Genomic DNA, 53,076 nt, shown 5'->3' on the forward strand with positions numbered 1-53,076 from the left:
GTGAGGCATCCTGGTCATGATGACACTTCCCACGTTTAAGACTTTCAAACGTTTTCCATGGAAAAAGAGTCCTCCCCGCTCCAGAAAACTTGCATCAGCTTTCCCTTTTTGTGGCCTTTAAAAAAAAATTTTTCTCTAGAGCAAGAAATGTCAAGCTCTGTTAAGCACAGAAAAGTTTCAGCACAGCAGTTAATGGCTATCAATCTCCCTTTCCCCCTCCATATTTCTTCTAAAGTTGTGAACATTAGGAAGGTGATGAGAACAATTGCACTGACTAGAGAAAATGCCAATCAAAGTTTAAACGTGCTGCTTTTTTCTGATTCTCTGCGCTCCGTTGCGGAGCATCCTCCAAGGGCCTCAGGGCTGGTCTGCGGCAGCTGGGCCTTCTCACAGCTGAGGCCAGCGGTGAGTCACTGCACATACGCTGCAGGAAAGTGTCGTCGCAGCTTGTTCAGTGGGTATCACCAGTATGCACTGTGGCCGGTTGGTATCTCTATGTTCTTGAGAAGAAAATCTAAAATTACACAACTTAGAGGCTCCTGAGGCTTCTTGTGTCATCCTGCTTCGAGTCACAAGCACCTGCCTTTCCTGCAAACAGCAAAAGCCCTCCAGGTGAATACAAGAACATTGCAAAAAGAAGCTAGGTGATTGCACGAGTACAGAAAGCTCATTATTTTGCTCAAATAAGCTGAAAGACAGGTGTTTAATGTCATGCCCGCAGTACGTCATGACATTTCCTGCACTACCAGCCTGGCAGCATCGTCACAGCAGACTGCAGGCGCTGCCCGCCTCCCACTTTACGCGTGGACACAAGGTAAGCTAAAACATAAGTAAAATAAAATCCCGTAGACGTAGCCAAGATTTGACCCACAAGAGAGAGAAGGCCCACCAGACACCTAGAGAACACAAGTAGGAGAGAAACATCTCCAGGGTCAGTTTGGGTTTTTTTTTTTCCTCTGACCAAAACAAAACATCCCCAAACTTGCCCCAAAAAAGCAAAATGTCCCAACAGCCGCCTATCAAACAGCCAGACTCTTCTGTCAGCACCTGGGGACCTGTGTGTGCTGTGAATAAGCTCACGTTAACTTGATGTTTTTCAAACATCTGGTGGTCAGGAGCACCCCCTTCCTCAGCCCTGGTGCATCTCATGCCACACGCTGGATCTTCCAGCAGAGTGTCTGCGCGTGTCCCTGATGAAGGACACACACCCACAAAGATTCCTTTCCCCTCATACAGGCAGCAGCTGTAGTGCCCCTGTGCCTTACCCGCTCCTTTCTCTTCTCTGCTTATCCCACAATGCTTATTAAATTCAGTTCATCTGAAAAAAGTTTCCTAGCCAAAGGACACCAGGCAAACTGAAGAGATAAATTCTCTCCAGCTCTACAGGAGCTCAGGCGGCGCTTGGGTACCCTGACGAATATTTACCCTTACGCGGAGTCCCATACAGCACCACACGGACCACGGTCTTCCATTGTGACTCCTAGTAATGCTTAAGAAGTTCATAGCTGGGAGATACGTTTTGTTCTGAATTGTGAATTTGATCTTTTCTTCCAAAGAGCTGAGCACCGCACACAACAGGCACTGAAATGTTTAGAGTAAACACAGCCAATTCAGGAAGCTTCCTTTCTTTGGTTGGCTAAACAGCTTTTACACAGTTTTATCAGACTTGTACTTTATTTTTAACTTCCCTCTTTTCATAGCCATTCTACCCGTTACACAATAAACCATTTTCTTATTTGAAGAAAAACAAATCTGAAACTCCCTGTACAGCAAGGAAATGTCGATGTGCTGTCATTCAGCAGCAAAGGCGCTCCAGAGCCTGCCGCTCGCTGCGGAGCCAGCACAAGGTCTGCAGTCCCCGACGTGCGGCAGGGAAAACAGCTCCCCGCTTGGAAAGCACTGCAGCGAGTCACAGGCTGCACAGCAAAGGGCTAAACACAGCCCGGAAAGCAGGTGTGCAGAAAAATCAGATTCAGTGAAAAATCAGGTCCTTGGCATTTCCCCCTAACATTTTTAGCCAGGAGGTTTCAATGCAGACACCAAGTTTCCAAGGTCCAGTTCTGTGCTCCATTTTCTAGGCATGCTGACAAAAGTACGAGGAGGTCAAGGACTGAAGCGGCAGCTCAAACGCATTAGGAACCAGAATCCTCCTGTTCCCAGTGCTCCACCTCCAACTATTAGAGCCCCCTGTCTCCTCTCGATGGCTCAGCTTCCTTCGTTGAAGTATTTAAAAGACAAACTAAGAGGCTTGTTGGGACTCTGTCAAAAAGCTCTTTTACACAGCAGATATCCAAGAAAATGCCAGACCTCAGAGGAAGGTGGTCTGCACTGGGAAGGCTTTACAGTGACCACAGTGACATTGCAGCCACTGAGTTTGTGTATCAGTTTTAAACAGAGCCACGTCCAACCTGGCCTTGAATGTTTCCAGGGATGGGGCATCAACATGTATTTGCTCCTGCATGCTCTAGCCATGAATACCCAGGCACTCCTTTTCCTTAAACAGTATTTTCTGTACTTTAACCAAAACAAAATTAAAAGTACACCATTCTCATCTGCAGTACAGAAATCGCATGCTGCCAGCCTCAGCCAGGTTCCAGGTCTCAGTCCTTATCTCCCTGGAAAACAAAGGCCAGGCCGGGAACAGCCAGCTCTGCGGGAGCGAGAGGTCAACTTTCAGTCAACAGCTCAGCTCTCCTATGCAGAGTGGAACCGCTTTCTAGAAATCTATTTCATTTCTGGCACAGCCTGAGTTTTCCCAAGGACGAGTCCCAAACAGTCCAATCTCTCTTTCTACTCCAAGGGCAGCGTTTTCTTTCTCTCTCACAAAAAAAAAAACCACAGACGTAAACACGTCTTTGACAAAAAGCCAGATCAAGGCAAAACACAGAACTACACATAGTTTCTTTCTGGAAAAAAAGAGAAGATAAAACATGAGTCACACAAAGTAGATGCTTCTGATACCGGCAGGCACTTGGGTATCCAAGGTTTGAAGATGCTGAAAGCATTTCTGCAAGACAGGAGTACCCGTGCTGCTCGGGATCCGCGGCTGATCAGTCTGCATTAGCAGTGCACCCACAGCAGTACAGAAACACATCCTGCTGCTTTTCCAGCACTAACGCTTGTCTCAGCTGCGTTCTCGTGAGAATCTTGGCTGCAAATGCCTACAGGAAACAGGCATTTCCTAGCACTACTTCAGTGTGCTCCCTACCATCCATCCCACACCGGGTTAGGTATCTGTAGGTTTAAGAGGCTTAAGCAACGTTCAGTGCCAGGCTCTTTAAGAGGAGCGAAGGGAAGGTCAAAATCAAATTAATCAGACCTGGATCCTGTGTTGACCTTTCTTACTGTCTGTATTTTCTCCCTTACCTGACATTATGCCATTGGTAGGTTTCATCCTAGCCAGACTGCACGCAACCGAAGTAGAAGGAGTGCTTGAAACCAGTGCAAATAGCTTTGTAACCCAATATATAACGCATTGTTCAAGAAGTCTGTCCTGCTGAAGAAACAGAAGTGCACAGAAAGCATAGAAAAAAATCAAGTTGTGTGTACTGAGTCCCTTCTCTGCCCTCACATAGCATGTTCCTACAGTTTTTCTGTGGACAGCTTGGAGAGCTTAAACTGTCATCATCCACCTGTGCTCAGAAATTAGGTACAATTTTTTAACTGCTTGTTCTACTGCTAATGGCATGAAGCTTCAGGACGTGAATAAAACAGCAAATTGTTATTAGAAGGGGACAAAAAAAAAATCTTCCCTCTTAGATGAGGCATACAGTCTCTGCTGCCTGCTCAGAAGCTCTCACACTGCTGCCAAGGTCGGTGAGCCCAGGTCACCACTGCCCTTGATCTTGTCTGCTGAACTGTACTCCCCTTCTTCTTACTGTTTCCTTCCTTCCCTGTTAAAAGAAAAGTCTGTAACACAAGAAAACCTTTCTATTAATTTCTATACTTTTTTCTCAATAGCCTAGTGCTCACAAATAAATTTTGAAATAAAAATGAAGTTTTCCCCACTATAACAGAGTAGGGTCAGAAGGTTAAATGTGTGACCTAATCAGCACCTGCTGCCAAAAAAAAGAAATCAAATGTGTCATAAACACCAGCGATCTCTAAAGAATGTTGCCCATTCAGCAAAGTCTTTGAAAATTCTGCAATGTTACTTGATAACTGCAGTTGGTAAAAATTAAGCAGCTGAAATTTGTAGCTCCACACACAGGACAGGAAGCTCCGGGAAGCTAAAAGCATCAACATCTAATTACTGAAATATGCTGCGTGATCCAGAAAAAGCCTGAAAGCTGGAGCTGTTGCACCGTGTAGCTCACTCAGCAAAGGGCACAGCTGGTTTGTAAAATGAGGAATGCAGATGGCTCCTGGAATAGCTTAGAAAATCAGCTATAAATCAAACCAGATTATTTAATCAGGAAAAAGGAAAGAATTTAGAAGAATGAGGATAAATCAAAGGAACACTCGGAACAACCAACAAGTTCCAGTCTCATCCCCAAGAGACTACACAGAATCATAGAATCACAGCATGGTTTGGGTTGGAAGGGAGCTGTAAAACCCACCCTGTCCAACCCCCTGCCAGGAACAGGGACATCTCCAACCAGATCAGGTTGCTCAGAGCCCCGGCCAACCTGGCCTGGAACGTTTCCAGGGATGGGGCATCCACCGCCTCTCTGGGCAACCTGGGCCAGTGCTCCACCACCCTCAGTGTAAAAAAATTTTTCCTAGTATCTAATGTGAATCTGCCTCCCTCTGTTTTGAAACCATCACCCCTCATCCTGTCACAACAGGCCCTGCTGAAGAGTCTCTCCCCACCTTTCCTGCAGCCCCCTTTAAGCACTGGAAGGCCGCTCTAAGGTCTCCCCAGAGCCTCCTCTTCTCCAGGCTGAACAGCCCCAGCTCCCTCAGCCTAGCCTCACAGCAGAGCTGCTCCAGCCCTCTCATCATCTGTGTGGCCTCCTCTGGACTCACTCCAACACTCCACGTCCTTCTGATGTTGGGGGCTCCAGAACTGGATGCAGTGCTGCAGGTGGGGTCTCACCAGAGTGGAGCAGAGGGGCAGAATCCCCTCCCTCGATCTGCCAGAGACAGGGCTGCTCTCGATCCATTCCCCGCCCAGCCTGGATTTGTGCCTGGGATTGCCCTGACCCAGGTGCAGGACCTTGCACTTGGCCTGGTTGAACTTCATGAGGTTGGCACGGGCCCACCTCTCCAGCCTGTCCAGGTCCCTCTGGATGGATCCCTCCCCTCCAGCGTGTCAACAGCACCACACAGCTCTGTGTCATCGGCGAACTGCCATTTCCAGCTCTAAATGAACAAACTCAAGATCAGTTTTTTTGTGAAGACACTGGGGGAGGGAGGTCTAACAAGCAGGATCTCTCCCACTCGGAGTCTGCAGCAATGTGTCTCCCTCCTTCTGACTTCTCAATTCAAGTGAGAAAAGCAATCTTCTAGGTATTACACCTGCCACCTGCTTTACAAGTTACAAAGAAAGCAGCTATCCAAAAAGAAGAAAATGCATAAACTTCTTTACAGCATCAGCACTTCCCCCATAATTATTTTCTTGTTATATTTCAAACACACACCTCATCTGTGTGAAGTTCATTTCTCATACCAAGCTGTGTGCACACACAAAGTAGACCTGAAAGAGCTGACTGACTGTTTATTTTAAGTGAATTTTTATTTTTACAGTGTAGTGTAACTGGAGGTAGGTGCAACATTAAGCTATTTTTTCCCAGTGGTTTCAAATAATAGTCATCTATGAACATCAGGCCAGAGCACTGGAGATTGTTTAAAGGTAAGCCCACAAAAACATGCAAATGAAACAACAAAAAAATAAATCACAGCAGGTTATACAATGATTGTCAGTACAGTACAGTGCAGATCATCTTGGAGGAAAGGATTTTTCTCCGCTGTCAAAATAGTACAGCTAGTACTGCAAAAAAAAAAAAAAAAAAAAATTGTATGATGTATGCTACCTGAAAAGATATGCAAGATTCAGAGCATTACAACTGTGTCGTTCGTTATTATTTCTCATCTATCTCAAACCATCCAAATCAAGTTGAACAGAATTACGTGGCAAAAGTCCATAATCCACTCTGCACGAATAGACTTCTGATCCCGCAGGCAGGAGTTTCATTTCGTATAATCGTGTCAGAAGGGATACTGCCCTTGTCAGGACTTCAGCCTTAACCAAGTTTACCAGCCTCCCTTTCACAGCTGTTAAACTTCTCTTCAGCAGATGCCTCTGTGGGAGTGACGGAAGCTCCCAGCAACTTCAGTTTAAAGTGTTTTTTACAAATACATTACACTATTATTTGGTGAATTCAACAAAAAAGTGCTCACTGACCTGTAGCTGGGGACAAATACTAATGCTCAGATAGGACTCGCCTATGGCTTGTTAACAACATTATGTAGTAGGTGCCCTTTCCTTACAGTTCAGGATTTGCAAAGGAGCAAAAACGGTGTGCTGTAATATAAATGGCAAAAAATGTTTTAAGCAATAAAATGGAAAATGCTTTTAAAATAAAATCTGCAATGCTTTTTTTCCCCACAAATTCCCACAAAGTTTGTTGAACAGATGGATCACCCAAAATGCAGATGCTTCTGTGAACTGAAACACTAATGCAGTTCTGTATATATATGTTCATACACTGCAAAAGATCACAAACAGATTCTCCAGGACAGCTTAGAAAGAGAAGTCAGATTACATGCCTTATATTTCCTTGGTGCAATTTCTGGCCAGGAATAGAATTTTGGGATCAATTAATGAACACATTTAAGCATACACTTAATTCAAAGACCACACGTAATTTTACTGGACCAGTGGGACTCCTTAGAGCCTTTAAGATCAGCCGGTCCTGATGCCCTCAAATCGGCAGGTCTGTAACCCTCTGCCTCTGGCAGTACGGAATCCGCTTCAGGAAATGAACGATGCCAAGTGATACCTGACCTCATTCTCACCTTTCCCTCCTAAGAACAGAACGCTTCCCAAAAAGTTTTCAAGAAAACTGCAGGCAAGGCTCACTCCTCACGCAGATGTGACAGTCCTTTTAAAGTCAACAGGCGGGACTAACATTTGATCTCTAATATACAGAACGCATACAATAAAACTTGCACTGGTTTTAAAATGGGAAGGCACTTCTTGGCTCAGGAACTGTGAATCTGCAGCGTAATGCACAAAATGTATTGATTTGCATTTGTTGTCTTCTTAGTTAAAACCCACATACAGCATTCAGTATAAATTTACTTATGAAACTGATTTATATAATATTTGAAGATTTACAAAATAGTACTAAAGTAGTCAATAAAAAGATCAAGTTTAAAATATTTACATTGTATACACAATTTCCCCCTACTTACAATTATTAAATAATCTGTGGTTTCCTTACTTTCAGGGAAAAGCTTTTAATAGCTACAAACTAATTTTGGATTACTTTAAAATGGCTTTTTAATTAAACAGAATTTTAGCAAAATCACATTTCCAATGTGAAACATTACCCCTGTGTTTTCAGTAGCAGTTATATATAAATATCTCTCTCTCTCTCTCTCCACGGTTCATAGCTGTTTTATAATGCAATCTTGTTTTCTATAATAAACAGTGGAGATGTAAATGAAAAAATGGCACAGTATGGATGGAAACATTATATTCCCAACTCTTAAATCCCTTTATGTAATTTGGCTTCTAGAATATTCAGTTTCTTGATAATTTATTTTATTCTTCCAGTACTTTCAAGGAATCACATATTCAATACTTATTTAGATTTTTGTGTCATCATCTTTTGAAAAGTTATTTTCTGCAGGTACTTCACAGAGACTATCACCATCCGTGCTGGAATCATCATCGTCATCATCATCAGAATCAGCCAACACTTTATTTGGCGACTTCTTCAGTCTACTAAAACAAAAATACACGTCTTTGCTGTTAAAACTGCACATCTGCATGCAGAACTTTTATGCAAAGCTTAAAACACTGACAGGCAGAATTTACATATTTAAAGGATGTCAAAGAAACTTGTGCTCCAAGAGGGGTAGTTTATCACAGTCTACACCTTACGTGAAAGAAGCATGCAAGAGAATGAAGATGGATCAATCATATTTTCCAGCACATCTAACTGAAGTCACGGAGAGGGAAATTGTAAAATTTGCACATTGAGATGTTCAGAAATGGCTGAGAAAAACTAACATGGGATAGGCACACCTCTCAGTCATTAGCAAGAAATTTTTATTACTATAAATGGTAAGAGTGTTGAGTCCCACCACCTTTTCCCATTTTTTATTCCCTGCCTCAATGGCTTTACCCAGCAGGCAGATCTTGGAAAGAAGGTTTGGGCACCTAGAGCACCCTGGAAAGAGCTGAAGAACATTTATAGAGAAAGGTAATGCAGAAATGTTTCACAGGTCTGTCTCTTAAACTCTGTCTGCTTGTGACAAACTAAGTTTGTTAGAGGAAGCCCTCAGTTTATGGACTAAAGGAGCAACAGATCAATCTTGTGAGTGGTGGTTTGATACATAACTGTAAGGTCACCTTACCTTAATTCCTTCTTTGCAGTGTTCAGCTGTCCTTGCAATTGTTCATTCACGTCTAGCTGCTCTTCCAGTTCTCTCTGGAGTTTCTTTTTAGCACTTTCCAGTCTGTCTATTTCTTCTTCAGCTTCTTCAACTTGGCGTTTCATTGCTTTCAAACGCAAGCTCAACTGAAATATTTACATGTCAGCTGATTAGAGGACTAGTTTAATAAAGGAATTCTATTCTTCCAGCATCTATGAGAGGGAGAATAAAGATAGAACTTTGCCAGTGTAGTCAACTTTGTACAGTGCCACTGTAATCCTATGCTTCAGAAATATCCTAAAGTCAGCATTTGACTTTGAGAAAAGTGATGGGATAGAATTTTTTGAGAAGAAAAAACAGCAACAAGCAAATATAGCTGTGGTAGAGTAAGACAGTATTATGTGATAGCAAGAGCCAGTTATCAATAAGGGAAGACTCGAGCTATTAATGCGTCTATGTTAAGCAACTTTACCAGCGAGATACTATAAAATACATTTTTAAAACCCAGAGGATTTTAAAAGATTGTTCCCTCAACAGACGTCAGCAATTTGCAACACCCTGTTCATTCTCTAGGCAAGATATTAACTATTTGACTCATGTACTGAAACAAACCATGTTTTTAAGCAAGGTATCAACAAAGACCAGAGGAATGGTAGAGCACACTGCTATTAGAGTATCAACGTATGCTGAACACTTATAGCCTATATTTAACAATAAATAGTCCCTTTCTTTAAACAACATTTTAGGGTGGCAAAACAGAATAATTTTTGTTGTTTTATGTATTTATAAGATCACATGTCGGTGATATTTATAGGATCGTATACTGTCTGTTATTGGCTTTATTTCTTAAAATTATTATAGCATTGCTTCTCTAAGTGCTTCCTTTTCATAATTTTAGAAATTAATAATAATTTAGTAGTAGACGAAAGAACATGATGACAATGGCAACTGCGAATCTCGCTAAACGGGATTCATAAACAACAGACTAATCGGGATCTGCCTATATTCTTCTCATCTCTTTTATATACGGTGATTTACGCTCGTAGGATTAATATCAGATATTTGCATATTAGTCTTTCCCTCTACCTGGTCCTTTTGATCAGTCAATGAGAGGTGTTCATCATCTACTTGCAACATTAACTCCTTCACTTTTCTCTCAAGTCTGCGGTTACTTAATTGGAAATTAGCTCTATCCCTAGGAAAAAGCAAAACAAAAGACAGGCTTGTAAAAGAAGGAACTGAAATACTTCCAATCCTGCTGACATAATTCCTTAGCAATCTTTGAAGAATTAAATAAATACTAACAGCCCTTGCTTTGATTTACTGATTCCATGCAACATATTAAGAAATTTGTTCAACAGCATGAACCACTAAGGGGAATTTCTTCTGTCTCCAGGGCAACATTCAGAAAAACAAATACATTCTTCCAAGATTAAACACCGATGTGAACATGAAAATGGAAGTGTTAAACTGTAGTTAGTATTTCTAAGCCTGTTACTGATATTAGACATTGATAAAATAATGACGTGCGGAACCACGTTAGCACTGTGCTCAGTTTTAAATTTATAAAGCAACGTCTAGTGTGCTTTCAGTCAAAAAGAAAATCTGCAATACTTGTATGAAACAGTAACCATTTTACTTTGCTGCTTGTGAGAGGAAAAAAAAAATCAAGTTAATTGTATTAGAGACTCAGTATTAGCAAGAGGCTATATTAGCAAACATAAACATGCATGTTTTGATCTCAGTATAACTAGTTTCACCTCTCTTCATTTTCAAGTCGTTCTTCTAGCTCTGCGATCCTTGCTTCCATTTGAGCAACGAGTCCCTCTTTACTGGATCGGTACGAACCCTCCAGGTGAAGGATTCGACTCTTCAAGTCTTTGTTCTACAGTTGGAACATACTTCATTACTACATATCACTTCAGCACAAAAGAGATTTCTCCAGGCAAACATAAGGTGATCAGTATATTTTTAATTTAGTTAGTATGGAAAAGGAGAGCCAGTAAGATTTTACTGTTCAAATCTTCTATTGCTGTGCTTTATTTAGAAGAATTTAGTGTTAAGCTTGAGATAAAGTTTTAGGCTTAAATGGTCTCCTGAACTTCAGATGGTTGCAAGCCCCTTCAAACAGCATTTTTTAATATGACAAAATTTTTCAAGTAGCATTGGACCTATCTTGCTCTTCACAATTCTTTTGTCAAATTCTGTATTCTTGCCCTGTAACTCACTAGTGTGTGGCTAAAACAAGTAGACAAAGAAATTACTTGCATCCAGTATCACTTTATCAAAGCTGTTACTGTGGGGTTTTTTCCCCCCTTTCTTAACTAGCCAATGCTACTTCTACAACATAAATAGTTTGAAAAACTTTGCAAGCCGCATAATTTGTAAAAGGAGACTTTTTGCTCAGATTTACACTTTAATTTTTATGAGGTTTTCAATGGGGACCTAATGATAAAGTTGCCAGAAAAAAAAAATATGATTTACGTAAGGAACAGAAAATAAAGTTCTTTGTTATAGAACTTCAAACCATGCTCTCAGATCTCAAACACTAAAAAAGCTGTGACAGGAAAGTCAAAACTAAAGGAGAAGGACATACACGTGATATACCAGTAGGTGGCATTCTTTTTACTCAAACAGTTAAGATAGGATTAATTTCACAGAATTTAAGGCACCAAATTAGATGTCTGGTATAAACTTGTTTGCTCCTACAGAAGAAAACACTCAAGTAAAATCAGAATTGCTTGAAATTATGATCTATCTTCAACAGTGTTCCTGAAGTACTGTTAAGACTTTGAAGAACAGCCACTCCAAAGGTGGTCAAAGGACTGAGAGCTAAACTGGTAACAGTGTCTTTGACATTCTATAGTCTTTTCTGTATACGTGCTTTTTAAAAGTTTCTGTATTGGTACCTCAGCTTTATTGTAAAACAAGTGTACCATATCAACTGTCACATTTCTTATTTTTAATGTCTTTGATCCTCAAACGTATAGACAGAATTTATGTAGAAGAGAGATGCCTTCACTCACTACAACAGAAACACCTTATATTATATAAACATCTGATGACATAGTATGAGTGTTTAGTATACAAAATATATAAACTGTGAAGCTAAAACAGGGCGTACAGAAAGAAAAAATACTAAGAGAAGATGGAATTCAAGATTACAATACTTTGTTTTGAGTATCAGTATTAAGATTCTCATGGGTTTCAATCTATTCTTACTAACACATATTTCCAGCAGCACACTGGTGGGATAGTGCCAGCTACCAAACACGGTATTCCTTAAATGCTAATTTGAATTCCCTAATGAAGGCAGATACCCAGCCTGGTATTTCGCTAGTGTGATGATATGCCAGCCATAATTACCTGTCTTTCCAATGAAATTTTGTCACACTCCAAATCTTGCTTTATAGCTCTTTCCTGAAGTAGCTCTGTCCTCATGTGTTCAATCTATTACAGAAAGAAAAGACAGAAATTTTAATAAAATATTTTATTTACATCTATCTGATACCGTGTGTATGTATATATACACACACATATACAGAAAGTACATATACCTGCATAATGAGAACACAAGACATATGCCTGGTTTCAGACAAAGCTTACAATTACAATCTTGAACAAAAATCTCTGCTTCAGGAAGCCCATGTTACTCACAGTGCTTATTCTAGGCATTTCCCAGCCACACTGGGTATGGCTGATGTTCAGTATATAAATTCTGTAGCAAGCAACTAAGCTCTAAAACGTTGCATGAGAGACACATCATGTGGCAGGGAACTGAGCTCTGGAACAACACATCTGTCTTCAAACCCCGTTTGCAGTTTTTTTCTTTACATTTAAGTCTGAGGCTCCGAAATGGCACCTTACCTTTACGCTGCTGACAAGCCTCCTTTTAAGTTTCACTTTATTAAACACAACTAGAACTCAGTGAGACGCTGCACAGACACTTACAGTTTTCTGTGTCTGTGAGAGTAGCAAAAGCTCTTTTTCCTCAGACTCTGACACATACTGCATGTGAACATCGCTGCCCTACTCCAGCCAATTTTGTGTCTGTCGTACCAGGAGAGCACTGACTTCTGGATTTGGGGAGGGGGTGGGTTTTGTTTGTTTTGTTAACACACAGCTTTGGCTGCAGTTTCAGTAAATACTTCAGTTGCATATTCAATAACCAAAAGGAAAGTGTATTCTCCATATGTAAGATGTTAAAAACTACCCGATCAATACAGAATCAAGGTAAGAATCCAGAATTTGTTTTATCTTACTATTGGACCTGACTGAAAAAAAAAATATTCTAAGGATCAAAGAGAAATTCTAAACTGCCTAACAGCTGCTACTGAAAATTCAAGGCTAAAGGAACAAGTTTGCAGTGCCCAAATACTTTTCTTGCCCCTCATTCCTGCTGAGGCTGCCCTCAAGTCTTTACAAATGCCTCTGCAGGCACAGCTGACGTTACCGCAGCATTTGTGCTATTCCCTGCACAAAGTTCATTGGGAGGAGTATCACCTGGGGAGCACAGGGAACATCTCTGCCAATTACTGTACCCACAGAAAGACTGACAAAGGTTTCTGCGGCCACAGCGTTCTTCCCTGCTTTACAACGGTTACGTATGAACGTGCATCAACACACCATCGCTGTTCAGCAGCGATGCTGAGGTACAGATTTATCTCAGTACAGGTCTTTCAAAAGCCATTGGGAATTCTTGCATAAAAAAATCCAAAAGCAATGCTAAGAACGTGAAGGTTAAACAAGTGCAGCACATGAAAACTTTATGTTAGGCCATTTTTTTTTACCACATTGTGATATTAAAATACATATTTTTAGTTAATCACATGTTTAAGAAGTAATTTACACTGCTTCCGTAGCTTTGAAACGAATATATGAATACAAACAATGCTGGCAACGCATGCAGTTGCATATGTTATGTCACAGCGTGATTTCAGAATGGTAGAAGGCATTCCTGAAAACTAAGGTCATAACAGATACTGCACTGCAAATGTTAGCACGTGGCTGTGTTCTCAACAGCTGGGTGATTTCCTAAAAGCTCTCACTGTTGCACAGAAGCCTAATAATAATAATGTTTTCTACATTATATAGTAAAATATAATTTTACATATTAAAATATTTTATATAGATATATCTATATATAAGATAGAATCACTCGTGTATATGATAGCTGCATTTATCCATGAAATATTAATCATAATCATAGAATCACAGAATGGTTAGGGTTGGAAGGGACCTTCAAAGCCCATCCAGTCCAACCCCCTGCCAGGAGCAGGGACATCTCCAACCAGATCAGGTTGCTCAGAGCCCCGGCCAACCTGGCCTGGAATGTTTCCAGGGATGGGGCATCCACCGCCTCTCTGGGCAACCTGGGCCAGTGCTCCAGCACCCTCGGTGTAAAAAATTTCTTCCTTATATCCAGTCTGAATCCACCTCCCTCTATTTTAAAACCATCACCCCTCATCCTGTCACACCAGGCCCTACTGAATAGCCTCTCCCCATGTTTCCTGTAGCCCCCTTTAGGCACTGGGAGGCCGCTCTAAGGTCTCCCCGGAGCCTCCTCTTCTCCAGACTGAACAGTGATTACATAGAATTTATTCTGCTGTAATTGCTTTAGCCATGAAGACAGACATAGAAAAAATAAAGGAAAATCTGTAGTAAAATGAATGACTAATTAAAAATGCAACTGTTAACTCAACAAAGGGGTTTTGTTTTACGTAGGAACATGCTTAATGGACCACTCTGAAGTTCTACTGTGCTCTTACTGTGCTCAAAGGCTGTGACAAATTTGTGCAGCCTTCCCAAGTTCTCAAATTAAGTAATTATTTAGAGGACAATTATTATATTTCCAAGATGACTGCTACTGTTGCTGGACACCTCATGGTAAAACAATCTCACAGGAAAACAGAAAGAACACTATCTGATTAGGACAGAAAGCTATGTGCAAATACGTATAAGAGCTCATAAAAAGAGAAAAGCAGCAGGACACGATTCTTGCTGGGGAAGGGGAAACTGTTTTCACTTATCTCCTTGCACTTTTCATTAGTAAACACATAATTAACAGCCACAAAGGAAAAAAAGCAGTCATCTGACAAAACGCACTCAAACTATTCACTTGTTTTCCAGAAGTTAGGATCTGAGTATGGATCATGTAGAGCTTTGTGCTTCACATCCTACCTTTCTTATATCTAATATATTCTAATTGCTAAAAGAATAAATATTTCTGCAGTTTCAGGCAAGTTAACGCAGCTGGATTTGTAGAATGCTAACAGCAAAGAATTGAGAAAAGCAACAGTATCAGATTTTACAAAGCTTAATCAGACATAACAGCATTTTGTGCCAGCTTCAGAATTAGAAACAGCTGTTGAGTTCATTATTAGTGAAAGCAATTTGATTTCTAATAAAATTTTAGAGGCTATCACCATGGTTTATCATCTCCCACTAGGTTCACAGTCTATGTTTCTTGTTAATACCTAAGCAGGAAAAAGTAAATCATGTATGTGTGTGTGCGCGCCTATATATATAGAGACCTACATACACAACTCTGAAGTGTGTGACCAAAAAAATAACGTTTAACAAATAAATAAGCTAAAACTTCATTTGTTGCTTCCCACACTTGGTGCCAGTTAAAAAGCAGCTCCCCACTGGGAATGTTTTACCAAAAGAAGCGAATGATGCAGTCAATTCTATCTTATCCTGTATTTATTCTAAAATTGTTGTGGAAACTAACTAGTCCATTTTTCACATTTACTGAAACAACTCTGAACTCAATAGACTCGCGTTTCCATTTTCACAGAATATAAGAATTGATGAGGGTTATCTTAAGTATTTTTCAATTATGTTTGCAAAAACAAAATGGCAAGAGGTACTTCAGTTCGCTTGTTTGTACAGAAAAAGCCATCACGTACTAAAACGTACCCTGTCCTTGCTCACTTCAGCCAAAGGGCAGCTGAGCACTCTAGCTTACCATGCATGTGTCTTTGTCAAACATTTTGCTCTTTCCAGAGTTGCTAATACATTATAATTTAAAAACTAACAGGATATGATCCACCCTCCCCCCAGTTTTGTTTTGTTTTTTTTTTTAACTGTTTCCACTTTGCTGTGGTACTCCTCGAGAAGAAGCTAGGGAAGGTGAGAACAGTGTCTCATGCAGCAATTCCCAGATTCAAAAGGGTGTTTAAATTAAAAAAGGATAACATTTCATGGTAAATGAAATGTGAACTATCGGCCTTTCCGATGTTTATTCAAACATTTAACTTCATGTGAAATAAAACCAGTTGTTTCAACTTGTCTCTACTAGAAATTTGAATGTTAATTATCAGTATATTAAAATAACACATTTCTAATACAAAGAAACATTTATAGAAATACAGATACCACCAAAACAAACCCATTACAATTTCTCATGTCATTATAAATGCTTAGCAGACCCTGAAATACTCTTTAGTCATTTGACTACTTAGTCATTCTGGCATAAAATCAAAACAAAGCAACCTTTGTAACTCATGTGTGAAATGAGAAACTCCAGACTTCAAAATAAACACGTCTTCTGCCCATTATGTAACATTTTGGTCACCCATCTGTACTTCAGGTTTCCATTCAGTTAGCAAATTAACTTACTGTAGTACCCACCAGTGCAGCTATGGCCAAGGTGTGTTGTATCCAGGCCTACATAAGCACAGACCCCAGTATTAAAGGCTTCCTAATTTAACAGTATCACGACCCCACGTTATTATGGGTCCTTTACATTCTGTTTCAGCCGCTGACTCGGAGTCTGCACAATACCGAGGAAATAACAGCAAAATGACTGTACTGCAGTCAAACAGGTGCTCAGTAACCGGAGTCCCAACAAACCAGTAACAGTGCCTTGGTGTTTCAAGGGTGCAAGAAAGAAAGCGGAGCTCTAACTCACTTTAAAACTCCCCAGCTGTCTCAGTGGAATATACAATTTCACTGGAAAGACACAGAAACTAGGATTTTACTTTCCATTCTCCCTCTGAAATTACAGCTATTCAAAAGAATGTCAGCAATTCTTTTTTTCCGGAGAAAGAAAGAGAAATGAAAACAGAACAGACTATCGTGGGCTGTACCTCAACGCAAATTGTCTCCCGGACTTCTGGACGTTACTGATGAGGTAGAGTACTTAATGTAAAGCTACAGTAGGAGACATGCTGCAATGAGCTATGCAGCAGTTTCGCATCTTTCAGAATGTAAAACTAAGGCGAAGAACGCTGTCTAGGCCGTGGTATTCCAAGACAGCCAAACCATCTCTTCCGCAGACTAATCAAAAACTTGCATAATACCGACTGCTTGCCCATGGATGCTCTGGTTAGTTTCTCAGTCGTCAGGCCCTATTCTTAACTTTTCCGGTTTATTATAAATCTTTGTTAGAGGACCTATGATTTCCTATGTCAGTTCTTTCAGAAATCTTTATTATTATTATTATTATTATTAAGGCCTCTTTCTTCAGAACAATGAACTCCCAATTCTCTTAGATTTGGTGATTTCCAGCTCAATGGTCTTATTTCCAGTAGTCCATTACACTTCCTCCCCACACACACATTCGCTGGCCTTACTAAAGACAGAGGTAAAATATTTATTTATTTGAGGAAGCATACTTGGATTAATTTTTATCTTGATTGATACCTCATCATACAGTTTCCACAACTTCTTTCTTCTACTTAGACCGTCAAGAACCTTTTTGTTACTTGTCGGAATTACTATGATAGCTCTCACTTAGCTTGGCAAATCTCACTTCATCTTTACTTTTTCTGCCCCATGAGACACAACCTTGTTAAGAAATCCTTCTTCCCCTCTTTCTGGGCTATCTACTCATCTAACAGTTCTGGAACTAATGACTGATGTTTTTTTATGTCAAAACCACTTCCCAACTGCCTTATCTTTGATATATCTTACTCAGTTTTTACACTTGTAATGAAAATAAAGCTTCCTCTCTGTTGAAACTGGCCAGCATCTTCAGTTCAGCTGACTTTACTAATTAATTCCACAGGTTCCTAACTCCTTCAAAATCAAGGCTCTATTATGCTGGCCTGCTTTTCAGTAAGATTAAAAAAAAACTGTGATCTTTCAATCTAAGATACTTTCTACAACCAGGCTTTCTCCAATAGCCTTACCATCTAAAACTAAGCCTACGGCAGCAACATCTGCATGCATCAAAGCTCACTGCATCAGGAATATCAGAGCATGATACTGGTCTTCAGCCTTTATATGCAATCTGTGTCAGTGTTACAGCTGGAAAACAGGAAAAATAATTGGTTTGTGATGACGTGGAGGAGCATATTTAATCATGTTTGTGAACCTTGGCATTTTGAATTTACGTATTTTGCTTAAGTATAGTATATAAAACCTATTGCTAACCATTGCTTAGTTAATCAGTATTGTCTGTGGTCCTAATAAACACTTTTTCCTCATCATTAGACAACAGTTGGAAAATCTGTTCACGTACCTGTTCTCTGCATCTACTGATCCTCTCAGACAACAAATCTGAATTAGTTTTCTCTTCATCGAGCTCAAGTTCCAGGTGAGATAACTTGTCCTAAGTGGAACAAAGAAATATATGAAATAATGTCAAGTTATTTTGTTTCTTCTCAGGCAGAATCCATTTAAAATACCAAAATCATTTAAATCAGTTCTAATAAGATATCAACCCTTAAAAATATATTTTACCTCCATTAGTTTGATTTGTCTTGCCCGATCGTCTTTTAAGTGGTTTTTGGCTTCCAGTTCATACTCCAGACTTTTCACAGTCTGTTCTAGCAGCTGAGTTTTTGTTATTGCCTCATCCTGAGCTCTCTGGTGGTCCCTCAAGTTTTCTTCCATAAGACGTATCTGAAACAATAAGATTATGGTAACACACTTTATACTGTACTTTTTATTAAAAAAGTGATGTCAGTAAAGGGAACTGACTTACAAATATGACAGGTCTAGAAGCATGACAGAAATTACATTGAGTTACAGGTTTTTCGCAGTAATTTTTGTTTTATCCACAAGATGGCACCAAGAAAATAAACTTAGATTAAGTATCAGGTCTAAAGAGATGCTTCACACTGCAAGTTTTACAATGACAATTATACATAGTGGGGTTTTTAAAATTTATTTCTTTTCACTCAGTTACAGCAAGCTGAAATTTTTACCCTTTTCTAAAAGGTTATATCTTTGGAACTGGTGCAACATTATTTCTTTCCTTTTCAGACTACCAATACTTTAGCTTTTAAATAATAACGTAGTTTATATGTCTGAGGCACTTCAATGACAGCACTTTACCAATTACATAATTGCTTTTATATGTATAACTTTTAGATAGTAGGCCTCTCTGCTTAGGACAAAAGTTTCCTAGTCTATCAACAGCGTGTACTCAATAAAATTTATCTAAAACCTTCACAGTACTTAAAAAAAAAAAAAAAAAAAAAAAGTAGCGAGAGGGGTTTTAGGCAACACTGTTACCATTCCTTCTACTCCTAACTTAACTTGTGACATGTACCTAAAATATGGTAAGAGGTTTTTTTCTTCAGCATACAGTCTTCCATATTCTTCCTCCATTTAGTCAAGTGCTTATGGTGGTGAAGCTAAAATAATGTATTAGGGAGTGTTACAGAGTTTGCTACCTATTGCTAAGTCAGGACAACAAAACGTTAGACACCTGCATGACCTGGTGAACAGGTAGTTCAGTGCAGAGATGTGTACATCAATAGCATTTCATACACATTTAACGTTTCAGAATGACATTTGATTGACAGCTTTCAAGACCGGTATATTTTATGTATCCACAGAGAACTTACTCCATTTTTAAAGCCCTAGGATATTAAATATTGCCTCATGGAGATGTAGCATTCCACAATCAGTAATATTTTGTCCTTTATATAATGTTTGGATTATCTTTTTGTCAAATAATGAAGGTTTATTTTGTTCTGAATTTTCTTGCTTGTATTTGTTTTGTAGTTGTAACAGATAACACTAGAAGTATTTTTCATCATCACTGTAAACGCAGTGTGTATACATATTTACACACACACACATACATATCTTTTACTTAAGCTGTCTATTCTCATTTATTCAACTTAAGAGCAGTCTCAATATCTCAGTTTTATCTTTCACATTTCATTATGAGTCTTCATCCCTTTACAAAGGCTCTCCATTACTGAATGTAATAAATACAGAAGGAAGACAGAATAATATAGAAGAATTACACTTTCTTCTATTGCTGTTCTTTTAAATTGAATTTAAAATAAGTTTGTTAAGGGGAGAGAGCAACACAAGAGAAGTTCTAAACTGGAAAAATCAAACTAAAATATTCTATATACAGAAATTATCTGTGACCAGTGTATTCTCATAGCTTTTCCAACTGCAGAACAAATATGTGCAGATCTTTAAAACATCAGATTGCCTTTATGGCAAAATTTACACGCTAAGAGGCAGACGCTTCGAGACTGTGGTTGATTCTTGGTTGCACAAACACCTTTGTCATTTAAATCTGCAACTTGGCTCATATGAAGGAAGAGGAGAATGTATGTCAACTCCTTTAAAGCCAGAATTTGGTTTTCGTTTTTTGCGTTATTTTCCTAAATAACTTCTGGTTTGTTTTTTTTTTTTTCCTAATTCAAGAATTTCCATATTCTCAATTCTTTCAGTGGCAGGCATTAAAAGAGCAACAGATCATCAATGGAATCTCTGTCATATCACTTAAGATAAATGCAGTGTTTGACAAATGAATGTATCTATCATAAACAGGAAACTCCATTTCCCTGGCAGAAGTACATGCTGGTCACCATCATTAAGAGTGCAACTCAAAAGCACGCTGACTGAGATCAGTCTCTCATGACGAAGTACACAAAAGTGTGATAGCAAACATTCATTGTTGAAAACTCTCTGAGCTGAATTCTAGGTCAAAGGTTACAATTTGTGGCTGAATTTATGAGTCATTACCTCATCTTGCATTCTCATGGTTGTCAGGCGTGATTTTTCTACCTCAAGGTTTTTCTCTTTTAATTGCCTCTGCACATCTGCCAGTTCCCTGCGATTTTTCTCCTTGTATTCATCAAGCTGGTTCTGAAGCTCCAGAGTTGATGTTCTTGAGACCTCTAGCATTTCAGACATCTGGAAAAAAAAGGTATACATGTTTTTTTTTTCCTAAAATACTGCTGCAAAAGGTTCTATCATGCTTAATACACCAAAAGTCTTTTTTTTTCTTCAGCTTTGATATTTAGGTCAGTATTTTCAAATGCAAAATTGATCAAACATGTTCCCAAACAAAGGAATTTCTATGCAAAAGTGTGAAAACACAAAACACTAAGGTTCTTTTCTAATAGTATAGTTGGCAAGACTATTCTCTTTCTCATCAGCAGTTCTTCCAGCTGACTGACATAACAAACTCAGCCCCACTTTAGCATCTGAGTATGAAGTTGTACGGTTTACACACAGATGTCAAAATAAGTCTAATGCGGTAGCGTTTGGAGAATCAGTTGTAAAACTCAAATACCACTGTAGCATACATGAGAACTGAACTCAAATCTGGGATCTTGTTTAAACAAAACAGAGCAGTTTTACAACCGTATTTTGAGATAGCAGTGTTCCAACCACTGTTCCAGCCCAGAAAGCTTTTACTGATATTCTCAAGGTTAAAGACACTAATAGTAAAGTTTGCATTTCCCTTTCTTTTACACATTGAAAAAAAAAAAAATCTTTACAATTTGGCAGCTCATTTGCTTCTGTCTGTTAGATATTCAGATTTCTGCAGCCTCTTTGGAGTGAGCTCATACCTCCTCCTGTAACTTTTCAACAGTCCTGTTCAGTTGCCATCGTTCATTCTCCATTTCATTCTTCATCTGCTTTAACTGTTCCTTCTGGTGAGTTTCATCTTTTAACTGCTGGCTTAACTGTTGCCGTTCCTGTGAAATATAATGGATGTTCTCCTGCAGTAGATTAAAAATATGTATATATAATGAATTGTAGACCCTCTCTTCTAACTCCTTAAAGGAATGTCATATAATACTCTCTATGCAGCAATAATACTACCACATTTCCTATACGCTCCCTTTAATGCTCCATTAAAAGTTCTCAACAACCTTTTTTTCCCAGGCAAAAAAAAGAAAATTAAGTACAAATCTGTTCCTGTGATGAGTGAGAAATTTTTTCCCTGTTGCTGTGCTTCTATAGAACCCAGAAGCCTTCATCAAGATGATGTTGCATTGTGAGAGATGCTGTGCAAACAGAACTTTGCAGCTCCTAGCACAGAAATCTCCATTCCTGAAAGAACTTTTGCCATTAATGTTCAAACCAGACCTCCAATATCTGGATTCAATTTTGAACGAACTGCAGAGCTATGCTGTATGCTCATCTCCCAGGAGCTCCCAATGTTTCTGCTATCACATTTAGGATGTTTAAGAACTTACCACCCTCCAACTTCTAAATACCGCCCATCAGCAGAATAACTGACTGTCACTAGTTCATCCCCGATACAAGAAAAGCCGGTTATCTTCCATCTGATGCTGGGACTCTCACCTCTTCCTTCTCCCTCCATAATAAAATACCTTAATGGCCCTACTCTAAATAGACACTGCAAGACCAGAAAAAGGGATTGTTTCTGAGAGGCGCCATTAAATTGATGAAAACCAGATTATGGACAGTTTAAAGTGTTCCAACAGAAAAATGTAAATAATTAAAATCACCACAAATTGTAAGAAGCATTCCAAAACATTGTTTTACATTTTAATATTGGAAATACGAGGTTTTGTTGAGTATCTGATACCTGTGATGCTTGCTTTATTACACTTCAGAAAAGTTTAAATGTGAAAACACAGCAGTATTTCTGTAGGCAATATAGATCAGAATCTCAAAAAAATAATTGTTTTGTTGTAAGATACAAGTCAAATGTTACAAGTTAAGAGTTTTCTTTAGATTTGTTGTCTCTCTTACATTCCTGTACAACCCGTCAGCAAAAGACACCTCTGATACAAACAAGAGTTATGGTGGATGCGTAAGAAGTGCATATATAACCCTAAAACACGCTGGAGGCTAACAGACCTTGTTTTGCAAAGTCTAATTCTACACCTGAACTGGCTTAGCTGACACCAAAAGATTTTTAAGAACCCTGAAAAGGTTCAACTGTATCACTTCAGTTCTAAAAGCTGCTGAAGTCCGGGCACTCTGCTCATGCGCCACATTGGAACAGGCTGTGAAAACCTTGCTGTGTCCCCTCCATCAGCCTTTCATAGACCATTTCACTTCACTGTTTGTTTACACATCATGAGAAACTGCACACACCGATCAGTGGCTGAATAATGGTGCCAGCAGGATGCTGCTCTGCACTTCCACTGCACTGAGAAGTAAATAACACAGCAAATTTGCTCCCTCTCTTTACTTCTGAGTTATTAATAACAACAAAGAGTCAAAAAACAACCAAACAACAAAAAAAATCAATCACTAATATGAGAAAAAAATCATCTACTAACTAGGGCAATTGACAAAGTAATAATAGCTATGCATAATTACAACATTTAAAGAAAATACTAATAGAGGGCTTGATGTAAGCAGTGGATCATCTCAATTTTCATCAGGTCATGCTAACTTTTGCCTGATTTTCAGATATGTAGCAGACTCAGATGCTCGAGATTGAAATTTAGCTTTCTCTCCTTTGAGTTATATTCTAGCATCCTGAAAATCAAAATTCATACTTTTCATGTATTGCATCTCCCCATTTTCATTAACATATTTTTAGTGTTTGTTACTAAGAAGGATGATAAAACAAATACTAAGAACATTATTAAAAATCAGAAAGTGTTGTGAAGTTATAATCGTAATTATTTTAATAGAAAATACAATTCCTACATAACTGACCTGTTCAAGGACAAATTTCAGTTTTGCTGAGTTCGTTTTTAGTTAGTTCAACAATAAACTGACAGCATATCGTGGTAAGGGCAGTTCAAGTGCTTCATGCTCTCATTCCCCTGTCTCTGTTAAAATCTCTCCCACCCATACCCCTCTCGTGCTGCATCAGTATCTCTTGAGCCACCTGATGTGCAGTAAGAACCACAGGACTACACATTTCCCGGACCCAGTAAAGATCTCATCACTTTTTCAGCCTCTCCTCCTGATAAATCATATTTATTAGTGACTGGAGAAAGCAAAGGCTTCTCATGGTTTTCTCATCCCGCCATTCTGCATTATTTTCTTCTCAAAATCTATTTAATAGGTGTCCATATTATGATCTGTATTATGTAGTTAGTAACTATGCCATAGAACAGTTTATTCTTCAAACAGTGAAATTACCACTAAAGGATAATAAGGTCCTTGCTGTTTTGCTAAAATGTAGCCAGCAGAAAACTTGATACCGTAGGTATAAGGTAAAAATATTCCTCATGAAAACTGAGCATTGCAACAGAAATTATCTTTGTTTTAACAAAAACATACAGTGCTGTGCACCACTAATTCTCTGTGCCTACCATTACTTCGCACAATGCATGTCAAGTTTCATATTCTTCCACCCACGGAAAGGATCCTGTATTCTGATTAATTTAAAAAGCACAGAATACTTGGCATTGTCATTCATAATGTGGGTATAACTGATAATTTTTAATATATTGCAGTACACTATTGTTAAGGTGCACGATAATTAGATTAAATTATTTCCTTTCGCAAAGGAGTTCTCAAGAAACTTCCAAAAGTCTTCTCAATGTTGCAAAAATGTTAAAATGTATTTAATTTTTCTTGAAACAGTGGACTACACAGGGGAGACTGTCCTAAACCAGAGGTTATAACACTGCGTGAGACACTACCAAAAATACTACTCGCTTGACAATCCATAAAGAAAATTTCCATATACACTGAGGCTGATTTTAGACTAAAGCAGTAAAACAAATTGTCTATAATATTTAAGTGTGTTTCAGCTTTAACTCTTCCGAGTAGAAATGTGGGATGGAGGAGGAATAGATTTGGCTATGTTTACAGCAACTGTTACAATTCTAGTCATATTGCCATTGTCTTTCTTATGCTAGTTCAGCATTAGAAGTAATTTGTATTATGTAAAAAGCAAGACGGGCCAGTGAGGACTTAAGTGTCCACTGTGATAAGCATTACTACTGTGCCAAAGCTTGGCATCTAAATTGTCAAAGGCAACACAAGGCCAAATCAGCCTACTGCACAACATTATTCATTAAAACAAGCAAAACTCTAAAGACAGAAAGGCTGAATTGTTCTAAACAAAACGGACCGCTGATTATGTTCTGAAGTCCTTTAGCGCTCGTATCCAGTGGACAAGAAAAGTGTAGTATCAGAAAAAGGATTAAATTTGGTGTCCCAAAAATTAGCCATAATTTGTGAATAAAATGACAAGACAGACTCTTCTGTCATCTTTCCTAGATCTCTTTAATTTGCAGACCCAGCCTGGAGGCAGCATTACTCGGTGTGCCGCCCTGAAGGATGCGTAAACAGAAAAGAAAGGAGACACTTTCCAAGCATCTGGACCCAAAGCTAACCAAGATGAGGAGATGCATGTGGTACATTGGTCCACGCCGTGCAGGAAGGTCCAGCCGGACTGTGACAGAAGCGAGTTCTTAGAGAACAGTGCTAAATATAAGCCAGTCATGAGCAACGGGCCACCTATTGCAATTGTGAAGGCTATCGGCAACAGAAACAAGCAAATTTGGTGAATGAATGAGGAAGAAGAGATAAACATATATTAAAAAAAAAAAACAAACAAAAAGCAACAAAAAACCTGACCAAAAGCCTTGCATGAAACACTTAGTGATGTAGTTACAGGAATGTCAGCTTAAAAATATCATTTTGTAGAAACAAAACTTCCTTACCCATTCCGTTAAAACCTTATATTCTTGAAGCACGTTCCATTTTAAAGACATAGTAGTGTTTTCTCGTTGTTATTTTGTACTTTTTACCATAATTAACTGAACCATGAGAACAATCTTCCCTTGGTTTATAATCCACTTATAGACCAGTTTCATTTCCAGATTTTCAGAACAGTAATGTAAAATTTGTGTTGAAGACAACAAGGAAGAACATCTATTCAATTAAAAAAGGGTCGCTAGCAACGTACACATAACATACATCACTTTTGAGTCTGACTTGTTTGACAGAATCACTTAAAAACTTCGCTTCTAGAGGCAAAACCAAGAGAATTCTACACTATCTGCTACTGTAGGAATAGATGCTTCTTCAGTAGATGTGAAAGGTGAATTGCAATGAGGAAAGAAGAGGTTTGCAACTTTTCCACATACAGAATATGACATCAGTAAGAAGAGTTTTAACACTCATACACATCCCTCTCCACTGCTCTGAAGTATGCGCTCTCCATATGATTAATTTCTGGGCTAATCTGGGAGAAAGCATATCCTTCCCTGGATGCTGAGCAGACTAGAGGAGTAAGGTGGAAAGAGAACTTCACACATAGTTTAAAAGGCTGCAAGTCCTAGTGATGTGTCTTAAACTTCTCTGGATTTGTGATGAAATACACCAGTTCCATGCAATATGTGCAAATAAGACTGTTCATAAAAAAATAAGAAGAGAAGCTAATTTCCTGATATTTGTCTACTACCAATATTTTTATTTAAATCCAAGTACAGCTTTTCATTCTTTTACGTGTAAATACCTACACACAACCAGAGCCGAATGATCATTCGAAATAATAAAACAGATTTATAAAACCTGAAGCAGTTTATTTTGTGACTCATCTCCCTGAAATTTTGCTAGATCCATAGAAGTAAAAAAAAAAAAAAAAATCCAGCAAGAAAATGCTTTTAATTAGATGATGCTATGCAGTCAGGAAACATTTGAACATTGTAGTGAGGTCTAGACTTCAAAACAAAGTGTACTTCAAAAAGAACGAGATGTTGCTCTGCAGAAAGCAATGGTGACCTAGGTAAACAAACAGGAAATTTAAAATTTAAATATTGCAAATTGCTCCTGTTCTTACCTGCATTTCTTCTAGCTGGCTTTCCAAAGACCCTTTTAGTTCTACCAATTCTTTTGCCTCCTTTTCAGCCTGTTCCAGAGCGTCTTTTAATTGCTGCTTCTCTTCCTGCAACAATACGATTCAACACATTTAGAAATAGTGGCAAGGCCTTTAACCCAACAAGTGAGCTGAGCTATAAAGTACGTCCACTCTGGCCTGTCCCTGACCTCCCCAGCTCCAAGCTGGGACTTGCTTTTACACTGGTTTTCCCTGAGGAAATCTCTCCTGTACATGTCAGCAAACTGCATTCTGCTTCTTGACAACATGCTGGTTTTGCTGAGCCTTCCCAGTGACACTGCCCGTCCTCCTCTTTGTCAGTTTTTGTTCCACGATATATCCTTTGCAAACAGGAAGGAGACTCTTAAGGGTCTTGTTTTCTTGACTCACCTCGTATCTTTTTATTTTTTCCTTCACTGAAATTTCTTCCCCTTTCATATTATCAATTTCTTTGTGCAGCTCTTCAATTTTACTCTCCAGCTCATCAACTGTTCTCTTTAATTGTTCATTTTCCTCAGTCAGCTCTTTGACTTGATTTTCTACACTGTTTCGCATCTCTTGTGCAGCATTTCTTTCACTGGCAAGGACAGCAGCAGTCTGGGGAAAACAAATTATGTCACGTTTGAAACGTAACTGATACTGTTTTCCAACAGAAGTTTCATATAGCACCACAGCAAATACAGCTAGTATCTAACATTAAAATATCAACACAGAATTTAACTTAAAGTCTGTATGCACTACAAATATGAATTTTTATTGTTCATATTGCTGTGGGAGAACACACAAGGAGCATTTTTTTTTCCTCCAGCATACCTACATGCTAAAGTAACACACAACAACTGAACAGTCTCAAGCCTGCGATCACATATTTTCACCTTAACATCTTCCTCTTTATTGCCCTAAAATATTTTAATTATCCAATCACATTGTTGGGTAGTTCCAAGTAACCTAAAAAACTCAGACATCAAAAGCCATATGGTCTTTTAAGGAATAACAACTTGATGAAGAGTGTCTTCCACAGCAACACAAGATGTAAGCAGTCTCACCCCACAGCTTATTCCAAGCACTAACACACAACACTGCATCCATGCAGCTATCTGTGGGGCTGCAGAGTAAATCAACCCAGGCAACGGGATCAACTGTAATACATACACACACAGAAAATATAAAGAGATTACAAACACAGAGATATACAGATTAATATAAAGAGATCTTGAAAAAAGCCCCAACCCATTTCAAAACCTGGTCCCACAAAGTACTGTGCCAGCACAGCAGAGACCAAAGTACCTCACAGTGTACTGGTGCCACTCTGCCTGCGTATCATACAGCCCACACGTGGGGCTGCATTTATTCCCTACAGGTTCTGCTTGGTTTTCAGTTACTGCTTGGGGATGGAAGGAGTTTAGCTACAGAGTTCAACTTGTATTCAAACAGATACACTTTGTATTTTTTTCAAAAACTCAAATCAATATACAGCACAAAGACAAATTATAATAAACTACTCATCACAATTTATCACCTGGTGATAGATTTTTTTTTTTTTTTTTTGACAGGGCAACTGGCTGCAGCATATAACTTTTCAGAGCTAATAATCTCCTTAGCCTCACCACTTACCGTCTCTAAAACACCCTACCATTTATTGTGGAAACCACGAGTGGAAGTATGTGTCCATATCGTTCCACTCTCTATACCGTTATACTGTAACACAGACCAGGTAGGTACTTGTAAACATGTATTTCTGCGGAGTGATGAGCTGGAAGGATGTAATCTTTGCTCTTCATTGACTCGTCAGTCAGAATCTCCTCCAAAGAACATAAAAGAATCCAAGATCTAATTTGTGGTTCTTCTCTTGGACATTTAGGGTGTGATACAAAGCAATACTCTGTACAAAGACCTGGTTCAGGCCCACTGCCCTCTACACTGAGACCTCGAACTACAGTATGAGCATCAGAACAGACACACGACCGGTCTAGACCAGTATTCTCTCCAGTGGCCATAGCTGATGGTTATGGACAAAAAGAGGAAGATCTATGGGGCAAGCCTTTCCCTGTCACACACTCCCAGCTCTCACTGTTTTTCCTCTATGCATGTATCATCCACAAATTTCCGTAATCCTTTTTGAAACCATTTCAACCACTGCCCTCTATGTTATCTGGTGACAATAGGTAATTACACATTAATTACTGAACCATAGCATTTTTGCTATGTGAAATAATGTTTATCTGGGTGAAAACAAAAGAAATCCTACAGAGTACTTTGGTAAGAGCCCATTTTGTGAAATATTTTAGGACAGTATGAAAATCACTTTTCAGTTACGCTATTTTTGATTGCAGCTCCTGATTTTCCCAACTCCATCCACAGAAGGAATAAATAGAGTTATACAAAAGGGTGTTTACAAAGTGTGTCCTAGATGGTTTTCTAGCAAGCAATAGCTTTAAAATCATGCAAATTAGTTTGATAAAGCGGTAACTCACAAAACACTCAGACTGTCTACAGGGTCAATGAACTTACTATACAAAAACTGGCAGCATAAGCAGGCTGACAAGTTCTGGTCTTTTGAAAATACTGAAAAAACTTGTTCTTCTAAGTACATGACTAGCTAAAAGCTCCAAAATAAATCTCTGTGGATGCTTTAAGTTCTCATATACTGAAATTTCAATGTACTCCTTTAATTTTGCTTTTTGCATACAGCAAAGTTTTACTAATTAGCAAGCACTCCACCAGTGGCTCCTTTTTGTCTCATTTCCCCTTTCTGGAGCTGAGTGAAAGCAGCTGAGGCGCGCTGGGGAGTTCAGGGAAAGGAATGCTGATTTGTCTGTTCTTTTTCACCCAACCGCCTACACAAGGCTGCAGAGCCAGAGGACTGCAGCAGACTCATGCCGTACCTGAAGATTCCACCACCTCACCTCCCGTGGCCTGCTCTGTTTTCCCAACACGGGAAGCATTATTTACTTAGAGCTACACACACACACACCCCCCCCAAAGCAAACAACCAAACCACCCCACCAGATCTACATACCTAAATACACACGTAAATACATATATAGACACACACATATTTAATCTAACAGGTTCAAAATTAAGTTCAGCTTACAGTGGTGCAGTCCTACCTGGAGATCTGCTCCAGCCTGCCTTTTGCTGTATGTATCTTAGGACATTGTTCCAGCCACTAAAATTAAACTAAACTGGTATTCTCCTTTTTCACTATGTATTTCAGCAAGTTAGCAAGATGCGAGGTGAATATACATAAAAGGTAGAGAAGTATAAAGAGCAAGTTCCAAGTATTATCTTTTTTAACCTAATTTAAAGTCTTGGAAATAAATTGTCTATATAAATAAAACCTGCCTAAAGTTCCAGCTGCTGAGTGACCAGCGCTTAACCAGATCTCCACAGGTCTCCAATGACTTTGGCATCATTACAAGAGTTACGCCTTCACAGGAATGAACTGTTCCCAAACAAATTCTCTTAACATGTTAAGTACAAAATTCCCTTTTTTCACCTGGATGGGGTATGTCTTAAAAAAACACCAACAATAAATATATGCACTCACGCACACACAGGGTTTTTCCAGACGGTAGGAAAACTCTCTTAGTTTTGGGGAGCGTTACTCCCCGTATTGTGGTTGGAGAGTGGGCATTTTTCTTACCTATCTTCCACTGAGAGTAGGAGAAATTTTCTACACAATGCACATTTCACTGTACACTACTGTTTCAACATTTTTTCAATTGTTTCAGATAAGATTGAGAAACAACACAGAAGTATCTATCCTATCAGTTTACCTTACGTACCCATACTATCCACATAAGGCACAGAAGATCCCCTTCAGGGTATCATTCAGGACGATATTAAAAAAAAAAAAAAAAACAATATACATGTATCTTCAATTTGATACTGAAATTTAAAGAGAGCCAAAGCACACAAACACAATTTAGATGTTCTTTGAGTAGAAAATGTATACATAGCATCACTTCTCCAGAAGAGTCAAATGCCACAGCTGGGTTTAGAGAGAAAAAAAGCCTATATTCATTTATCCCCAGCGTAATGAGAATTGCATGCAGAGCTCTTCACTGGCATAAACGAAGCTTCTGGATTATAATAGCTTTTGGCAATACAGGTCACACCTATCCTGTAGCATATTGTCACAGAAAGCGAGGGTCTCAAAAAACTCCACGCCTCTTCCCTTCTATTCTCCACCATTAGTCTTATCTGCCACCCCACATCACCTTCTGCCTCCCCTCGAGGTCTTCTCCTGGGAAGACAGGTGAAAATGACAGAAGAGAGCCTAGGTATCATTAGAAAGGACACGCAAAGGAAACAAGCACTGAAATGTAGTTCTGACAGACCTCATCGCCACACCATTAGGGGAGAACCCAGCGGAACAAAATCCCTATCCATATATTGAAGAGTTACTTAAGATTCAGGCCAGCAGCTATCAAATCGTACATGGACACTGCTGAAGCAGAACAGGATTGTTGTGTCCTTTGACTACGGAACTCCACCACACAGGCAGAGCACTCCACCAGCCCCAAGGACTAGAAGGCAATATTACTCATGCAGAGACCATACGTTAAATTTGCCACTCTGTCGTTAGAGATGGCCCACTGTAATCTGTGCAAAACAAAACATACCAGTAGAAGATACAAAAACCATGCGCTAAAATTACAGAGAAATTACTATGTACACTGATAAATTTTGAATCCAATTACTGCACTTCAATAGGTTAAAACTGGAAGTGGCAACAGCATAGACAGTTTAAACTGTACAACAGATGGCACTGAGAGCAGTAATCCTATTCTCTTCGGTTCCGTCTACATGAGCAAGAAGGCACAGCTTTCATTTAAAATTCAGTGACTGACTCACACATTGAAAAAAGGAGTTGAAAGCTGTTTGCAAAAGCACTGAATTAGAGTGGGTTAAAGCGATGAGGACGAAAGCAGAAGGATAACTGAACACTACAGGGCTAGTAAGTACAAATGAGGAAAAAAAGCCAGACAGGGAGAACTCACACGTACAGACTGTGCTGTGGATCCAAATCCTTCAGTCCACACCTGACTTATTTGTAAGAGTGCTGTCCATAAACAGCGTGAGTTAACAAAAGGTTCTTAAGGCTTAATGACACTACATCAATTAACGACTCCTGTTGGTACCCATACATTGCTACATTTCACATTTGGGGACGTTGGTAAAGTTTTGGCAAGCATTTTAACTAAGTTTATATAAATTTAACCCATGGTAACAGACTGGGTAAAGGTCACAAAGTAATGATTTAAGTTGAATATGAAACATTAACAGACATGTTGTTAATATAACATGGTCTCTAGTTCACAGAATGGTGGATCAGCCTCTTCAGACACTTGAAATGAGATTACGTACAGAAACACATACTGCGCACATAACAGACAAAACTGGTTAAACAAGATTCTTGAAGACAAAAGCTGGACTGAAATACTGTATATTCAGACATATTTGTCATACAAAAAAAAACCCAAGCCAAACGAAACCACAAAAAACCCAAACCCCCCCAAAACAGAGAAAAAAAAAAAAATGTGTATCAAGCATTGAATGGGGCTCTTTGGATTTTAAAATTAACATTTCTCAATTCCAAGGCTGCAATTTCTTCCCTATGACATATAAAACACGCTTCTTTCTTTTTACTCCTATGTGCTAGTTGTGGCAGTATGTTTTCATAAACCAACTTTTTGGTACATTATATTATGGAATTATATTTATGTGAGGTATAAGCCCTATAGCATTTTCCTTGTTATGTTTGTTTGCCTGCACTTGCTCTCTTTCCTTTCAGTCTGTCTGTCCTCGCTCTGTATTCCAGAGCATTCAGTGCCTTCTATTCCCTATCTTTAGCCTGTTTCACATCCAGATTTCCATCTCTTCAATCTCTGAAGGAACAATACCTTCCTCTTAATAACCACATCCTTGCAGACTTCTTAAACACAGTCAGACCTTTTTCTCATAATTATTGTTGAATACATTAAATATTTTATTATGCTTTCTCAAATTTTATCATGTTTAAACTAATGACTTAAGAATAAGCAAGCCTTAGCAGACTTAAACCACAGAGATTAAGAAGTCTGTCTAGAAAAAAGAAAACAGCTGTAGTGCTGAGGGCCCACAAAACAAGGTCCTCTGTGACTGCCTGAAGATAAGCTTCTGCATTCTGACATTGTCATCGTCCCATACTGCACATGCAGTAGCTTTCCTTACTAGCCCAGCAGTGGACTCGAACCATCATTAATAAAACAAGTTGTCAAATCCTGAAAGAAAGATCCACTGCAGAAAATCTGTTTCTGACCACCAAAAAAAAAAAAAAGATCATTCATGGAGGAAAATAATACATTTTAATTTTGAAGCTCAAAGGAGTACTCACTCAATCAGCCTGAGAACAAGTCAAGAGTTTACAGCGGGCTGTTGGTGCAGACATATAGGAGTGCTGCAGAAATGAGTGAGGGAGGAAGAGAACGAACAGTTTCACAGCTAAGGAACCCAAATACAGCCCAAGAGAACCTGGACTCTATTCTTGTCTCTGCCAAAGAGCTCCTGAGGCAAGTCACTCAACCAGAACTTTCCAGAGGGGATCAATAACTGCATGGTCCTTAATTCCTTGGTGCTTGATTTGAGACACGAGCTAGGGTGTGGTTTCCAAAGTCTTGCGTGCACAGCGCAACTGAAGTCAGGAAAAATTGTACCACGAATATATCAAGGACTACATAATGGTTAACATTATGTTAACCTACGCACTTCAATTTGAATATGCACTACTAATTGATTGTTTTGACAGTAGTGTCTCTACCTCTTAACTTTCCTATACTTAATATAGGGAATAACACTACTCGTGCTTGCAGCTATGCTGAGGAAAGAAATTAAAGTTTGTGAAATAATCAATGTAATTCTTTCTTCAAAAGACGTTTTTAACAGTATGTACTGAGTGCAGGAACAGACTAAAGTCTGGAAAATATTGATAAATGAAATATCCTAACATTATGTTTAAGTGAGTACAAAGCTACTTTTAACTCGTAACAGACTGGCGAAGAGAGGGAGAGAATGCACGTGCTGTTTGCTTGGGTACGTACAGCTGATTTATAAAGTTTTACCTAGCGCAGGCCTGCTCACCTAAGCTCACGCAGTCACAGCTGCGGGAGCGCATACATACGCAGCATTTAGTTTCCAGTTTTGGGCGTAAGGGAGTTACTCTCCGTAAGGGAACTTCAGCAGTGACATGCAATTCCCTCACTTCTCATCCTGCTCCTTTCAAATGTTTTGCCTAACAAGAAATGAATCTAATAAAGTTTGGGTTTATGTCCCTGGGTATATGAGTCCAGAAATATTTTAAAATACATTATAATTAGTCAAGACCAAGTTTAAATAAAGCAATGAATATTGTTCCAACTCCCTTGTTGCAGAAATCTTGGTAAAACAAATATGTTTATATACTATTCCACTCACAACTTGGTGCAAGCTGTAAACAGATTTGAAGAATCAGAGATGAAGCTCAGTTAGCACAAAAGACATAAAAATCATTCCACCAGCCATTATTGTGTAAACTCAAAGAAACTGGACAGAACACACAGACAGGGTCCTTGAGAAGCAAATGAAATATTCTATTTCAACCTGAATACAGCAAAAAGTCTCTTGGATAGGAATGCAGAAAATGTTCGGAGGCTCCACACCTTTTTTTTTTTTTTTACCACACCCTCAACACTGGCAAAGGCACGAGAGTGGTTGTGTAACTGATCACTAAAAAATGGTTTTGGCTGACTTCAGTGTTTCAGCTGGTGAAATTCCCCTGCACAGTACGAGACCTTTAGAGCCCTTTTACAAAACGCAGGAAGAGCTAAAGGGAGGGGAAGCTAAGGATCTCATTCACAGCTTGTTAGAACTGTTAAATTTTGGCTAGATTCAATGTTTATTAGGCACAACTCAGCCAATTTTTCTAAAAACCTCTACATTTCCTTTCAAAATCAAGTTCAGCTGAGTAAAATTGAATTCAACCCATTAACTGTTTGTTCTTCAATTGCCATACTTGAAGTACAAATCTAAAGAACAAATCTCCATGCAAAATGAGCTGCAGCACAAATAGAATATTTTTAATTGAAGTAACAGACTTTCAAGTATTCTTTCCATATTCATACTTGTGGAATCAAAGTAAGTGACAAGATAATCTTCCAAAACCTTCTGAAAAAAAGGGAATGCTGTGTCTGCTCACTTCATTCTGTTCCTGGTGCGGTACACTTAAGACATTAAGGAAGATACCGTCTTCTGAAATCAACTCTAAGGTCTCATGTGCTGCCTTTGTAGGCTGATGCTGGACTAGTTGTTTAACTTCTTGAACTACATGTAGAAAGTTTCATGTGGCTTCAGGGGTTCAGATCTACCCAGCTCCCTCAGATGATCCTGAGGGGGTAGCAGTGATGGAGATATCAAACCCCTTTCTATTGTCTTCTCCTCTCCTTGCATATAAGCATTTCCCTAGGTAACATGCAGGTGATTTCCAAAGAAAGAAAAAAATAAAACCAACCTACATCCAAAGACTGACACCCAAGAAAAAAAAAAGACAAACATAGCGAGTCTCAACATAGGACAGCCCTTTAATTGTAATACTTATTAGCTCTTCAGTAAAGAGAGCTTCTGAACTCAATATTATTCAGGTATAGTCATCTAGTTCTTAAAGCTCATGAATGGAAATAACAGGTCTTTATTTCTGTTTGTAGTTCTGTTTGTAGTTCCGGTATTTTTCCCCACTGTGTACCTTTAGGCAATTCTTCTAACCTCAGACACTACTTAAAGCAGCTGAAGTCCTGGGATGAATAACACAGTAACATGGGATAGCATGGATAATAAAATCTCAAAAAAAGGAATGTGAAAATTCCTTAAAAGCAAAACTGAATGTTAGACTACCACCCCACCCTCCTCTCTCTTCCCCCCCTCAAAAAATAAATCACCACCAAGCTTCTGGAAGAGAGGCTAAGTGGCCTAAATGGCTTTGCTAACTGTTTTTCTGTCTTACGCTGATTATATTAATTCATCCCATCATTTCAAAGTGAGCCCTAGCCGACTTGAACACATGGCTATGCCTTTGAAGTTAACTATTATTAGTTACCTATTAAAAGGGTCAGTGTGTTTTCCTCTCTTATGCTGCAACCAGCTTGGATCCTCAGCTGTACTTCAAGAGATTATTTGGTATAGCAAGTGCACAAATTCAAAACCCAGTCAGACTGTCCTTCCTTCCATTTCAGTTAGAACCATTCTATTAACTGGTTAAAAATTATTCACTTGTGACAGTTTAGAGACAAGACTTGTTTTCTTGCAAGGCCATTTTCACTGATCTAAATGGTATCATATCATATTATTTCCAAAACTATTTAGTTTTTTATTTATGAGATGTAATGAAAGATTTAAATGCCTACATTTTAAAATTGAGAACGCATCCCTTTTTTTACATAGAGCCCATTAAACAAAGTTTCCCAATATAGGCATGACCTAACATTTACACAGTTACAAAATCCAGAGCCAGGAAAGTATTAACCTCTCAACCAGTAGCTATATCAAGGTCATATTATCCTCCTAGCTATGTATCATGACATACTCAGACTGGCTTATGCTAACAGTTTTTTCAAGGTCAGAAGTTGGTGCAAAGACTAGAGTAAAATATTAACCAGTTCTGTGTTCACATTGTACCCTACTGAATGGGCTTACACAGCCAAACACTTCCCTCACCCACACAAACGGGACAAACCACCTGAACATACATACACTGTCTTCTGCTGCTAAGAGTGGAGATCCTCCCTAGTAGAGTCAGAGAAGTATCTGACTGCATAGGCTCTTGCCAACTTTCACAAACAAAGAAAACCCACAAACAAACAACTCCTCTTCTCAACCCAGAGTGACTGAAACAGTCCTGGCTGAATAAGGCTCACAATGGTGAAATGACTATTACAGAGAAAACAGATATTTTTTTTTCTTTTTTTTTGGTCTTGTTTAGATGTAGTCCAAACTGACTGAAATAGAACTTTGCAGGACAGTTTTGCTCAGAGGCTTTCCTAACTCTACATACAGTATAAAAACCACTCGCTTGTAGTTTCATGGTACTGTCTGTATCCAAACACACACACGTCCCGCTAAATAAATGGAGGAGTAAATTGCATAGAAATGAAAGACCAGAGGAGTCGGAACTTAAAAAGCTTACTTTAGCACCAAAGTCACCAAGTTACATCTTCAGTGTGCTTTAGAGGCATGTTTATTATTCTTGTGGACAACACAGCTAATATTCCATAATTTGTTCGATATTTCATTTAACGGGTGCCTAAAAACACGCACGATGGTAGTGCCAAACAACTTCATTTCCATGCACAGAGCAGACACTTATAGCAAAACAAATCCAACCTGTCTCCTAGATTTTCTGCGATCTTCACAATCAGTTATGTCTTCACTTTACCCTCAGTAACTCGGGTAACCACTGTGTGGTGTTTGTACAGCATTATTCCAACTAGCTCCTCAGAATACGCAAAATTTAGTTACGTCTCATTTTATATTTAAACTGTATATGCCAAGCCATTTCTATGAGAAAGGCATACACGGCACATGTCAGTACCATTTATAACGCTTAAACTAGTTTTTGTTAACCTTCTGCTCTATGTGAGAGACTTTTATTAGCTTTGAAGAAGAAAAATCATATTATCAGGTCAGGTAGAAAAAGCTTCAATATTCACTTTCATTTCAAAGTTATTTACTGCTCTGTGCTAGATTCACCTAAATTCATAATTACTTCATACAGATGGGGAAAAAACCAAAAACAAAGCCAAAGCTGCTTCTCACCTACAGTGCTCAAAATTTTATATTATTTTCCTATTTTAAAGGAGCACTCTTTTAGTTCATAACATGTGCAGAAGGTAATCACTGTATTTTGCTGTTCCTACAGCTTGCTCTGGTAAAATTCCTTCTTCTCATTAATCATATCACATGTCTTAACACATACATGTCAATTAAAGCTCACATTGCAATCTTCAATGTGTTGATAAATGAATCCGCTTCTAAACCCTGTGTCTGTCTTATCATTTTGAGGATGAGATCAGAAGTACGATGAACCCTCAATAAATAGGTGAAGGTCAGGCTTAGATAAGCCTCTTCATGCGATGATTACAACTTTTTCTGAACATTATTTGTGCAGACTGCTCCTCAAAACAGACAGAAATTTGGTAGTGCTGTGCTGTTTGCAACTGCACTTCCGAGCCACCAGAATTTCAGTGGAATTTGCATGGTACTACATTTGAACTGGAAAGGTTGCTGAAACCTTTTCCCTACAGTATTACTTTCCAAAAGCTATTTCCAAATTTTACTGAAACAGTGGCACATCATCTACAATGACAGAGAACTCATGGTCCAGTAGTACAATTATGGCCTGTTGTGTTGTGGGGTCAAATTAAAGAATACCAATTTTTGTACTACAGTGAAACCAGGAGGGGATTCATAGTTCTGCTCTAGCACTTGTGGTGACAGAGAAATCAATTTTTAATTAGAAAGACATTCATTTTAAAATTTATTATTAAATTAAAGGTAATCATTACCTCACAGAGGTATGTTACAGAAGAGTAAACTTTTACTGCTGTTAATTGGAAATGTCTGGTCTCAGTCTTAACAAACAAGCAATGAAGTTACAAAAAAATCACAGCTATCTCAAGACCACCACAAGCAAAAGATCTAACACAAAAATGAGTTAAAAAGGTAAACCATAGCAAAGAAAAATAGCATCTTAATATCTGTGGCTTTATATAACAATCTCTATTTCAAAAACCAGAAAAACCCCAGTCTGCTGTCACATCAGCAAGCGTGACAACAGAATCACATATGACAAATAACCGTGCTGTTCCCCTATCAGATAACCGTGAGCATGTTTCTAACACGATTTCAAGAGATCTACGTGCCATTCAAATCACACAGACTAAATGCACTGTACATTGCTTGCCCATCTATCTGACGTCTCCAGCCGCTGAAAAATTCTATTGGTTTGGCACTGGCACAAAAATTACTTCCTTTCTCCCTGCAAAAACCTCCCTTTTAGCCCAACACGTCTCACAAAACACCTTTATTCCATGTACTAATTTGGACGATATAGAAACAACGTAAGAACTGACAACATACAAACTCTGATACAGCCTGATCTATCAAACATCAGTATCACATTTTCTGTACGATAACCTCCTGTTACAGTACTTACATACTTGTTTTCCTTATTAAATACAACATAATGGCCCTCTACACCAGTCTTTGATGTAAATTTCTTGTATCCCACCATCCAATATAAATCCTTCCCGTCTGCAGTAATATGAAAAAAATTGTAAAATGTCAAGCAGCTTCAACTGTACAAAATAAGACTTTTACAGACACTGTGGGATATGCCAATTAAGACCAATTATTAACATCATATTTAGCTCACAGCAGATCACTCATCTAACTCCCTGAAGAGACTGGCTGCACTTTCCTGACAGATGATCTATCAAACTCAACAACTAATCTAAGCCAGTGGGCATACAGATAATGCTGGGCTTCAAAAAATCGTTACGGCTACTAATACCGGAGAGACTTTAAAGGAAAAAAAAAAAAAAAAAAAATTAAAAACACACACAAAAACTTACCTTCCAATTAAGCATGAGAAAAGTTTTACTCAAAACAACAACAAAAAAAAAAAACCCTAATGAAAATCACTTGATGTAAAACTGGAGGAGCAGAACTGGTGCTCAGAGCAACATTAATTAATTTTCACTTTTGAATATCTTATTAAAATTGCTATTAGATAGACTATGTCATTCAAGTAAATAAATGCTATTTATAACTATCTCTCAGCCACAGCAACCCAGTCATAGAGCCATTTCCCAGACTGTTATTGTTATGCCAAACAGACTACTCTTTCATTTCTTGTCAGTCGTAATTACAGCTCCATAATTGAAATACAGTAAATTACCAAGCAGTAACTTTGAAAGATGGTTCACTGAGGTTAAGCTGTCACTACAATTACTGTATAATAAAAAATGATAATTTAAATGTTCTACTTTTCTCTCAAAGAAAAAAAAATAAATTCAGTTTAAGCAGCTCAGATCAGTCAAATATCTTCACGATGAGGTAAACAAAGAGAAACAACAAATTTAAGCGAAGCCAAACAATCTCAAGTAGAAGTCCTAGGCTGCATAAACAAACCAGTGCATAGAAACTTTTCTAACCACTGAAGAAAACTGCACATTTTAAAAAAATTCTTTAGAAGAATACTCTTTATCAGAATTCAGTCATACGATAGCTATCCAGCATAGAATCACAGCATGGTTTGGGTTGGCAGGGACCTTCAAAGCCCATCCAGTCCAACCCCCTGCCAGGAGCAGGGACATCTCCAACCAGATCAGGTTGCTCAGAGCCCCGGCCAACCTGGCCTGGAATGTTTCCAGGAGTGGGGCATCCACCGCCTCTCTGGGCAGCCTGGGCCAGTGCTCCACCACCCTCAGTGTAAGAAATTTTTTCCTAATATCCAATCTAAATCTACCTCCCTCTATTTTGAAACCATCACCCCTCATCCTGTCACAACAGGCCCTACTGAAGAGTTTCTCCCCACCTTTCCTGCAGCCCCCTTTAGGCACCGGGAGGCCGCTCTCAGGTCTCCCGGGAGCCTCCTCTTCTCCAGGCTGAACAGCCCCAGCTCTCTCAGCCTGGCCTCACAGGAGAGCTGCTCCAGCCCTCTGATCATCTGCGTGGCCTCCTCTGGACTCACTCCAACAGCTCCCACATCCTTCTGATGTTGGGGGCTCCAGAACTGGACGCAGTGCTGCAGGTGGGGTCTCACCAGAGCAGAGCAGAGGGGCAGAACCTACCCATGTCCTCCTATTTTGCTCATCAAGCATGTAAAACTTTGGAAACTTCTTTCAAGTTTCCAGCTTATTTTTAATTTAGTTTTACATTACGTTTTCAGCCACGACTAGTGGGATAACTGCAACTCACCTAACACCAATGAGGTGTGGGTAAAAGACAAATTAACATGGAAATTTCTAAGCAGAAAACTAAGCCTACAATTTTGACTTCCATTGGTCAAACACAGTTTGCCTTTAGAAATTTTCTCAAATATTTGACAGAAGTAAAATGAGGGAAGGGGATACAGAAGAGACACAAATAACTTGCATTGTAAAAATAACACTCAAAATTTTATGAGAACTGTTCTCTTACAAAAAATCTTTCAGTAAATTCCTAGCTGCTGTCTCTGCAAAGACAACTTCACAAAGGTCATAGTTTGGAAAACAGTAACAGATATACACATCTGAAGAGTGCCCCTATTCTCCTCACAAAGACCTCCTGCTGAACACAGAATCGTTACAGAATCATGGAATCGTTACGGTTGGAAAAGACCTCTAAGATCATCAAGTCCAACCATCTTCATTGATGCTGGAAGAGGAATTCCTTCAGTTGTTTTCCTCCTGTCTGCTTCCAGACACCCACTCCTTGCTGTTTGCCTTGTGCTGGCACTCATTTGACCATTCAGTAAACAACATAAGCTAAAGAAATGAAAAGGACACAAAATAAAACAAACAAAAATCCCCTAGTCGTAAGTTCAAGGGACAAAGTGGGACAGTGTAATCAAGGAACAGGATGTGACACAAGGAGCTGAAGGTAACAACAGTGGGCTGCAAAGAACCGCAGAGAACTGCTAGGAGCTCCAAAACTGCAATTTCAACAGCCTCAGTGGCAAAGCACACTGGCACTCCTCAGGGCATCCTCAAAGTTTCAGTGACTCCCTTTATCCCAAGACAAGCAAATATTCCTCTGTACTACAATTCCATTTATTCCCTCTCAAAGTTTGCAATGAAGCAAAGATAGTAAATAACTGCTTGAAGAAAGGACCACAACTTCAGCTCTGACAAACCATGAAATCATTACTTAAGTGCATGAAATAAAACTTACTATCAACAGCTAAGAATCTCCTAGCCCAAACAGATACTTATTTTGCTAAGAAAATACTGGTATCTGAAAGCACCTAGCATGGGACATCTCTGAGAGGTAGGACTTTTCCCTGCAGAGATTAATTGTAATGACTTATTTCACCTCTGTTGCTTTCTCCAGGCTCTGTTGCAGATTGAGCACTTCTTTATCATGTTGCTCTTTAAGTTTATCCATCTCCATGTCATGGCTAGATACTTCTTCTTTCAGTGCTCCTTTCAAAGCTGTAAGCTCTCTCTCTCTCTTTCTCAAAATCTCTTCTTGTTGGTCTTTCGCAATTAATACTTCTTGCAGATCCTGCTTCATTTGCATCAGCTCCTAAATAACAAAATCAAACACAGTTGCATGACAAACAGCTCCAATGGATGTTCTGCTTGTGTTTCAGAGAAGGAAAGCACCTAAAGTAAAGTTCCCCAAGGCCAACTTCATTTTGTATGTCTGACACATATTTTGCAGCTTTTATAGTAAGCTAAAAATATACTAACCGCTAAGATTATTAGAAGTATAACATATAGCTGATTTTTTATATAATGGATCAACATATCTGATGCTGCCAAACTATGAAAAGATTTTGATGGTGTATGTTATGCTGTCTGTAAATAAAGCAGGAGTCAAACTAAGGTTGTAGTTTAACAGCTCCCTCAGTCCTACCATCCGTAGCAATGAGGTAGATAAGAACAAAGAAAAACCTTTGTTTCCCGTACTGCAAGAGAAGCTAACCCAATGATAATTCCTTGTTGTCTTTTCTGCTGGAAAGAATAAAGTTGCTTCTGCAAGTACTGAAGACAAAACAAGTGCTTCCCAACTGAGTCCATGCCTTTACACCCTTCCTCCTCCCACCATGCTCCCCCTAGAAGTGACTTCCCCTCCCCATGTTGCTGGGAAGGAAGTGGGTAGTCAGTGAATCTGAAGAATAAATACACACATTCTTTAACACAAACACAGAATAAAATAACAGCAACAATCAAAAATGTACAGCTTCAAGAGTTATCTAATTTGGTATTTCTCAAGCTGTGAATAATTGCACTTTCAAAAAGAATGTTAACATTTCCCTGCACTGAAGCAGGATCAGTACATCTAAACCACTCCTGACACACATCATCTATTCTGTCCTTAAAAGCCTACAGTGAAAGGGATTCTACTACCATCCCAGATAGCCATGTTCCACTGTTTAATTATCCACATTGATAGAAAATTTTCCAACACTTTAAATCTCTGCAGCTAAGTCTCTTATTTCTTACTCTATCCCCGCACAACAAGGAAAAATTGAGCACTATCTCCATTATAGCAACGTTCTGTAAGATGTGCTTCTGACTCTTCCCTCACTCCTCCATTCAGATTAAAGTCGTTCCTCATAGGTAGTGTTTTTCAGCACTGTCACCATCGTTCCAGATACTCCTCTATTTATGTACAACCTCCAACTGCAGTGCCTGAGATTGAAGACAACAATTTAAGAGAGTAATCAAATCTCACCTACATAAAACAAGGCAGTTATTCTACTCAGCATGTCTTGCATATGAATATCATTAACATCCCTGAGACGTCCTGTCTATGCTTTTGCTCCCTATTTTGCATTTTAACATTTAGCTTCCATTTCTTAATACTGGTACAAGGAACTAGCTTAAGAGAAGTTAATTGTTTTGCTACTACAAAGTATTAAGATAATTCTGAATTCTGGTTTTCCTCTTGAACCATAATGTGCTGATATTCTTTCACACTCTTATCAACGAATTCAATAAGCAGTGCTCTCCACTTCATCATCAGTGTATTACTATAACCACGGCTACAGCCAATTCCTCTTTCATTCCAAGGTGACAGAAAACCCATAACTCTTTTGTACCTCTTCAGACTCTATCCCTTCTCTTCTCTCCCTTGTCCCATCAATAGAAAGTCAACAATTTAGAGACTGCTTGGGTGAGTCCTTTTAATTTTCTTAGTTGAATCTTCTTGGCCTTGCTAGTATGTCCACCTTCTTTAAACTGACCTTCCCAGTTCTGACCTAAAATCTTACCTAATTGTTAAAACTGACTGAGATGATGTCGTGGTTTTGTTAGTGAGGGGGGGCTAAGGTGGTAGCTTCTGTAGGAAACTGCTAGAAGTCGCTCCCCTTTGCTCAGTGGACTCGGCTGGGCCCAGGGTGGACCCGCTGCTGGCCAAGGCCGAGCCGATTGGTAGCAGAATGTCCCGTGATAACGCCTCTGCAATAACATGTTTAAGAAGGGGAAAACAGAAAAAAAAAAAGGAAGAGAGGAAAGAAGATGTGAAGAAGCTGAGCAGGGGCAGAGGCGCAGAGGGGGAGGCGCAGGCCTCATGGGCCTTGCAGGCCTCACCCTCTGGCCTCTCGCCAAGCAGCTGACTGGGCCCGAATTGGTCCGGCCTGGCTGTAAGAAGTGGAGAGGAGATGAGAAGTGAATAAGATGTAAAAAGGATCCTGAGAGACATCTACCAGCCTGTTGTGAGGAACAGCTGCAGACACCAAGGTCAGTGCAGAAGGAGGGGGAGGAGTAATGCGGCTCCTGGCCAAGATTCCCCTGCAGCCTGTGGTGATGACCATGGTGGAGCAGGTTGTCCCCCTGCAGCCCATGGAGGTCCACGGAGGAGCAGAGATCCACTTGGAGCCCATGAAGGATCCCGCACCGGGGCAGGTGGATGCCTGAAGGCAGCTGTGGCCCATGGAGGGCCCACTGGGACAGCTGTTCTGAAGGGACTGAACTCCGTGGAAGAGATGACCCATGCCGGAGCAGTTCCACAAAGGACTGTGGCCCGTGGGAGGGACCCCACGATGGAGCAGGGGAGGAGTGTGAGGAGTTCTTCCCCCAACCATGAAGCAGCGGCGTGAAACAACATATGATGAACAGACTGCAACCCCCATTCCCTCTTCCCCCCTGTGCTGCTCAGGGAGGGGAAGGTAGTAGAGATAATGTTAAGCTTGGGAAGAGAGAGGGGTGGAGGGAGGTTATCTTGTTCTCTGTCTCATTATCCTGCTGTTTATAGTAATAAATGAATAGTTTTTTCCCCAAGTCGAGTCTGTTTTGCCCGTGACGGTAACTTTAAGGATTTCTCCCTGTCCTTATCTCAAACCTCGAGCCGTTTTTCCTTATATTTTCTCTCCCTGTTCTCTCGGAAGGTGGGGGGAGTGAGAGAGAGACTGCGTAGTCTGGTCCCGATCAGGGCTGAACTACGACAGATGATTATCTGATAGTAGTGGATAACTCAGCTGTCCCTCAATTATTATGTTATTTGTTCATCTATTCTACAGAACAACAGTACTTATACTTTGTATTCATTTTAGTGTTAACCTAGTTATTACAACATGCTTTCTTAGGCCACCTGGTAATGTTATATTGCTCTGGGCTGACAGAATGGGAAAAAGTAAGGCATGTATTTCTTCTACCTGTACCTTGGTCCCCACTTTTAATAAAATTCTTTTGATTTTTTCATCTTTCTTCTGGTACTTTATGACTAACCTCAATCAGAACCTCTTTCTCCCCTTCATCAGTATGTTTTGCGTTATCCAGTTCATCATGCATCTCAGAGAGCTGGTCTTGAAGATCCCTGATCTCAGTCTGGTGTTGCTCCTGCTCCATCTTCACTTGAAAAAGCCTCATCAGGAAAGAAAAAAAAAAAAAATCAGACAGGATTTTTTTCATTTGTGGAAATACTAATTTTTCCTTCAAGTACTAAAGAGAGAGAAGTATCTATTCCCATGTTTCCCACAAATGAATGGGATATAATGAGGCAGAAGAATAAAATATCAGCAGGGGAGAACTTTTAAAGTAGATATTTAGACGGGAAAGTAGTACTTTATTTTAAACCTGGTACTATGTTCTTGACTACAGCACTCAAGTGTTTCCATATTTTAACGACGTGAATTATATATATTATGACCATGAAATATTAAAAGTAATTCGCACCAAGAAGAAAACTGTAAATTCAGCAAACTTTCATTTCCTTCCAGATATCCTAAAAACATGCCATTTTTAAACAGCAGAAGCATTTCTACAATAACAAATGTCACACTGTCTGATTCCATTAACACATTCTGAAGACACAGGTACTTTTAATCTAAAAGGTTTAAGAAAAGGTTCAAATTGCAGTAACTTTTCTGGAATTAACTCACTCCTCTAGGTTTTGCCTGAGTTCCTTCTCATTTTCTTCCAGCTGCTTTTTTAAGGTTTCTTTTTCACGTGTACTTTCATCAAGTTGCAACTGAAGATCTTTCAGGCTTGCTCGTGTAGCATCTCTCTCTTCTTTGGAATTTTGCTGATTCTGAATTTTGTACACCAAAAGTTAAACAAGATAATAGACTAAGCACAAATAAATTAAAGGCTCTTTTTTTATTACATGAAAAAAGCCATTTCAAGACTTCGATATTTTTCACTTGCAGAGGTTCTTATTAATTTATGAATATTAAAAGCTTGGAATGTTTATTGAAACACACAAAGCACTGCTTTTTGATTTTTACTAGAAATGTGAGAAGTGAAATTTCCTCAGTACTACCTAATCAGTTTCAAGTATATTGATTCTTATCACAGGCTCAAAGTGCAAACCAAAAGCAGCCAAGCTGTCCTTGTCTCCCTCCTGTCTTCAGAGCCTGTCTGTACTTAATTACTTTGAATTCAGCACTGCAAAAATAATGCTGTAATTAATAAACAGCAGCTAATGAGTAATAGAGTTTGTCTCTCACTCTGTCTCACTGCAGTCAACAGATTGACATTACCTCTACGGACACCTAAGAAATTTCACGTGCATGTGCTAACATTTTTATTTACTGCTCCAAACTCCTTCTCAAATACTAAGAGGAAAAAGATTTCTTAAGAAGGGTAACTATGCTATGAGCAACTACACTTAAAATAAAAAGTCTTCTGTAAAAGCACAGGTATATCTGGATTAAAAAGAATATGAAGGAAAAAAAGATTCAGTTGATGATCAGTTGTCACTTACTTTGAAAAGTTGTACTTGAAATAGTCAAACACTTTATAACAACAAAGTGCCATACCCTAATTTCTAGATCCAGCTTTTTCTCTAATTCTTCCACTTTCCTTTCAAGTTCTGCTTTCTGTTCCACCAAGGCTTTTACTTCAGCTGAAGAATCTGAAACCTACAATTAAATAGAAGCGTTTATTCCCACAAAGCCAACGTGTTCTTTGACAGCTGTTTTTTCAAACCTAAAGTAAAGCTACAAGCAAGGCTAATAAAGTGTAACATCCACTGCCTGAGCTCACCAGGGACTTTTCATATGGGTCAAGCCAAGCTAATATTTTCAAAGGAACCATGACTTGATTTTCATAAACCTTCTTGGTAATTGCTCAAGGCACGTTGCCAATAATACAGGAAATACACAAACCTGAAGAAAAATTCAAAGTAGGCAACTTACGAATTGAATCACGAGTACTTGGGGCCAAATTTGACTGAGATATCGCCAACTACACAAAACGAACATCAAAGGGATTCATGCTCATATATCGAGACAGATTTTCAAACACTGTTCTCTGGTAATTTCTTAAGATGTGTTTTATATTTTCATTTTGATTAATTATAGCCCAGGATAACATAATTGTCAAAAGTAAGCATTTGATCCTTCTTATGCCATCAGTGCAACAACAGGGCATTTCTTCACTTTGCTTTACAACTGGCAAAACAGTGCACCACGCAGCAGGAAACAAAGACTTTTCAGTAGGTAGACTGCCAAATGCTATTATTGTAATATGGCTTTTAAACAATATCCTAGATTATTGCTTGTAATAGCTAGCCACTTCTATATCTCTTTACACTGCTGTAACAAGAAGATGCTCCAGCATTATTTTTTAAAGCTATGTTTGTCAGCTTCTTCGATCCAACAACCTTTTGATGTTCATGTTAAGTTTGCATCTCTTTCCTCCTTACATGTACAAGCAAAATGTTGAAGCTCTCCTAGCAGACTCCTTTACATTCTTTTTTAACTGCTAACAAAAGGATTTCCCATTAGTCACCTCAGTGCACAATTAAAATTAAGCTATACTACTGAGGGACTACAAGAATAGTCTAATTGAAGTCAGTGAGGGGATTCCAATTTTTTAAAGCCCTGTTCAAACACTGTATCACTATGAAACAAGCCAAAGCAGCTTTAAAAATTGTTTACCTGTGTCTTTCCAGCAGCTCTTGACTTTAAAGTCTGAATTTTCTCAAAAACTAAGTTGACTTTCCTCTTTGTTGCGTCGTCATTATCAGCACTTCTAAAACACAGACAGTATAAGTAAGCAACATATGATCAAAGACACTATTTTGTTAACCTCAAAACAGAATGTCCAAACTATTAAAAATCACCACCATTTAAAAAAAAAAAATTAATATAAACCAGTCAGAAATTACCTTAACTATGGTTTCATTAAACCTTTAAAGAGATGCTGTTAAAAATTTATATTCCAAATGTTCTCTAAGAAAAAAAAGAATTTAAAAAAAAACTAAAAAAAAAAAATCACTGAACTCTTTAATTGCAGCTGTCTTCTACAAGACTATAGCTGTGGAAAGACAGGTATTCAGCATGTATATTATTCAAACATACTGAAATTATAAATAATTAGTGTTAGGTTTTCCAAGTCCTGACTACTGCACCATAAAAATAACACTTCAACAGCTCCCAGAATCTGCTACATCAAGAACACAAAGTAAATTTAAGTGCACCATGTACATTTTAATTCCTTTCTCCTTCCTTTATAAGTTACCATTAGAAAATACCAAGTAAAACAGTTACAGGTGGACAAAGCATTAAATGCACAGCAGCAAGAGAGCTTCTGTTGAACCTTAAGAGACAACGCTTTGCTGCTGCTGTTTAAAAAAAAATCAACAAGCTTCAACTTCTATGCGGTATCATTTGAATTCTTTATGAACCTCCATATCACATGAAGTTTAAGGCCAGAAGTATTTAAAAGACAAAATACGTTCTCGTTCACACATGTCAAGTACGTTTAATCCAATCCTGCACAATACCTTATGTAAGTCCTGATTGTCTGGGTTTTGTGAGATGCTGTAACGCCTTAAAGGACACAGCTGAGGTACAGAATTATGAAACAGACATTTCATTCAGCTTTGATTGTACAGTTTCACATTTTAAATGTAATAGAAAATAAACACTGAGAAAATACAGTCTCATCTCCAAAAGTTAACTACATTTACTAACCCCTCCTTAAGGTAATTGTAAAGTATCTGTTTAGCAGTCTCTTCATTCGTTTGCTGTGCAAGATCTTGCTGCCCTTTTAACAGATCAGGAGTTGCCTAAAAAGACAAGATAAAATGTCAAAAAATATAATCCTAAGAGGGTTGTAAATATAACCTGTACAACTGAAGTTCTCCATTCTATTCCATTATGAAAAAAAACCATCTATGTACTGTGGACCTGAAGTTTACAAAGATGCATGGGAGTTTTGGCTTAGTGCAAGAAGAAAGTGCACCTCACAACAACAACAAAAAACAAACAAACAAACAAAAAAACACCATGATTTTTCATGGAGTTACATATATTTCAGCATTCTACCTTGGTGCATTTATGCTTAAGAATCATCATAACATCATTTACAATAATCTTCTTTCACTCCATCTTCCTTCACCCATAGCAGAATAAGCCGTTTTACAAACCATGTTTTCTATACCTGCAACTAGAGGAATGATTTTTGTATTTACATTTCTCCAGAAAAACTCTGATATCCCATTTGAAAGTATTGTTTGATGGGACTTTGTTCTAACGAAGAGCAGAAAAATATGCATTTAACAATACGACAGTTTTAGCATGCTAGAGTGCAAAACACAACTTAAAGAGTAAATTCAAAACTACCTGTATGTTAGGGATGGATGAAAATGTTTTTACAGAAGACGTCTTGGCTCCTGAATCAGGTGGAATTGTGATTCGGTTTGGCAGCAAAGTAGAAGTTACTGTTCTAACTTCCCCTCTTTTATTCTGTCCTGGGAGCGTAGACGACCTAAGCATCGAGCTCTCGGTATCAGCTCCATTTTGTTTATGGTACTGCAAAGAACTGAAATTGCTGTTCCGAGTGTCTTTATCAGGCATTTGCAGTCTCCCAACACTTCGCACAGAAATCTTCATCTCTTTAGAAGGTGACTTCTGATCTCTGGATAACTGCCTGTGAAGGCGAACTCTAGGCGGTCTCAGCAAGTGCTCAGTTGACTTACCCAAGCTTTTACTGAATTCACCTAAACAATCTGAATTTACATCAAGCCCTAACGACAAGGCACTATCAACACTTCTTGATCTTTTACGATCATCCGGATTAATTCTATTCCTTTTTCCTGACCTACCTCTTCTGTGAGGATCAACCTTCTTATCAAACTTCTCAATTAGCTGATCTACTCCTGGAAGTGAACCAGTGTCAATATCACGGCCAGTTCCAGGCAAAAATGGGATATATCTTCTGTTTTCATGACGATTAACATTGTCTGCATAGATGGCGTATTCTTGGTCATCAAGTAAAAATCTGTATAAGGAATTTGCAGAAGTGGGAGTAGCTGACGAGGACGATGACCTTCGGGAGTCATCCAATACTGGCCCAGCTGAATCTTGTCTGCGGAAGGGAAGAACGTCCGGTCTAGGTTTTTTTGTCTCCAGATAAGCAGCGGGACTGACACATGGGGATCCTCCTGCAGATGAAAATGATTCTGACACACAGACTTCACTGGGGCAGATCGTGCTACCAGGACGATCCAAGAGCTGCTTATTTTGGTCTTCTGCTTCCACTGATCTGCTCAAATGTATCTTTTTTGAATTTGCTTTGGTTGGCTCTGAAAGATACGTATTTGTTTTCTGCAGGGATACTACTTTAGATGAGGAAATCCAAGGCTTTGCTTCAGTTTTATCTTCGTCTGCAAAAGATTTAGATTTACTGCACACAGAAGATTGGTAATTATCCAAGTTCAAGTTATTTTTTTCAGGATCGTAAGGCTGTAAAAGTTCAGGATGTCTTTGAAAGTTCAACAAATTGGAGGATTTTGTTGCTCCATCTTTAAAATCTGATATTCCATTCTCCTTTTCATCCAGATTGGTCACCTTTAAGCTTTTAAGCATACAGGGTTGCATGTGCTGTGTAGGAAGCTTTGTGTGTTCACTGTTTTTGTCCTCCAACTTAAAAGCAGTATTGGAGTCTGTGGCTGGCTTGCTTACAGTCTGAGAAATGACCTGCTGCTCTTTTCCAGAAGGAGAGGGATTTTCTGACAAACATCCTTCTGTATTGTTTAGTACGATGTAAGGATGCCCATCAATTCCTTGGACTCTAATACTGACACCATAAGACCCCGTTCTAGAATTTTGTGCATTTCTAGTTTGAGTCTCCTCACTTGCGAGTTCAAGAGTGACTTCATAGTCCTGCTGCACGTGCTTAAAACCAGCAAAATACGGCTCCATGATGATCAGAGGATTACAGCTGATGAGAAGAAAAATTACAAAAATGTCACTGTTCTAAATACTTTAGATTATTTCATTAATAACTTTATTCCAGCATTCAGTGTGACTCTGAAGACTAACAGCAATACGCAGAGAAAGCAATATACAAGCTATACGTAGCCCAAAGCAAATGTATTGTGATACAAATGTCTGACTGATTCTGGATCAATGTAATGTTATTTTATAACTGCAAATGTTCAGAAATAACAATGCTGAAGATTACCTACCCAGAGTTGGTTATAGTTGCTTTGGAATAAAATGACGCCAAATATAAGTAATTCTAGAGCCAATTTTTTTACTCAAAAAATTGTAATCTCCACTATATTTACTGAAAGAATGTACCCTTCACAAATCAGTGATCATTTTTAGCCAGCAGTTAGTATCAGCCATATTAACATTTAAACATAAGCCCAGGAGAGCAAAACACAACCAGACAGTTTTAGGTTATGAGTTTTAGGTAACTATAGCACTGCAAGGAAGGTCAATATCCTCACAGCTTTGAGTTGCACTTCTATGCGCCTGGATTTCACATTTGTTTGTAAAGACATCTGAAAATAAACTTTTTCATTTATTATCTTATTGTCATCCATAAAAACGAACTTTCCTACAGCTTAATTTCACAATCTTCCAATTGTGGGCTCTTTCCAGAAAACTCCAGTTGCGATTTTAAAAGAGATACTTTGCTGAGCAACAGAAATTGCACGATACTGCAGGTATTTCCAAGGCTGACAGTACCTTTTCCAGAAGCAGTAGGAATGCTAACTCCAGCCTGTATGTGCCAGAACAGTTTCAGCTCTAGAAAACAACACATTAAACCCTACCTGCCCTTTTAATGTTATATACCATTCTTTCCTTCTGTAAGAGCTGCTTTTGTGGGAAGTTTTACGTTACTATCCGTTGCGTACTATGAGACAACTGTCTAGTGGCAGAGACAGGGCAGTGACAGGAAGAGCTGTGTCTATAAAAGAATGGAACACAAGACTGTCAGACTGATGCAAACCTGGAGGGAATAAACTTTTGAACTGAGCTGGAGAGTTGAGTAATCACTGAAGCCTGGCAAAACCAAGATCACCAGATTTTGTGATGGTGAATAATCATCAAGAGGAAACGGAAACAAAAGGATGCCTCCTGGAAAATAAACCTCTGCAGCCAGTTTCACTCTCCTGGGTATCTCAGCATGAACCATCTTCCTCAGATATTCTAATCAACAGCAGAATTACCTTTTTTTTTTTTTTTCCTGACAGTGAATTACAAAGTTTTGCTCAATATTCATAGTACGCTGGTTTCCACCCAATTATTCCTTCTAGCAGGACAACCCCGCTCAAAAAACTCTTCCTCTCCCTAAAAACCAGCTCCAGCTCCTCAACAATGGGCTTACTTCATCTGAAGGAATCAGCATATCTTTCTCTAAATACAATGCTAGAAATCAAGGGATTATTTTAATTAAAAAGAAAAGCAGTCTCACTGTCAAAGTATTCCTTAGATATTAAAAGACTTGGCGAACTAGCTAAATTCACCAAAATCAATTCAGAGGTTAAATTTCCTTAGTAAAGGGAAGTAAACAAACACTACAGACCTGCTCTCCACTTAAGACTGCCTGGGGTAGGAAGAGATCAGAACAGGGGAAAAGCAAAGATGAGCCAGAGAAGGCGAAGGAAAGCGGAAAAACGAAGGAGCAAGAACAATGGAAGGAAACAGCATGGACCAATGCACTCCATTCTCTTGGGCCTCCATCCCATGTATTTCTCCATAATTTTTTACCTTCTTTTCTGAATACTCCTAACATCTCACATTAATCACACTGTTTCAATGTATAAGCTGAGACAAAAATGACAAAGTAAAAATAGTGGAAGCTGATTCTAATCACTCCAGAGTCAACGCATTGCCTTAGTGGGGTTTTGACCAGGGCACCGAAATCAGCTTCTGAGCTGCACTGGTGGTGGCTGAGGAAGCAAAGGAGGAAAAAGAGAGAGCACTGTGCAGAGCTGCGACCTCGAATATTCACTGTAAAGGAGCCAGAGCACACTCTGCTAATGAACGGCTGCTGGAGGAGGGGAAGAAATCAGGCTCTCCGCTCTGTTCTCTGAACTGTTGAGTGGGTCCAGCTACACTCACCAATGTCTCAAAATTGCCCTTT

At 38.9% G+C, this 53,076-nt stretch overlaps 1 protein-coding gene across 3 annotated transcripts; it reads right to left on the reverse strand.

Annotated features, from left to right (window-relative positions):
* Positions 1 to 5,633: 5,633 nt before the first annotated feature.
* On the reverse strand, positions 5,634 to 51,877 carry CGNL1 (cingulin like 1). 3 transcript variants are annotated; one of them, XM_086757612.1, is made up of 19 exons: positions 51,761 to 51,877; positions 49,320 to 50,919; positions 48,669 to 48,763; positions 47,631 to 47,724; positions 46,509 to 46,610; positions 45,630 to 45,778; positions 44,977 to 45,112; positions 41,615 to 41,827; positions 26,918 to 27,124; positions 26,492 to 26,596; positions 21,327 to 21,479; positions 20,494 to 20,664; positions 18,238 to 18,399; positions 18,017 to 18,106; positions 11,914 to 11,997; positions 10,308 to 10,432; positions 9,634 to 9,742; positions 8,530 to 8,693; positions 5,634 to 7,891 (listed from the first exon to the last, which is right to left on the reverse strand). In XM_086757612.1, the coding sequence occupies exons 2-19, from the start codon at positions 50,898 to 50,900 to the stop codon at positions 7,756 to 7,758; spliced, it is 3,876 nt and encodes a 1,291-aa protein (XP_086613738.1). In that variant the 5' UTR covers positions 50,901 to 50,919; positions 51,761 to 51,877; the 3' UTR covers positions 5,634 to 7,755. The 3 variants fall into 3 exon arrangements, with proteins under 3 accessions (XP_086613738.1, XP_086613737.1, XP_086613739.1); XM_086757611.1 differs by having other exon boundaries at positions 5,634 to 7,894; XM_086757613.1 differs by lacking the exons at positions 5,634 to 7,891; positions 9,634 to 9,742 and having other exon boundaries at positions 8,566 to 8,693.
* Between the last annotated feature and the right edge of the window lie 1,199 nt (positions 51,878 to 53,076).

Source organism: Chlamydotis macqueenii, chromosome 12 (genome assembly GCF_036417535.1).
Source record: "Chlamydotis macqueenii isolate bChlMac1 chromosome 12, bChlMac1.mat, whole genome shotgun sequence".
NCBI classification, from domain to species: Eukaryota; Metazoa; Chordata; class Aves; order Otidiformes; family Otididae; genus Chlamydotis; species Chlamydotis macqueenii.

Bases quoted from the DNA above. Each gene is read 5' to 3' on its own strand.
- CGNL1 (XM_086757611.1), bottom strand. From the start codon at position 50,900: ATGGAGCCGTATTTTGCTGGTTTTAAGCACGTGCAGCAGGACTATGAA. The intron at 47,725-48,668 runs GTTAGTAAATGT...TCTGTGTTTTAG, and splicing joins TACAATTACCTTAAGGAGGG to AAGTGCTGATAATGACGACG. The intron at 41,828-44,976 runs GTTAGTCATAAA...TTTGTTATTTAG, and splicing joins AGAAAGAGGTTCTGATTGAG to GAGCTGATGCAAATGAAGCA.